Source organism: Triticum urartu, chromosome 7A, assembly GCF_056163025.1.
Source record: "Triticum urartu cultivar PI428250 chromosome 7A, HENAU_Tu73, whole genome shotgun sequence".
NCBI lineage: Eukaryota > Viridiplantae > Streptophyta > Magnoliopsida > Poales > Poaceae > Triticum > Triticum urartu.
In genome coordinates, this window is record NC_141879.1 from 592,553,695 (window position 1) to 592,625,783 (window position 72,089).

Here is a 72,089-nt window from a genome sequence, read left to right on the forward strand (position 1 = left end):
GGGCGGAGCCCCCTCTTTCCTCCCTCTCTCCTCTCCTTCCTTTCCCCTTCCCCCTTCCTAGTTGGACTAGAAAAAAAGGAGTCCTACTCGTACTAAGAGGAGGACTCCCCCTCTCCTTGGCGCGCCCCTAGGCCGGCCGGCCTCCGCCTTACTCCTTTATATATGGGGGCAAGGGGGCACCCTAGAACACACAAGTTGATTGTTTCCAACCGTGTGCGGTGCCCCCCTCCACCATAATCCACCTCGGACTTATCATAGTGGTGCTTAGGGGAAGCCCTATTCTAGTAGCATCATCATCACCGTCATCACGCCGTCGTGCTGACAAAGCTCTCCCTCGAAGCTCTACTAGATCATGAGTTCGTGGGATGTCACCGAGCCGAACGTGTGCAGATCGCGGAGGTGCCATACCTTCGGTGCTAGGATCGGTCGATCGTGAAGATGTACGACTACATCAACCGTGTTGTCATAACGCTTCCTCTTACGGTCTATGAGGGTACGTAGACAACACTCTTCCCTCTCATTGATATGCATCACAATGATCTTGCGTGTGCATAGGATTTTTTTTGAAATTATTGTGTTCCCCAACACTGGCCTCCAAGCCAGGTTTATGCGTAGATGTTATATGCATGAGTAGAACACAAAGGAGTTGTGGGCGTGGGTATATACATATTGCTTGCCATCACTAGTTGATTCTTGATTCGGCGGCATTGTTGCATGAAGCGGCCCAGACTGACATTACGCGTATGCTTACGCGAGACTGGTTCTACCGATGTGATTCGCACATAGGTGGCTAGTGGGTGTCTATTTCTATAGCTTCAGTTGAATCGGATTCAATGAATACCGTTCTTTCTGAAGATCAAAAAGCAATCACTATACCGCATTGTGGTTTTTGATGCGTAGGTAAGAGCGGTTCTTTCTCAGCCCGTAGCAGCCACGTAAAACTTGCAACAACAATGTAGAGGACGTCTAACTTGTTTTTGCAGGGCATGTTGTGATGTGATATGGTCAAGACATGATGCTAAATTTTATTATATGAGATGATCATGTTTTGTAACATAGTTACCGGCAACTCAGAGGAGCCATATGATTGTCGCTTTATTGTATGAAATGCAATCGCCATGTAATTGCTTTACTTTATCACTAAGCGGTAGCGATAGTCGTAGAAGCAATAGTTGGCGAGACGACAACGATGCTTCGATGGTGATCAAGGTGTCAAGCCGGTGACGATGGTGATCATGACGGTGTTTTGGAGATGGAGATCAAAGGCACAAGATGATCATGGCCATATCATATCACTTAAATTGATTGCATCTAATGTTTATCCTTTATGCATCTTATTTTTCTTAGTTCGGCGGTAGCATTATAAGATGATCTCTCACTAAATTTCAAGGTATAAGTGTTCTCCATGAGTATGCACCGTTGCTACAGTTCGTCGTGCCAAGACACCACGTGATGATCGGGTGTGATAAGCTCTACGTTCACATACAATGGGTGCAAGCCCGTTTTGCACACGCGGAATACTCGGGATAAACTTGACGAGCCTAGCATAAGCAGATATGGCCTCAGAACACTGAGACCGAAAGGTCGAGCGTGAATCATATAGTAGATATGATCAACATAGAGATGTTCACAATTGAAAACTACTACATCTCACATGATGATTGTGACATAGTTTAGTTGATTTGGATCACGTGATCATTTAGATGACTCGAGGGTTGTCTATCTAAGTGGGAGTTCTTAAGTAATTTGATTAATTGAAAGTTAATTTATCATGAACTTAGTACCTGATAGTATTTTGCATGTCTATGTTGTTGTAGATAGATGGCCCGTGCTGTTGTTCTGTTGAATTTTAATGCGTTCCTAGAGAAAGCTAAGTTGAAAGATTATGGTAGCAACTACACGGACTGGGTCCGTAACTTGAGGATTATCCTCATTGCTGCACAGAGGAATTACGTCCTGGAAGCACCGCTAGGTGACAAACCCGGTGCAGGAGCAACGCTAGATGTTGTGAACACCTGGCAGAGCAAAGTTAATGACTACTCGATAGTTCAGTGTGCCATGCTTTACGGCTTAGAACCGATAATTCAACGACGTTTTGAATGTCATGGAGCATAGGAGATGTTCCAAGAGTTGAAGTTAATATTTCAATCAAATGCCTGGATTGAGAGATATGAAGTCTCCAATAAGTTCTACAGCTGCAAGATGGAGGAGAATAGTTCTGCAGTGAACATATACTCAGAATGTCTGGGTACCACAACCACTTGAATCAACTGGGAGTTAATCTTCCTGTTGATAGTGTCATTGACAGAATTCTTCAATCACTGCCACCAAGCTACAAGAGCTTCGTGATGAACTATAATATGCAAGGGATGGATAAGGCGATTCCTGAGCTCTTCACAATGCTAAAAGCTGCGGAGGTAGAAATCAACAAGGGGCATCAATTGTTGATGGTCAACAAGACCACCAGTTTCAAGAAAAAGGGTAAAGGGAAGAAGGGGAACTTCAAGAACAATAGCAAGCCAGTTGCTGCTCAAGTGAAGGGACCCAAGTCTGGACCTAAGCCTGAGACTGAGTGCTTCTACCGCAAAGGAACTAGTCACTAGAAGCGGAACTGCCCCAAGTATTTGGCGGAGAAGAAGGATGGCAAAGTGAAAGGTATATTTGATATACATGTTATTGATGTGTACCTTACTAATGCTCGCAGTAGTGCCTGGGTATTTGATACTGGTTTAGTTGCTAACATTTGCAATCAAAACAGGGGCTACGGATTAAGCGAAGATTGGCAAAGGACGAGGTGACGATGCGCATGGGAAATGGTTCCAAAGTCGATGTGATCGCCGTCGTCATGCTACCTCTACATCTACCCTCAGGATTAGTTTTAGACCTAAATAATTGTTATTTGGTGCCAGCATTGAGCATGAACATTATATCTGGATCTTGTTTGATGTCAGACGGTTATTCATTTAAATCAGAGAATAAAGGTTGTTCTATTTATATGAGTAATATATTTTATGGTCATGCACCCTTGATGAGTGGTCTATTTTTACTAAATCTTGATAGTAGTGATACACATGTTCATAGTATTGAAGCCAAAAGATGCAGAGTTGATAATGATAGTGCAACTTATTTGTGGCACTGCCGTTTAGGTCATATTGGTGTAAAGCGCATGAAGAAACTCCATTCTGATGGACTTTTGGAATCACTTGATTATGAATCACTTGGTACTTGCGAACCATGCCTCATGGGCAAGATGAATAAAACTCCGTTCTCCGGAACAATGGAACGAGCAACAGAGTTATTGGAAATCATACATACTGATGTATGTGGTCCAATGAACATTGAAGCTCGTGGCGGATATTGTTATGTTCTCACCTTCACAGATGATTTGTGCAGATATGGGTATGTCTACTTAATGAAACATAAGTCTGAAACATTTGAAAAGTTCAACGAATTTCAGAGTGAAGTGGAAAATCATCGCAACAAGAAAATCAAGTTTCTACGATCCGATCGTGGAGGTGAATACTTGAGTTATGAGCTTGGACTTCATTTGAAACAATGCGGAATAGTTTCGCAACTTACGCCACCTGGAACACCACAACATAATGATGTGTCTGAACGTCGTAACCGCACTTTATTAGATATGGTGCGATCTATGATGTCTCTCACTGATTTACCGCTATCGTTTTGGGGTTATGATTTAGGGACGGCTCCATGCATGTGAAATATGGCACCATCTAAATCCATCGAGACAACACCTTATGAACTGTGGTTTGGCAAGAAACCCAAGTTGTCGTTTCTTAAAGTTTGGGGCTGCGAACCCAAATCGGAGAAATGTTTCTTCATAGGATACCCAAAGGAGACTGTAGGGTACACCTTCTATCCCAGATCCGAAAGCAAGATATTTGTTGCTAAGAATGGATCCTTTCTAGAGAAGGAGTTTCTCTCAAAATAAGTGAGTGGGAGGAAAGTAGAACTTGACGAGGTAATTGTACCTTCGCCCTTGTTGGAAAGTAGTTCATCACTGAAATCAGTTCCAGTGATTCCTACACCAGTAAGTGAGGAAGCTAATGATGATGATCACGAAACATTTGATCAAGCTACTACCGAACCTCGTAGGCCAACCAGAGTAAGATCTGCACCAGGGTGGTACGGTAATCCTGTTCTGGAAGTCATGTTACTTGACCATGACGAACCTATGAACTATGAGGAAGCGATGATGAGCCCAGATTCCGCAAAATGGCTTGAGGCCATGAAATCTGAGATGGGATCCATGTATGAGAAAAAAGTGTGGACTTTGGTTGACTTGCCCGATGAACGGCAGGCCATAGAGAATAAATGGATCTTCAAGAAGAAGACTGACGCTGACGGTAATGTTACTTTCTAGAAAGCTCAACTTGTTGCAAAAGGTTTGTGACAAGTTCAAGGAGTTGACTACGATGAGACCTTCTCAACCATAGCGATGCTTAAGTCCGTCCAAATCATGTTAGCAATTGCCGCATTTTATGATTATGAAATTTTGCAAATGGATGTCAAAACTACATTCCTTAATGGATATCTTAAAGAAGAGTTGTATATGATGCAACTAGAAGGTTTTGTCGATCCAAAATGTGCTAACAAAGTGTGTAAGCTCCAGCGATCCATTTATGGACTGGTGCAAGCCTCTCGGAGTTGGAATATACGCTTTGATAGTGTGATAACAGCATATGGTTTTATACAGACTTCTGGAGAAGCCTATATTTACAAGAAAGTGAGTGGGAGCTCTGTAGCATTTCTGATATTATATGTAGATGACATATTGTTGATCGGAAATGACACTGAATTTCTGAATAGCATAAAAGGATACTTGAATAAGAATTTTTCAATGAAAGACCCCGGTGAAGCTGCTTATATATTAAGATAGATCAAGACACTTAATTGGACTTTCACAAAGCACATACCTTGATAAAGTTTTGAAGAAGTTCAAAATGGATTAGGCAAAGAAAGGGTTCTTGCCTGTATTACAAGGTGTGAAGGTGAGTCAGACTCAATGCCCGACCACTACAGAAGATAGAGAGAAAATGAAAGGTGTTCCCTATGCTTCAGCCGTAGGCTCTATCATGTATGCAATGCTGTGTACCAAACTTGATGTGTGCCTTGCTATTAGTTTAGCAGGGAGGTACCAAAGTAATCGAAGAGTGGATCACTGGACAGCGGTCAAGAACATCCTGAAATACCTGAAAAGGACTAAGGATATGTTTCTCGTATATGGAGGTGACAAAGAGCTCGTCGTAAACGGTTACGTCGATGCAAGCTTTGACATTGATTCGGATGACTCTAAGTCACAAACCGAATACATGTTTTTATTAAATGGTGGAGCTATCAGTTGGTGCAGTTCCAAGCAGAGCGTCATGGCGGGATCTACGTGTGAAGCGGAATACATAGCTGCTTCGGAAGCAGCAAATGAAGGAATCTGGATGAAGGAGTTCATATCCGATCTAGGTGTCATACCTAGTGCATCGGGTCCAATGAAAATCTTTTGTGACAATACTGGTGCAATTGCCTTGGCAAAGGAATCCAGATTTCACAATAGAACCAAGCACATCAAGAGACGCTTCAATTCCATCCGCGATCAAGTCAAGGAGGGAGACATAGAGATTTACAAGATACATACGGATCTGAATGTTGCAGACCCGTTGACTAAGCCTCTCTCACGAGCAAAACATGATCAGCACCAAGACTCCATGGGTGTTAGAATCATTACAATGTAATCTAGATTATTGACTAGTGCAAGTGGGAGACTGAAGGAAATATGCCCTAGAGGCAATAATAAAGTTGTTATTTATATTTCCTTATATCATGATAAATGTTTATTATTCATGCTAGAATTGTATTAACCAGAAACTTAGTACATGTGTGAATACATAGACAAACAAAGTGTCACTAGTTTGCCTCTACTTGACTAACCCTAACCCTCTCCGGTGTCTATATAAACCGGGGGGTTTTAGTCCGTAGGACAACATACACATCAACAATCATACCATAGGCTAGCTTCTAGGGTTTAGCCTCTCTGATCTCGTGGTAGATCTACTATTGTACTACACATATCATCAATATTAATCAAGCAGGACGTAGGGTTTTACCTCCATCGAGAGGGCCCGAACCTGGGTAAAACTTCGTGTCCGTTGCCTCCTGTTACCATCCGGCCTAGACGCACAGTTCGGGACCCCCTACCCGAGATCCGCCGGTTATGACACCGACATTGGTGCTTTCATTGAGAGTTCCTCTGTGCCATCGCCGTCAGGCCCGATGGCTCCTACGATCATCAATGGCGATGCAGTGCAGGGTGAGACCTTCCTTCCAGACAGATCTTCGTCTTTGGCGGCTTCGCACTGCGGGCCAATTCACTTGGCCATCTAGAGCAGATCGAAAGCTATGCCCCTGGCCGTCAGGTCAAATTCGGAAATTTAAACTACACGGCTGACATCCGCGGGGACTTGATCTTCGACAGATTCGAACCACTGCCGAGCGCGCTGCACTGTCATGACGAGCATGATATAGCTCTGCCGCCGAACGGTGCCCTGGAGGCCGCACCCGCATCGGCTCCGACCCTCAGTTCGGAGCCAACTACGCCAATCGAGGATGGGCAGTTGGACGCCACCTCGGCGGCTGCGATCCAAACGGTGACTGAGCCGAACACCAGCCCCGTACTCTGCGAGGCTTGTGAATCCAAGGAGCCGGACTCCTCTCCGGACTACGAACCTTCCACGCCCCGGCCAATCGAATTCGATTGGGCGCCGATCATGGAGTTCACTACTGCAGACATCTTTCAGCACTCGCCTTTCGGCGATATTCTGAAGTCACTAAAGTCTCTCTCTTTATCAGGAGAGCCCTGGCCGGACTACGGTCAGCAAGTTGGGGTACAGACGATGGAGAAATTCAAAACCCACCCACCACCCACTTTGTAGCCACTGTCGACGACTTAACCGACATGCTCGACTTCGACTCCGAAGACATCGACGGTATGGATGCCAATGAAGGAGACAATGAACAACCAGCGCCTGTTGGGCCCTGGAACGCCACCTCATCATATGACGTATACATGGTGGACGCACCAAAAGATGACGACGAGGAGCGGAAGGACGCACCGAAGGCCTGTTCCCTCGAAAAGCAGTCAAAACGGCGCCGCAAGCGCCGCCCCAAATCCTGCCTCGACAGAAATAGCGATCACGCAGACCCAGCGCTGGAGCAGGGCAAACCGCTGCCGGACAATGGCAATCTGTATATTCAAACCGAACAAACAAATCCTATCAGGAATAATGGTCCGGACGACAGAACGCCGGACAGGCACCCGGAGCATCAGAATGCCCGCGAAAGGCTCGTTGCCACCGCAAGGAGCCTTAAAAAGCAGAAGTGAAGGCTCAAGGCTGTGCAAAACAAACTCCAATTCAGATGGAGTAAAATACTTAATACAGCAGCAATGTACGGCGACGATCGCCCCTCAAAGAGCTACCCAAAGAGGAAGCTGCTACCCGAATTCGATGAGGAGGCCTCCAACCCCCCACAACCAAATATCAAAGCAACCACCTGGTCGGATAGACGACCCCTCTATCAACATAGAACGGCATACAATGCTGCTCACAATACAACACGCGACCCATGCGAGGGCTCGCACCCAAAGGACGGCGCAACAAGATCTATCGATGGACCACGCAAGCACGCCCCAGCATACAATGCAACACAACAAGCATCAGAACAATGCGGTACACCCAGTTACAGGGGTGCCGCACACCCCCTATGTTTCACCGATGAGGTGCTGGACCATGAATTTCTAGAGGGATTCAAGCCCGTAAACATAGAGGCATACGATGGGACAACAGGCCCTGGGGTTTGGATTGAGGATAATATCCTTCATATCCATATGGCTCGAGGAGATGATCTCCACGCCGTCAAATACTTACCCCTCAAGCTCAAAGGGCCAGCTCGTCACTGGCTCAAAGGCCTCCCCGAAAGCTCCATTGGAAGTCGGGAAGAGCTCGAAGACGCCTTTCGGGCAAATTTTCAAGGAACTTATGTCCGACCTCCGGATGCGGACGATTTGAGTCATATAACTCAACAGCCCGGAGAGTCAGCCCGAAAGCTTTGGAACTGGTTTCTCACTAAAAAGAACCAGATTGTCGACTGTCCGGACGCCAAAGCCTTGGCAGCTTTCAAGCATAGAGTCCGTGACGAATGGCTCGCCAGACACCTCTGCCAAAATAAGCCGAGAACGATGGCCGCATTAACAAACCTCATGACCCGCTTTTGCGAGGGTGAGGACAGCTGGCTAGCCAGATGCAGCACCAGTGACCCAGTACATCTGAAGTTAGAGATGGAAACGGGAAATCACGGCGCAACAGCAATAGCAAACACCGGAATAAAGAAGACAACACGAAGGGCACGACAGTAAATGCCGGATTCAAAAGCTCCCGGCCAGGTCAAAAGCCGCCCAGTAAAGGCACCAGGGATGAACCGTCCAGCCTCAACAAAATTCTGGACCAGGTATGTCAGATACATAGTACCCCTAGCAAGCCCGCTAATCACACCCATAGAGAATGTTGGGTCTTCAAGCAGTCCGGCAAGCTCAACGCCGTACACAAGGGGGAGGATACACCAAGTGAAGACGAGGACGAGCCTCCCAAGCAAGACACTTGGGAACAAAAGAAATTCCCACAAGAAGTCAAAACAGTAGATGTACTACACATGATCAAGGGAAGAAACAATGCGGCACCCCCAGGAAAATATACCCAAGTGCCTGTCACCGCGAAGCCCTGCCAATGGTCGTCTCAACCGATCATTTTCGACCATCGCGATTACTCAGCAAGTATCCGACACGCAGGATGGGCTGCCTTGGTATTAGACCCAGTAATTGGCGGATATCACTTCACACGAGTCTTGATGGACGGCGGCAGCAGCCTAAACCTAATATACCAGGAAACAATCCGAAGGATGGAGTTAGACCCAACACAAATTCACCATAGCAATACTACCTTTAAAGGAGTAACGCCAGGACCAGGGGCTCGTTGTAGGGGCCCCCTCCTACTACAAGTCATATTCGGCTCCCCCGATAACTTCCGTAGCGAGCATTTAACCTTCCACATCACTCTGTTTGAAAGTGGCTATCAAGCACTTCTCGAGTGCGAAGCTTTCGCTCGCTTTAATGCAATACCACACTACGCCTCCCCCACACTCAAGATGCCTGGTCCACGCGGCATCATTTCAGTGCACAGAAATATCAAGCGATCTCTGCGCGCCGAAGAGAGTGAGGCTGCCTTGGCAGCCACACACTAAAGGCGCTCGGACTAGCCAAAGCACCCCATAGGTCGTCAAGACCTCATACACAACTAATCGAGTCTGGCGCCTCTACTTATAACGAATAAACGGTCACACCCCTATTTACAAGGGGCTCAACGCGCGTAGACATGTGGCCATTCCTCCTCATCTTGAATTATGCATAGTTTCTTTAATTATCTTTTTGCACGACAACCTTTTTCACCTAAATTCCTCTCGTTTACAGACGATCATCGTGGCACACTCGTCCAGGATACGGCACAATGGAGACACAGGCACAGACGTGCAGCAGGGACCCGCTCCAAGGATTCTTTTTACATTAAGACGCTGCGTAAACCTTTTTTACTGTCTCTTGTTGATACATATCCACCGTTGAGAAGGATGCTGACGTCTTGGCATGTGTCCACGCCAGACCAATGCACGTACCTGGACATAAGGGGCTTCTTACGAAGGCCATTATTTAGGCCCGATTTATACCACAAAGACCGAATACCTTAGGGAGTGTTCGGCGTCGCGAGTTTGGCCCTATATGCATCAGCTCCGAATCATTGTCTTTGGTCAAATGTTGGGTTTTCCCGGCTCCTGTGTTTTGGTGCCTTACGTTCCGCTTTACCGTCTAAGGTAGCACCAGGAGAACTACTGCGATTGTGCCCTAGTTCATCCGGACGAGCACCTCAGTAGAGAAAGCCGAAAACTGGCTGTCATGATCCAGCGCGAGACTGGTCAACCACTCGATGACCCATGAGAATGTTAGAATTCCTCCGCCTTAACGAAGGGCCGCTTTCTGGCCAGGCATATACGCAACCCGGGATCAGGAGAGTGCGGAGCCACCAGGGGCTATCTAGTAGCCCCACTGTCAAACTCCTATGGCTAAGTGAAAGTGTTAAAGCATTATAGTATGTTGCCTCGCTCGCTCCGCTATCACCTCCTTAATAGGACCAAGACGTTGGGTTAAGTGTGAACGCGTGTTTATGCGAACACCTCCGCATTATATGCGTGGGGGTTGAAGCCGACGACTGCAATCTTTCAGGTTATACACATGTATACATAAACGGCCGCCCAGGAGGCATCACATTTTCAGGCAAAAGTATAAAAGTAGCCTTATGAAAATTTATAAAAGCATTTCGCTTACAATGAGATTACATGTCACTCAAACATAATATTTTTTGAGCACTGGGTCTCTATCAAATGAGCAACCTCAAGAACTTCCTCAAAGTAGTGCTCAGCAGCCCTTCGACCTATGGCCGAATCCTGCGCTGCAACAGTGGTAGCATCCATCTCTGCCTAGTATGCTTTAGCACAGGCAAAGGCCATTCCTGCGCCTTCTATGCACGCCGACCTCTTCATCGCATTTATGCGCGGCACCACGTCAAGGAACTGCTGCACCAAGCTGAAATAGCTGCTCGATTTCGACCTTCCCGGCCATAGCTGATCCACAACAGACCTCATGGAGAGTCCGGACAACCTATTTTGTTTGGCCCATTCGGCTAATTGGTCCGTCAATGAAAGCGGACGCTCGGGAGAAAGGAATTGTTTCCAAAACAGCTGGTCTACTTCACGGTCCGTCTGACTCTGGAAGTATTTGGCCGCATCGACAGCGCTCACCGCCAAATCCATATACACATCCTCCGAACTCCACAGCCGATCCAGAGGGGCATACCGTGGATCTCCGAACTTCCTCTGCAGCATAAAGGATTTCCCGGCTACAATATCCCCGGCTTCCCGCAGTTCCTCCTTCTTTGCCCTCATAGCAGAGCGGAGGTCTTTTCCCGTTGCAGCAGCCTTCTCAAGGTCCGATGCCTTCGCCTGGTTTTCCTTTTCAAGAGCCCAGCAACGGTCAACGGCGGCTTTTAATTCTACGGCCATATTGGCCATCTTATCCCGGCTCTCGCATGCGCGGCCTTCTCGGCTCGCAACTCTTCGGCCGCCTTCAAAGCAGCCGCATTACCCAATCTCGCTTGTTCCTTGGCTCGGGCAAGTTCCGCCCGCAAGGCTACAACAGTGGCAGCTCCATCTGCAGTAATAACATGTTAAATATACTGGCTTCATGCTGCTCTTACGATGCGGCATTTACCAGATAATAACACCTACCCTGTGCCTCGTCAAGCCTTTTGTTAACAAGCTCGATGTCGGTGTCTGCCGCATCCAACTGCCGTTTTAAATGGGCAAACTCACCTGCTCATAAAAGCAGTATGGTTACTACCTGGGATTATGATCCTCTGATCGTCGTCGTTCCCAACGACAACCAGAGTCTCAGGGGCTACTATCTACACAGGGCACACTTAGCATGTGCAGGACTATCATACATTATTTTACGTACCTCAAAACCTGTTAGTAGACTCATAAAAGCTTTATGCAATCCGCTTTCCCAAGAAGAGATTCCCTCCATCACCGTATTCATCAGCACACGGTGTTCATCTGAGATGGCCGCTCGCCCCACCAACTCCCTCAGAACATCCGACCGTGCAGTAGACGGTGCCGGACTCGTTTGCCTGTGCTCTTCGGGAGCCGGACACGGGAAGCTTCGGGGGTCGACGGAATTATCTTCTGGCCTCGCCGGACCCAGAGAGGCCCTCCGCGACGACACTTCAGGATTGCCCGCTTCCGGAGCGGAGGAGTCCGGAGGAGGCATTTCGCTCTCCATCATCTCCGGAAGAAGATCCCCCAAAGACGAGCTCATCTGAGAGGGGCTAAGGCCCGAACTGCAAAGGTATATGCAGTGGTTATTTTCTCAGAAGAAAAGACAGCATATCTGTACTATTAAAGTACTTTGGGTCACTTACGACTCGAGGGGGAATTGATCCCCCCTCAGACTTTGTGCAGCAACCGCACCCCCAGGGTAGGACCCTCTGTGGGAGACTTCTTCTCCCGTTTGGAAGCTTCGGCTTCCGAATCCCTGAACGCAATCCTTTTTCTCTTCTGATCATCTTCCTTCATGGAGACGCTCGCTCCCTCGGCTAGAGCGGCTAGCATTGGGGGCCCGCGACCGCCCGCATTTTCCTTCAAGGGCTCCAGGCAGGGTGCGGTCCGGAGCATCTTTTCCAATATCGGATTTTCCAAACCCTCGAGGAGGGGGGCCGAGCACCGAATCAACTTCGCCTTCGTTAGCCAGTCCTGGTCAAAAAGCGAACTCTCAGAAATAACTTCACATCAAAGGAGAGGCAGTACGCTCGGTCGGAAGTCGCCTTACCTGTTCGGCGGGACGGTTGCTACTCAGGCCCGCGTCCTCGGTGATTTCCGGGCACTCCACTTGAGGTCCGAAGAACGACTTGTACATATCCTCGTGCGTCAGGCCGAGGAAATTTTGAACGGCGCACGGTCCCTCGGGATTGAACTCCCACAAGTGAAGAGGCCGGCGTTTGCAAGGCTGGACTTGACGAACCAGCATAACTTTTGTTATCGCAACCAAACTGAAATCTCCATTAAAGAGATCTTGAATGCGGCTTTGCAGTATAGGCACGTCCTTGGCTGGACCCCAGCTCAATCCTCTGCTAATCCATGACATCAGCGGTGGTGGAGGGCCCGGGCAGAAGACAGGGGCGGCCGCCCACTTGGCACTTCTAGGAGCCGTGATGTAGAACCACTCCTGTTGCCATAATTCAGACACCTCTGGAATGGAACCTTTGGGCCATGCAGCTCCCGTCATCTTTTGTATTGAGGCGCCTCCACACTCCGCATGTTTCCCCTCGATCATCTTTGGTTTTACTTCAAAGGTCTTGAGCCATAGGCCAAAGTGAGGCGTAACCCGGAGGAAGGCCTCGCACACAACAATAAATGTCGTGATATGAAGAAAGGAGTCTGAAGCTAGATCATGGAAATCTAGCCCGTAGTAAAACATCAAGCCCCTGACAAAAGGATCCAATGGAAGGCCTAGACCTCGGAGGAAGTGGGAGACGAACATGACGCTCTCGTTGGGTTCGGGGGAGGGGACGGCCTGCCCCCGGGGATGCAGCCGATGCAGAATCTCGGTGGTCAGATATCTGGCCTCCCTCAACTTTTTGACGTCTTCTTCCATGACGGAAGAAGGCACCCATCGGCCTTGAAGGCTAGATCCGGACATGACTGAAGGTTCGGAGCACCTGACCTGAACTTTGGGCATTTGAGCTTGAGGTGGGGGAAGGATTCGATTGAGCATGGGTGGGAAAAATAAAAGGCCTCGTCCCTTTATAAAGAGGGTAGATATCGAGCGTCCTCTCCATGTCCGTTTGGACTTGCCTATGATCTACGAGACCTAGAAGCGGTTGGGTTACCCATGCCCATATTGATGAGAATCCCGGAATAAGGGGACACGATCTCTGCTTTGACAAGACGTGCCAAGGAAACCGCCTCGCATAACGCGCTGAGGTGGGATACTGAAACGACGCTACGGAATACGTCAGCAGATTAGATTTGTGTAAATATTATTCTCTCTATGGCAATATGTGGAAACTTATTTTGCAGAGCCGGACACTATCTTTGTGTTCAAAATCTTCTATGAAGTACTTGGAGGAGGAACCCGCCTTGCAATGCCGAAGACAAACTGCGCGCTGGACTCGTCGTCATTGAAGCCTGGTTCAGGGGCTACTGAGGGAATCCTGGATTAGGGGGTGTTCGGATAGCCGAACTATACCTTCAGCCGGACTGCTGGACTATGAAGATGCAAGATTGAAGACTCCGTCCCGTGTCCGGAGGGGACTTTCCTTGCCGTGGAAGGCAATATTGTCGATATGGATGTTCAGATCTCCTACCATTGTAACGGACTCTATGTAACCCTAACTCTCTCCGGTGTCTATATAAACCGGGGGGTTTTAGTCCGTAGGACAACATACACATCAACAATCATACCATAGGCTAGCTTCTAGGGTTTAGCCTCTTTGATCTCGTGGTAGATCTACTCTTGTACTACCCATATCATCAATATTAATCAAGCAGGACGTAGGGTTTTACCTCCATCGAGAGGGCCCGAACCTGGGTAAAACTTCGTGTCCCTTGCCTCCTGTTACCATCCGGCCTAGACGCACAGTTCGGGACCCCTACCCGAGATCTGCCGGTTTTGACACCGACACCAAGCCACTGATTGAATTGTTCTAGGAGAAGAAGTTCCTTCTTAAGAGCATGCCTTATGCAAGGACTTTGATATCCTCGATGATGGTTCCCCACCTGAACTCCATAGTGTTTTATTATAAGACTACTATGTGGCCATTCTTGTCTTGGACAATGTGTTCACATGTGTGTAGCAGAACCCGCTCATGTTTTGGAGTTTACTATCGCAGTTCAAATCCCGAGAATCTCGCAACATCGTCTCGTCGGTTTGTGTTGCAAACTTTCTTTTCGGACATGTTGTCTGAAATATCCCGTTACCAACCAGATCTGAATCTCAGGCAGATATGATGGTTGGAACTTCTCCAAGATCTATGATGTAGGTCCCGACAAGGTTGATGTTTTGGCTGACGTACCTAGCCGGAGAATCTATCCCTATAGTATCTTGATTGGGCAATTTGTTGTTCCTTAGGGATTCTTGTGCTCTTGGTTTCCTCGATTAAGCTATGACCATTCGAACAGTGGAATCACTCTCGTTGAGTTATTCCCAGTTACCAGAATCATTCCCAGCATTTGCACTTGTTCCCAGCTTGCACCTCAGTAATTACTATTTCGGATCATCTTCAAAAGTGGTCCTACTATGGGTCCCATCCATCCCCGATGATAAGAAAAATCATCCATTGTATTGTCTTCAACAAGGTAGTCCACATCATCCATTCTGGTATGGGTATGCCATTCTTTCGAATTCGTTCACACGATCATTTGTGAATGCCTTAGGCTGGTATAAAGAATTTCAATGATCTTGTATCAAAAGTAATTCTTTTTGCCACTGAAGGGAATAGTTCTTCGAGTTACCTTCCCCGAGGTGCCCGGTTTTGGAATCATGGCAATTTCCTCGCTACTTTGAAACCCCCGTCAAATTGTTTCTTCTATTGCTCCTGATGCAAGTTTTGCCTCTCAGCTCTAGAGATGTTTCCATGTCTCATTCCGTGAGTTGATCTTGTGATCATCAAGATGATCCTACGTTGCTCGAACCTCAAGAAGATAAATTCTTCTAAAAATTGTCCCTTTCTACTCGTTGTCATGTTGGACGTAGTTCTCAAGCAAGACGCCAAGATCAATATGATGCAATGGATCAATATATTCGAGAAGAGCAGTTGGGTCATGAGGATTGCATTAGATTTGTGTCCCCTCTGTCTTCTTACCTCATGTCTTGAATCTCGGGACGAGATTCTTGTTTAGTGGGGGTGAGTTGTCACAGCCCTAGAATTGTTTGTAATAGTTGCATAAGAGAGCATCCATGCATCATGTCTAATTTCTGAAAGTTGAATTGCGGTTTGTTGAAACCCTCAGAAATCAGTTCAAAAATAACCAACTTTAAAAAAATCTTCTCAAATGAGTCCAATAAAATGTTCGTGTTATTCCATAGAATTATTGGCAAGAGCTAAAATTCAAACCAATATTTTTATGAGCTCAGAAACATTTATTTTGGCCATTTGAATTAATCCAATAATTATTTTCTTTGGACTTATATTTAATATATATTAAATATAACTTCAATAATTCTGGAAGTTTGTGAGTGGCTTTGTATATATTTTAGCAAGACATATAATAACCTACAGAATTTATGGAAATGATTTAGTGGCTAAAACTAAATCAAAACAGAGAGGAAATAAAATAGAAAGCAATAACTAAAATATAAAACAGAGAAGGAGGGAGTACCTGGGCCTTACCTGGCAGAAGAGGCCCAGCCCACCAGGGGCTGAGTGGACTTCTTCCTCCTGCCAGGAGGACAGGCAGGTGCGTGGCGAGCGCGCCAATGACGCCTTGCCACCTCCTACTTCAGCCGCACAACCCCGGCCCTCCAGACATGCCACGGAGACGCCCAACGCTCCCTCTTGCTTCCCCTCCTCTCCCTGGACCTCACTCCCCTCTCTGCTCTCTCTCTCTTTCTCGCGACCGAGCGGAGCTCGTCGCCGCTGACGTGCACCACCACGGCCACCGCCTCCCCCTCGCCTCTCCGACATGCCCAGGAGCTCCGCCACCGATGCCTACGCCTCTCTGTCGACTCACATGACGCCAAATGCCGCCGAACATCGTCTTCGCCTTCGTCTTCAACCTCGGGCAACCGAGCCCGTCTCCGGTTGATTCGGCGCCGCCAGGACCTCCCCGAGGTCGCTGACCCCCTCTACGGCATCCCTGTGAGCTCCGCCGCTTTTCCCCTCTCTCCCTGCCATCGTTCTCCTCCCTTAGCCCCACTGACCACTACGGCCGAAGCTCGCCGCCGCCGTGCCTCGTCGCCATCGTGGCTAGAGCCGTTGTAGCTCGAAGCTGAGCACACCATCGTGCTCAGCACGTTCTCATGAGCTCGTAACCACCCGCAACACCATCTCCCCGTGCTCTATAGCCCCGTCTCGCTCAACACCCGAACACCGGCCGCCGCTACGAGCTCGACTCCGGCGAGCTCGGGCCACCTTAGCCCCTGCCGTTTGCACAAATGGATGCGGGCAAGTCCCAGCTCCACGTAGATGCCCTCCGCCGGCCATTTGGTCGCCAGAGGAGGAATCCCGAGCCCCTGCGCCGTCTCGGGCTTCGCCGGCGACGAGCCGCGGGTCAACTCCGGCGAGTTGACCCGGGGGTTTGACCCCGTCTGACCAGGGTTTGACCACCCTGGGTCACTGACGCATGGGGCCAGCCCTGCTAATTAATCCAGGTTAGTGTTAATTTATTTAGTTAGTTTAATTAGCCTCTGACGTGTGGGCCCAGGCCTTAACTAAACTAGATTAGGTTTAGTTTAATTTTAATTAACATTGTTAGTTAACTGTGTCACTGACGTGTGGACCACACACGTCAGGTTTGACCTGGACCGAGCCGTTGACTTGTTGACGTAACTGTGAGGTCATGCTGATGCAATAATTCCTTTCTGGAATTTAAATAAATCTTAAATGATTTATTATTTTCAGAAAATACCCAAAACTTCAAAAAATCATAGAAATTCAACCGTAACTCCAAATGAGATAAATTATATATGAAAAATTATCAAAAAAATATGAAGAATCTGTTTATGCCATGTTCATGCATGTTTGAGCAAGTTAAGATCACCAACTAGGACAATTCATGTTTATGGAAAATATGGTATGTAGTTTTGGAGTTGGAATTTGCTATATGTTTGAATTCCACTTCAATTAATATGACTAACTATTGCATTAGGTGAATTCAGTACCTTAACATGCCATGATCATACATCATGTCTATTGCATTGCATTGATTGTGTTCCCTCTTGTTTGCCGGTAATTGTCCCCTCTCAGTAGACAACGTTCCGACGATGAGATCGATGACACCGATGAAGAGCTATAATATCTTCAGAAGTGCCAGGCAAGCAAAACCCCCCTTGTTCATTCCGATACAATCCCACTCTCTCGCTCTTGCTCTCCTTTACTGCATTAGGACAACAGCGATTCAACTGGTACATGCTGCGGTAGTTAAACCCCTTTCTCTGCATGACCTGTCATTGCAACAGTAAATAGATGAAACCCACTAGTATGAGTAGGAGTTGTTTGAGCCCTGATGTGCCTACTCATTCATGCTTGTTTGTCATGCCTTCTACTGCTTAGAGTTGAGTCGGGTCTGATTCATCGGGAATGAATTGGAACATGGTGAACATGTCTTACCATGCAGAGCTAAGTGTGTGAACACGATTTGGTAAAGGTAGCGGTGAGAGGCCATGTAGGAGTACATGGTGGGTTGTCTCATTGCAGCCGTCCTTAGGAACTGAGTTCTGTGTTTGTGATCCATGATTAGCTACTACCATGCATTGGGATCCTTAATTGACCCTCTCGGCTTCTTAATCACCCTAGTACTCTGTCCAGGAGTTGCAAATAGTTTCTGGTGTTTGTAGGTTATGTGTTGGCGGCCGTGCGTAGCGCTGACCCTAGGGGTGGGCTATGTTGCGGTAGATACACCATGGCCGGGTATGCCGGGCGCCCATTTGGCGTCTCGGGACCCTGTTCACATCGTTCGGGGCCGTATGTGGAAACCTCGGCCGGACTCCCTGCGGATGGAACCTGGATAGGCGATAAACCTGGACTAGAGACTTGAGTGTTTAGGTAGGCCGTGCCCAACACTCTCGTTGGGCTTCCACTTGAAGGTTGCCGAGTACATGTCGTGTAAACGGCGGTAAGTGGTGAGAGCATGTGTGAAGAAGTACACCCCTGCAGGGTTATCATTATCTATTCGAATAGCCGGATTCCTCGGGTATGGAAACTTGGACCCATTGCATAGTTCATAGACAAGTGAAAGTGGATACTCTAAAATGCGCAAGATAAGCGTGAGTGCTATGGATGGCGTTCTCGTAGGGAGACGGGAGCGGATCCATAGTGGTGTATTGATATGGTGAATAGGTGGACTCGTGTGCGCCAGCTCAAAAGAGTTGCTTGCAGTCGTAGTTCAGGTAACCACTGAGTCAAAGATGGCTTGCTGCAGTTAAACTCCACCCCCCCCCTTGTTGAAACCAATGCATATGTAGTTAGTTCTGATGTAAGTCTTGCTGGGTACATTTGTACTCGTGTTTGCCTATTTTATGTTTTGCAGAGAGACATCATCTCGCTAGTAGTTCCGTGTGGACTTCGATGTTTAGCTTGATACCTCAGCTACGATCTTGTGCCCTCGGCAGGATCTGGTAGATAGTCAGGCTTCTTAGCCTTTTTCATTTGTAGATGTCTATACTCAGATATGTTAAGCTTCCGCATGTGCTTTGATTGTTGGGTCATGAGACCCATGTTTGTAATATCTCGCTCCTCAGAGCCTAATGAATAAATACTTGAGTTGTAGAGTTATGTTGTGATGCCATGTTGTATTTACACATATCGAGTATATTGTGTGTATGATTGAAATGCTTGGTATGTGTGGGATCCGACAATCTAGTTGTTTATCCTTGGCAGCCTCTCTTATGGGGAAATGTAGTCTAGTGCTTCCATGAGCCATAGTAGTCCGCTACAGCCCGGTTCACCAGAGTCCTGTTAGCCCAGCACTACTCCTCAGGACACTTGACTGGCCGGCATTTGTTTCACTTCGTTCCTGTGTCTGTCCCTTCGGGGAAATGTCACGCGGTGACATCCGGAGTCCTGCCTAGCCTGCTACAGCCTGGGTTCCCGGAGTCCTCTTAGCCCAGTGCTACAGCCCGGATTCACACGCTGCTGACCGACATGCTCGATGTGATTCATGTATGCCTATCCCCATAGGTTAGTGCCGCTTTGGGTTCACGACTAGCCATGTCGGCCCAGGTTCTCTGTCATATGGATGCTAGCGACACTATCATATACGTGAGCCAAAAGGCGCAAACGGTCCCGGGCCATGGTAAGGAGACACCCGTGGGAATACCGTGCGTGAGGCCGCAAAGTGATATGAGGTGTGACCGGCTAGATCGATGTGACTTGGAATCGGGGTCCTGACAACACATCCGTGACATTTTGGGCCGAACGATTTTTTTTCTGTCATACATATGACACTTCTATGACTATAATTGTGAAAAAACCAGGTATCATCATAGATGTGGTGGGCTCCTACTTCTATGACAAAAAATCATGACAGAAAATGGGCTTTTCGTCCTGGGCGGGCCGGAGACGCAGCTGCATGACATTCTTTGGGCCGTCCATGACGGAAAAAACCGTGGTAGAAGCGAGGGGGAGGAAAATTTCGGGGAGTTCCCGGTTACGGTGGGAGGTCGGGGGCCGAGCGATGCGCGTTTCTCTCGTACACGTACGCGCGTGTGTGTGAGGCGTTGGCTCTAACTGAACCCGAGCGAGGCGTTGGGCTCTAACTGAACCCGAGTGAATGCACTGGAGGCTACGCGTTATTGAACTCGAGCGATCGATCGATGGCTGTTAACTGAACCCGATCGAGCGATTCCTTTGCTACTGCTGCTAACTAAATCCGATCGATGCTGCCTGTGGGATGAACAGTGAGCGTTGCGGGGGGTTTGGATGAACAGGGAGCGGTGGCATTGCCTCTAGATGAACAGGACCCCGTGGTGTGGAGGAGGGCTGGATGAACAGTAGACGGTGGAGGGATGCCTATGGAGGGGTGGTTGAACAGGACCCCGTGGTGTGGAGGGCTGGATGAACAGTAGACGGTGGAGGGGTGCCCGTGGAGGGGTGGTTGAACAGTAGCCGGTGGAGTAGCGCGCGGTGGAGGCTGGATGAACAGGAGCCCGTAGAGGCTAGAGGAGGTCGATGGTAGCCCATGGAGGCTGGAGGAGGTCGACGGTGGAGATGAACAGTATCCCATGGAGTCCCGTTTTGTGGTACGCCACACCCCTCCCGATCAACAGGACCCCTGTTTCGACCGTAGCGCTCCAACACAAGTCCGTTTCCTCCATTTTGCGGTACGCCACACCCCTCCCGATCAACAGGACCCCCGTTTCGACCGTAGGAGGTCCGTTTCGTCCGTTTTGCGGTACGCCACACCCCTCCCGATCAACAGGACCCCCGTTTCGACCGTAGGAGGTACATTTCCTCCGTTTTGCGGTACGCCAAACCCCTCCCGATCAATAGGACCCCGTTCCGAATGTAGGAGGTATGTTTCCTCCATTGTGCGGTACGCCAGGCCTCGTTTCCATCTCTTGTTCCATCCAAGCCCTCCCGATGAACACGGCCACACATTCCGTTCCGACCCAGCCGGTTGGCTCCCACGCGTTCCGTTGCCTCCCGATGAACACGACACATTCCGTTGCCTCCCCATGAACACGACGACGACGCTGTTTCTCTGTTCCAACCCAGCCATGTACACGAGCCCTGGCTGTACGTATGCGCGAGTCGGTGCTCCAGACCCCGCCCGTATGTACACATACGTGGCCGTATTTTCTTTCTTGCTCCCTAGCCGCTGTACGTACATGTACATGCTACGTGCGCGCCTCTACTACGACACGTACGCGCCTCTACTATGACACGTGCGCGCCTCTACATCCACCAGTATATATGTATGTACACGTTCGCGACCAGAATGACAACGCTACGTACGTTTCGACCAGGTGGGTCCCGACTGTCAGGCACTTCCTTGCATGAGAAGATGTAGCTGGTGGGTCCTAGCAGTCAGGGGGCGAATCGTGTTTTTGCCCAGATGCACTTCCTTGCGTGCGAAGATGTAGCTGGTGGGTCCCAGTAGTCAGGGGGGCAAATGGTTTTTTTTTGCCCGGACGCACTTCCTTGCATGTGAAGATGTAGCTGGTGGGTCCCAGCAGTCAGGGGGAAACGTTTTTTTTCGTGAAATACGATGGCCCGTCCGGTGGGTCCCTGCTGTCAGGTGGAGGAATCATTATTTTGCGCGTAATAAGGAGGCACTTCCTTGCTGCGGTCGTGGACCCAGCTGTCAGCCTCTCCACATACAGTCCACGTCCGTTGGAAGTCGTTCCTTGCCCACATTGAACACGTCGCGCCGAGAGCACCACAGCGGTGGACGATGACGAGGACTAGGAAGGGGACGACTTGGAGCCAGGGAAGACGCATCAGTGGATGCCCACGCGAAGAGGAGTACGAGAGTTCACTGGTTCGGCTGCGGTGTGAGGCTGGTATCGCCGCAAAATAACAGGGGGTGTGGTTGATTAGAGGGATGGCCTGGCCAGCGCTGGGAGTAGTATGGGGCGGTGAGGCCTCCGCGGCATCACAACCGACCACGGGAGGCAGGAGCACGCGACATGACCGGCGCTGGTTTGGGCGGCTGGAGCAAGAAGACCAGAGGTTGAAGAAGCACTACGGCCGTTGGATGAACATCATACAGTAACATGATCTAGAAACATTCATATTGACTAAGTTGACAAAGCCCTCCGCCCCCATCAACTTGGTAGGCCCACCAGTCAGCCTCCCACTATGATGGGTTCCAGCTGGCAGGGGGAATATTCATTTTTTGTGCGTAATAAGGAGGCACTTCCTTGCGTGCGAAGATAGCTGGTGGGTCCGACATGTCAGCGGGGGGCACGTTTTTTTCGCGAAATACACATGCCCTTTCGGTGGGTCCCAGATGTCAGGTGGAGGAATCATTATTTTGCGCGTAATAAGGATGTATTTCCTTGTGTGCGGCCATGGACCTAGCTGTCAGCCTCTCCACGCACAGTCTACTTCCGATGGTGTCGTTCATTGACCACGTTTACGCCACGCCGAGCGCATCCAAGGTGGTGGACGATGGCGAGGCCAGGACAGCAACGAGCGGGAGATGGGAAGACGCGGGAGTAGAGTCGCAGACGGAGAGGTGTACAAGGGTTAACTGGTTCTAGTGCGGTGTGGTTCGGCAGTCGGTGGAGAAGAACATGAGGTGTGGAGGGGTGGAGGGATGGCCTGGCCAACGGTGGAGTAGCGGTTCATAGCGAAGCATGCTAAGCAGAGCTGCTAGTAGCAGGAGGCGGGAGGTGGTCCCGGTGGCGCTGGAGGAAGAAGACGAGAGATTGAAGATGGATGCCGGTCGTTGGATGTAAATCCAACGGCTAACATGTCAGAATCATTTGTTGACTAAATTGACAACGACTTGCGTTGGCTTCGACCTATTGGCCCACATTTCAGCCTCAAAAAATGTGGCATGTATTCAACCCATTTTTCAGAATTTACTGTCTTTTTTGCGCGGTAGTATTTACAGTCAATTTGATCTTTTTTTGAATTACAACCATTAGCTGGGCTGGGTGAACAAATAATGTAGCGTCCATGCGGCCCATTTATTTTGTTTCCTAAAAAATTACAAGCCATTTGCACTTTCTCGAAATACACGATTTTGCTGTGCTGATTCTAATTATAATGTTGGGCTGGGCCAGCAATGTTATCAAAAAATAAAAAGGGGCTGAGCATTTTGTTATAAATATATTTAAATAATAAGTGATATTATTACATTCGTCCTTAAATCTTACCAAGCTTTTTTACACAATCACTAGGATTTTCGTGCCAAAACAATCCAAGATTTTATTTGTTAAGAAATTATTAAAAAAATAATAATATATAATAACATATAAAATAATTTAAGTATGTGGGATATTGTTTTCTTACATATGTAAGTATCCGTTAAATATATGATGACAATAAAAATAATATATAATAACATATAAAATAATTTAAATATATATTATATAGTTAGAAGGGAAACATAAGTTGGACCTGGCGTTCCTATTCTTATATAGAAAAATAGAAAAGACCTCTGCGTTTTCTTCAAAAAAATACATAAATTGGGCTACCAAAAATAAAACCTCGGATGGGAGGTCCATAGGCTGGTCGATACATGACAACCCTAAGAAAATACAAACAGGCCTATGGACCTCCCATCCGAGGTCGTGCGCTGCGCATGTTAAAAATCAAAGCCTACACGGGGCAGCCCAAAACCACGTCCAACACTTGCCAAAACTTCGTCCCTCGTTTCCTCTATGTTTCGCACACTCGAAATTGTATGGGCATTTTGACTGTGCATCATATGAAGATGTGCTATGCATGAATGTTGATCAGCATGATGTTAACTGGATGGCAGTTCCATTTTCGACCACGAATAAAACTTCCAACATGATGTTAACCCTGTTTGAAAAGGCCGTGTTAATATAAATGCTCTGCCTCTGAAAGTTGCAGCTTCTTATCTGAAACTGAACTTGCAGTTTCTTATATGAAACTGAAACTTGCAGTTTCTTCTCTAAGAATCACATTGTCTGCACTTTTATACTCCTATGAAACTACATTTTTAATGGCTAAAAATAGATCTCTAGAATTCATAAAATACTTCATATGCTCAATACTGCAAATCTGAAATTCAAAAGACATTCATATCTAAAAGTACTCTCAAAATACACAACACAAAACACAATTCACAACCTGCAAATACTGACAACCCTAAGCTCCTCCTAACAATTCACAACCTGTCCGACTATTGGGCTTGGGGGGCAGCCCCCTCCTATTCCTCGGCGGCAGACAGCCGCCCCGTGAGACGATGTGAACGGCGAGGGAGATGATGGCCGGGAAGCATCATCGGGCCAACTGCTTTTCTCCTCTTGAAGTTGGGTTCGGTCGACGAAGACTCCACCGGCTTGCTCTGGCAGGACACCCTCACAAACGACACCCTGTAGATGCTCGATCCTTCAATCTCTGGTGGATGCTCCATCTGGGATCGATACTCCCACCACCGCTCCCTCACGATCGGATTCGGTGAATCTGTTTTCTCCATGGCCCAGAGGAGCAGCTCTACGTACTCCGGCACGAGTACCTCCGGGAGTATCGCCGCCTTTTCGCTTTGTTGTAGATATTTGGCCATGGATGTCGCCGTCGCCGCTAGTTGGTCATTGTTGTCAAACCAAGACTGTATCTCCAACATCCTAGCTAGCTTCACAAGGTCGCCGTCTATGATCCTCACGTATCGGTTGTACTCCTCCATCGATCTACTTCTCCACAGCACCTTCACTCGCCGGTGGTGGTTTTTGAATGGAAGAGGAGAGGAGCAGCGCTGGTTTTGGATTAGAATGGGAGAGGAGCGATGCTGGTTTTGGACTGGAACAGGAGAGGAGGGCGGTGGTCTTGAAATGGAAGAGGAGAGGAGCGGCGCTGCATTTAGATTGGAACAGGAGAGGAGCGGCGGTGGTTTAAGAGGTGAAGAGCGGAAGAGCGGCGCTGGTCTTGGAAGTATTTTTTTGTTGTTTTGTGTATTTTGGGTCAAAGTTTGACCACGTACTGTATTTGACAAGCAAGATGTGAATGCATGTCACCAAAAATTGTATCGTTTGGTTCGTATCTGAATGTACTTTCAAATTATATTATTTTTGCAATGTATAACATATATTTTATGTGTGAAAATCATGGTCAATTATGACCCAGAATAAAAGGGAGAATAGTTAATGTGGGGTCGCTTTCTTAATTGAAGGGTAAATTGATTTTGATTTTGATCCAGTCATAGCGCACCGGCCCTCTCATCCAATCCTAAATCGCTGCCGCACGCTCCTCTCCCTCTTCTCCATTGCAAAACCACGTCCTCTCCTCTCCATCATCTCCATTCCAAAACTACCGTCTCGCCTCTCCCTCTTCTGATCTTCTCCATTGCAAAACCACCTCCTCTCCTCTCCATCATCTCCATTCCAAAACCACCGTCTCGCCTCTCCCTCTTCTGATCTTCTCCATTGCAAAACCACCTCCTCATGCATGTGGCCCAGAGGCAAAGTTGTCATCATTTTGATCTGAAGTGCCGGATTATAACATATAACACGAAAAAATGCCAAATGACAAGAAATCATAACCTCACTGCCCAAAGGAGACAACATGAATCCCGACGGATAAACTAGATGAGGAACAAAGCTCAAATTAAAGATAAACTCGTAGAAAAGGGGTCCGTCGATAGATGTCCTAATTAACATAGCCGGCTTGACCTAGATGGCAGCCGAGTAGTCACTCTTCATGCATGTGCCCCCAATGACTAGCCCAACTCAGTTGTCGTTGTTTAACTCAGTTGACACCTAATTTTGCGAGATGACGAGAAACCTTTTTTTAGATTTCTCACCACAACTACATCCATGTACAACACAGCCTGCACGATATGTAGACGATAGCCAATCTAGGCGTGTCTACTGGAGTCTGGTCAAATGCATGGACGAACTGATCTTCTGGGTCTTGCAAGGATCCTCCAGGCACCAACGTAGTACAACACTTCTCTAGTACTATCGCTCGTCTCCCTCTTCTATTAAGTCACTCGACTTGCGGGGCCGGGGAGTGTGCCTATGGTCGGTTCTCAATTGCTGTCCCACATGTGTGTGCAAACGCAATATGACGCGCATTCCATTTGGAGAGCAGCATGCCAGTCCGACCGACCGTCTGGGGTGCGACGCGAACGCGACAGGCGTGCTATATACTCCGTACATGTGTACCACCGTTTTCTAGACGCTTTGCTCCATGGCGCGGCCGCAATCCATGGATACAAAATTAGTATACTGTATAATATTTAAAAGTCGAGGGCGGGGCTTTTCTTGCGCGGTAGGCAGCAGGGCAGTTCCGCCTAGTCGGTTTGACAAAGACGCGAGTAGACGAGGGAGTAGGCTGCTGCAAACATAGGGCTATGTGATTTGACAACGAGTTACTGCTGGACAGGTGGGGCCCCGTGATTTGACTTGTCATTATCATTTTAACTGTGGCGCTACGACCGGCGTGAGTCTCCCAATTCCTGACCACCTCCATTACAAAGAAAGAGATAGAGAGGAGTAAAAAAACACTTATAGCCAACCTTATAGAAAACCTTGTTGTAGTATGAGTGACTAAGTGATGACTATGTATGACATGCCAACATCAGATAGCCTAATGCACCGTGTTAAATCTCCAAGGGCGCGATAGCGCGAGCGACGCGACGGTCGTGGTAGGCGCGACCATGATACGGGCTACTGGCAGCCCTTGGATCTGAGATCAAACGGTCGCATGCTACGTTGCTAAAAATTTGCAGAATAACCCTCCAGGATAGGATATTCACCCATAGGTATAGAATCACGCCATGCAACCATTCGATCCCAAATCCAAGGGCTCTCGGAAGCCCGTATCATGGGAGAATGGAAAGCCACTACCCTGCCGTTCGCACGCTGGCAGTTCGCTCCTACTTGTCCCCGCACGTCCTTCAATACTATGGTGGTTCGCACCTAGTCGTCCCGTCCATTCACATTACGGCAGTTCCACTAATCCTAGCCCTCCTCACAAATCCATGGCGTCCCAAATCTCCACGATCGGTGGTGAGTACAAGGTTAGAACCATCACCGGCGATGAGTTCGACGTCATCTACACCCGTTCTTCCGCGATGGTGAAAGGATGCCTTTCTCTCTTTAGACACATGTTCGAAAACTCAGATGATGAGTGGGTCGCTGGGCTAGATGTTGAGTACACCACGGTCCTGGGACCAGAGAAGGATCTAAAGGACGAAGAGAGGAACAAGCCCGCCGTGATCCAGGTTTGCGTACATAATGTTTGCTTGGTCTACCACATATGCCATGCCGACGTTGAGTGCCAGGATTTTAAGAACTTCCTCAAGGACAAAATAGTGAAATTCATTACAATAGACTTTAAGAACGACAGGGATGTCCTGCGTCGGATAGGTCTCATTGTAAGCAACCCCTTCGACCTCCAGAAGAATCGGCTGATGTCCTCTCGTTAGCCTTCAATGCTGACGCTGGTAGGAGCCATGGTTCATCCTTCATATGGTAAACTGGAGAAACCTCCAGACACGTTTCATCGTCATGGATGGCAGTGGAATGTACTAGATATAGACCACATCCACTACGCTGCAATGGATGGCTACCTTTGCTTCAATATCTACAAGGGTTGGATGAAGAGCAACAGCCAAGTGTGCGGTTCAAGCAAAGAAGTTTCGGCCAAGAGGAAGAGGGACAAGGACGAAGTCGAGGACATGGACGAGGACTCCGAGTAAGGTGGCAGTGTCGTTGCTCATGGTGGTTCTAATGCAGTGTCTACCGGAATAGTTGCAAAGTTTAATTTCAGGTGTGCTTAACTTAATTTGAGGGGTGTGTTGTGCTGAGCCCCCAGCAGAACTATGTTATGTTTCTTCTCGTTACTTTAACTCTTTAGTACGTACATACTAGTATTTCTTACATTTCATCTTTTAGTTTGTATAGTACTACCACTCGTTTCTTCACATTATATACACACAATATATATGGCCAACATCATATAGCCAGCAGTTTAGTTGTCAAAGAATTTCAGGGTGCTTAGTTTTGTAAAAGAATTCCAGGATGCTTAGAGGGTGCTTGGATCCAAGGGACTTATTTTAGTCTGACTAAAAATAGTCTCTTTAAGAGGCTAAAGTTCCAAGCACCCCTTACTAAAGAGGGGCTCACTACTAGGAAAAGGGATATAGATGAAATTGACACTAATGGCGCACCAGAGAAGTGGTGCGCCACTACTATATACTAATGGCGCACCATGTGGTGATGTGCCATTAGTGTGGAAGACAGTAATGGCGCACCAGGCACACGGTGCGCCACTAGTAACAAAATGTTTTTTTCATTTTTTCAAACATACTAATGGCGCATCCGGGCAGAGTGCGCCATTAGTAGTTAGAACTACTAATGGCGCACCAGCCATAGAGTGTGCCACTACTGTATTTTTTTACCTTTTTGCAAAACTACTAATGGCGCACCGTTGCATAGTGCGCCATTACTAGTTTAAACTAGTAATGGCGCACTGTGCCACGGTGCGCCATTAGTATAATTTTTTTTACTTTTTTGCAAAACTACTAATGGCGCATGTCTGTGCGGTGCGCCATTAGTATGCTGAGTCCACCGCCGCCGACGAGCACCCCCCGCACCCTCCCCCGCTCCACCGCCGCTGCCGACCCGAAAATTATTATTGTTTTTGTAAAAAAATATTACTATTTCATATTCATATTCATTTTTAAATAATAATAATAATAATAAAGTGTAGACTACAATTGTTGTTAAACAACAATTATTACTGTTTTTATAAAAAAATATTACTGTTTCATATTCATATACATATTCATTTTTTAAAAAATAATAAAAAAAATTCTTACTTATGGCGCACGGGTAGCTGGTGCGCCATTGCTATCTAAAAAAAGAATACTTATGGCACACTATCCCGCTGGTGCGCCATTGCTATGAAAAAAACATTCTAATGGCGCACCGCCTGGGGGTGCGCCATTAGTAATCTTCCCCCATCCATACACCACCCGACCCACTGCGCCCCCGCCGCAGCCGCCCACGCCCCCCGCCGCCTCCCTCTCCCCTTCCCCCCCTCGAGCGCCACCTCCCCCCGAGCCCCGCCTCCCCCCGAGCCCCGCCTCCCCCCTCGAAACCCTAGAAACCCCGCGCCCCCCGCGTCGGTCCCTGCCCTGCGCCGCCTCTACCTCAGTCCGGGCACGGGGTGCAGGACGACGACCGCGGCCGCCAGCCTCCCCACGACCAACCAAGGCGCCCTCGAGCCATCCCTTCGCCGCCGCCGACCCCGACCCCTCCGGCGACCGGCTGCGCCCGACCAGGTACCTCTCCTCCTTCCTCCTTCCTCCCTCTCCTCCTTCCTCCTTCCTCCCTCTCCACCCTTCCCCGACCCCTCCGGTGACCGGCCGCGCCTGCCCAAGTCTGTTCTTTGCATTATCAGAACAAGTTTGTAACAGGATGCTCTACAATTTTTTTTTCAGTTTACAAGGATGTAGAAGTCACCCTAAAAAAAGGATGCAAAAGTCTTTTAGTGCAGATTAACTTTGTAGGTTGGAGTTTGGTTAGCCATGGTTCAACCAACTATTTCTAGCTTGATTGTTTGGCTGGTTTAGGTGGTGTAATCTAGTGTTGTGCCGCTGATGCAACTGGTGTCCATGAGTACTTATAAATCTGGTTAGAATTAGTTTAAGAATTGATCTGTGTGTATCAATGTGATTGTAGTTTTTCTTGTCATCAAGTTTAGTTGATGTTTATTTAAATATAGCTTATATGATCAGCCACTCTATGTATGATTGTGGCTTGAAGGTTCTGGAACAACGTTTTTCCTTCAAATTCTATCTGGTGGCATTGTCCTAGACTCCTTAGTTCTGTTGTTAATTGTGCTTCTATTAAAAGAATTGGGAGTTACTCACTATACTAGAACTCTGTAGGTTCAATTTTGGTTAACTAATACTGACGCTATGAGAATGTAAGCACCTATTATTGCTACTGATATCATTGGCTCATTGCTGCCTTTGTGCAATGCAGAACTGTTAAGAGTGATTTGGAGGATTCAAGATTCTGTGAAGCTCTTTTGACATTTAAAGCTCAGAAGTGAAGGTACTTAATAAAATCAAAAGCATTGATGATAACTCTTGTTTCCTAGAAACATAGGTAGTTTACATATTGCATTGCTGGTGTTTGTTTATGTTCAGAGTTTAAGCATGTGTACTGTAGTGTAGTGTGTGTAGTGAGCTTGTTCTAGTGTAAAATCAGACTAGTATGGCCCGGGCCACAATCTGTCAACTTAGCCTTCTCTGATTTTCAAAACAAGTTAACTGCATTCAGATCTCTTGATGCTCACAATCTGTCAATTTCTATCAGCTTTTGATCTATCAAGTTGATATTCAGTCAACTTGACACATAAACAACAGCTTTAATAAACAGGGAGACAAGATGTAGGGTTTTTTAGCTGCTGCCACAACACAAAGTCTATAGATGCTGAAGTTGTCAGTATTAATTATCAACTCATTCAGAGTAGATGATGCTCTATTTTTGTGGACTTAGTGAACATGATAAGATAAGCCAGATGCTCTATTTTTAATTAACAGTAATCCATGATCCTGCTTACTAGTGAACATGATGTTCGTTTGTTTACAGAGATCCTGCTTATATATACTGATGATGAGTCTTGTTGAAACCTTACACATACAGTGAGGAGCTACTGTCAAAAACTTGAGCTACTGTAAAAAAATCAGTTAGGTACAGTGAGGAGCTAACTGTGTATGAAGGTAACAAGTGTTAAATCAGTGAAAGTAAAAAAGTTTAGTAGTAGTACTTGGTACCAATAATTCTCTGGGCAAAGCAAAAGAGAAAGAGGAGGGAGACATGGAATAAGTCTTGACCTAAAATGTAAACTGAACCCAAAACAAGACTTTCTGCATTTAAACGAGTCCCAATGGACCTACTGCCAGCTTATTTGTTCTAGGATAGTATGGTTTTACAAGCTTCGGCAACTTTTTCTTAACTGCTGCTACTGCTGCTGTTATGCCTGTATTCACTGCTGCTACTGCTGTACTTGTCATGATGTTGTACTTGTGATGATGCTACTTGTGATCTTCTGAATGACCCATTGGCGACTTCATTATGCGGGGATAATGATTTTGTAGGTACCCCGAGAGGCACTTGAGTTTGCCGGAATGTCGATTAACTTCCGTTCCAGCAAATTCGGGTACTCCATATGTCCTATTTTCAGCAAAGGTCATGCTGAAATTTTCCGTGAATTTGAGCATGACTTTGCTAAAAATAGGACATATGGGGTACTTGCGACTAATGTTGATTATCTTCTGCTCAAAATTTATGCTGCTATAATGTTGTAAGGGTACTAATTGGTCTCTTCTGCTGCTTATCAGAGATGGGGGGAAGCAGCCACCGCCACTCTGCCTCACCGGAGTACGAGTTGGATGCTTTCGAGTTCTTCACTATCATACTTCCTTCTTCAGTATCAGCCACGAGGCAGGTATATAAAACGAGAGATCTCCCCTTCACCCATCTCATTATGATAACTCTGTTGTTTGCTACATCACTCCTTGTCCCAAATTGCAGAGGCTGCCTGACGCTTTTATGAAGATGCTGGGTGAAGATCCGCCAGATAATGTGAAGCTCCGACAGGCCGGCAGCGGGGTTCGTAGGCTGTGGGACATGGAGTTGGTGATCGAGGAGGGCCACATGTACCTATGCCGTGGCTGGGAGAAGTTCTACAGTGCCTACGACCTGCGGACCGGGTACTTTCTTCTCTTGAGGTACGACAATGACGCCACAATGCTCATCGTGAAGGTTTTCAACAAGACTATGTGTCGCATGCGCTATGCTAAAGACGAAGATGCCAGTGCGTTCTGCCTCTTCTTATTCCTCCATATTTGGCTTTGTCTCACATCGATTGTTAACAGTCATTGTTGCATTTGGACAGGCAATGAGAGCAGCAGCAGCGACACTGGCTACAGCCAAAGCAGTAGCGATTATGGCTGTAGCAAAAGCAACATCGATTCTGGCCTTAGCGAAAGCAGCAGCGATTCTGGCAGCAGCGAAGACAACAAGAAGGATGATCCGGACTGGAGTGGGGGAGAAGAGGAGCAGAGTGGGGATGAGGAGCTGCAGGATGACGATGGGCATCAGGCTGAGGATGACCTAGCGCTGGTGGTGGCTGACCAAGGGCAAGAGATGGTGGTGGCTGACCAGGTGCAAGAGATGGTGGTGGCTGACCATGGGAAAGAGATGGTGGTGGCTGACCATGGGCAAGAGATGGTGGTGGCTGACCATGGGCAAGAGATGGTGGTGGCTGAGGGTGGCGCCGGCGATCCCACAGCTGGGCGACATGACCATGCCAATTGTGGTAGAAGACTACATCCCACAGCTGCCTCCACCGCCTCGCCGCTCTTGGCGCATCAGGCTGAGGAAGGAGAAGGAGAAGAACAATGGGAACTGAACTATGTCAGGTATGTCAGATCTCCAAAATGATATATATATATATATTCTTAGTTACCTATTTATCTCTAATATACTTAGTTTCCTATAGGTTAGCTCCAAAATTACTTATGTTAGCACAAAATGATCAAGTTTACATAATAAGCTTATAGTCTTCTTCTTATTCTTCTTATTCTTCTTCTTATTCTTCTTCTAGTCTTCTTCTTCTTCTCTTCTTCTTCTTCTTCTAACTTCTTGTTTATCATTTTGCAGATTTGATTTAATTCACAGAAGCTTGCATGGATGGAGTGCTTCTTTTCCATTTGTGTTTTTATTTTGTATCAATGTGAAACTTTTGTGAATTGATGGATAATGGTGTTGAATGAACATTGTGAAACTTTTGTAATATGTAACGATGGAACTATGTGTTGGCTATGTATGTATATATGATGAAACTTGTGTGTTGGATATGATCTGGTGGACGCAGGTAACATCGTTACATATGGCCCCCTGGATGTAAGCTAAGCAGATCTGTGTTGTATGTTATCTCTAATATTTTTTAACCTGTGAAAATATCAGAAATGAAAACAAAATCCCTAATATTCATACTAGTGGCGCACCACACAAGACACTAATGGCGCACTGTTATAATCACACTAATGGCGCATCACCCAACAGTGCGCCATTAGTATGCCAAAGCACATGGTTAAATATGGCCCCCTGGGAGGCATACTAATGGCGCACTGCTTGGTGCGCCATTAGTATACCAGATACTAATGGCGCACCGGTGGTGCACCATTAGTAAGAAATACTAGTGGCGTGATACTAATGGCGCACCAGCAGTGCGCCATTAGTAGGCAAAACTTGTGCGCCATTAGTAGGCTTTTTCCTAGTAGTGGCTAAAACTAGTCTTGAGACTAACAATTTTTAGTCAGGGGTACCCCTACTAAAATGTGGATTGGTCCTCTCTCTACTCATTTAACTCCTCTCCTTTAACACATGCGAGTTCTGGATTGGAGGGTTTGGAGGATAATAAATGCTCATTAACTTGATTTTAGCCTTTCTAGTATTTGGATCCAAGCATGGGTGATGCTAGCATGTTTTAGTCCCACTACTTTTAGTCATGGGACTAAAACGTATCCAAGCACACTCTTAGTTTTATTTGAGGGGTGGGTTGTGCTGGACACCATTATTGTGACTAGCCTTTTTAATAGTACTACATGCATAATTTGGCGACGAGCGCTCTCTATATGTACCACCTTTTTTTTAATTTCATGTTTTGCTCCATGGCGCAATCCATCGATACTACTGTTGTACCAAAGTATACATTTTTTAAAAGGCTAGAGGGCGGGGCAGTCTAGCTTGGTCGGTTTCGCGAGAGGTGAGGGCCTTTGTGATTTGACGGCTCATTACTGCTGGAAGGCGGGGCCTTGTGATTTGACTGCTCGTATAAATGCGCCGACGACCTGATCGAGGAGGAGCAAAGAACCGTGCGGTATACCCAGTGCCATATGGCGATAAAAATGATCTAATTTGCTAGTCATCTCATTGTTGGCATTGTTCTATTCGTTCCCTCAAAAAAAACCATTGTTCTATTCATGCCTCGCAGAGAACGTGACACGTGCGGCGAAACACCCGAAGCAAAAGATAAAACACAGGAGCAAAAGAAGAAGGAAGATTATCACCCCAAATGATCTAATTCGCCGCGGAGTCGTAACTGCTTCTTCATCGCCCCCATGACCTCCATCTCCTTGCACGTCTCCTCCGTCATCTTCTTCATTCTGTCCATGACGCGGGATTTCTCAACGCGAGCCTTCATCATCTGTTCCACAGCCGCATTACGTACCTTGACAGCAGCCGGGTGCTCGATGCAGAGCTTCGCCAACTCCTCCTTCTGTGCCATGACGAGGGCCTACAGCACCTGCATCGAGGAACTACTATTCTCATGCTGCTTCTTCCAGCCGGCATTCTTCTCCTTCAACAGGTCGATCTCGTGGGAGAGCTTCACCTTGTCCTCCTAAAGTCGCAGGATTTCGCCGGTCGCCTTCTTCTCCGAGGCAATGCTCTTCTTCAGCAGCATCACCAAGCCGGCGGTCAACTCCCCCTGCTGATTGAGCTCAGCGGGCATGTCGTCGAGGCTCTCCTTCAGCAACTCCATCAAGCCTTGGATGAACTCCTTCTGCTTATTGAGGTGCTTGTTAAGCTGATCGGGCATGCCGTCGAGGGATAACGACTCCAGCTCCGCCGGCTCGGCATGTTCGCCTCCGCGGCTAGGTTGCTCTTGGGAACCATCGCCTACCCGTGAGAGATCTTTCGAGGTCTCTACGTGGTGGCGAGCCCTCTTTTTTTTCCGCAGCCTTGGTTGCCGCTCCCTAGTAACGAGTAGTTCTCGATCTAGAGCTCTGCTCACCGGCCATGGCAACGACGGACGAAAAAGAAGCACTTATGAGGAGGAAAGGTAGATTAATTTTTGGTTAGGTAGTTCCCCTTTTTATAACCTAAGTACAAGCACTAGTACTAATACCTGCATAGTGGGAACACGTTCAGGTTTGGTACGTACTAGTAGATGTGAGCAGGCTTTCGAATGTGATAGGAACAAGGTAAAGATTAATTGATGGTTTTGGTTTCGAGGCCCGAAACTGCTCCCGATGAGTTTAGCGGAACATAAATTTCAAGTACTACACTACTCAAATGCGTAAATATTATGTTACTGTCAAAAATTGGCACAAAATTCGAAGGAGACCAATGGAAGTACTACCAGCAACCCACGATTTAACTACTCGCATGCGCGCAGTGGAGTAATAATGTCTTTCTTCCGCCCTCACGTCCACTCAATTTGCATGCGCTGTATTAATTGACCATCAATGAAGTGAACGACTTTACACACGTTAAATTATCATATGGGGTGGATCTTGGTACAAAATTGCGTCCGCCCGTGTACCCGCGTGTGCGTGCGACGGAATGAGTGCATGCGTGGCGTGCATGCACATCTTCGCTTCGTGCATGTACCGCCAGTATGGCTCAGGGAGGACAAGTACATTCTTCTGCAACTAGCAGCATGTCATTGTGATCAATCCACGCAAGGAGGTCGCGAAAACACCTCCACATGTGCCATGTGGCTTCATGAACAGTAAGAGAGACACTGTGTAGCGTGCTGCTACGTCTTGAGCTTGCGTTGGTTTTCCCCGAAGAGGAAGGGATGATGCAACAGAGTAGCGTAAGTATTTCCCTCAGTTTTTGAGAACCAAGGTACCAATCCAGTAGGAGGCCACGCTCAAGTCCCTCGTACCTGCACAAAATGATAGCTACTCGCAACCAACGCAATTAGGGGTTGTCAAGCCTTTCACAGTCACTTACAACAGTGAGATCTGATAGATAGAATATTTTTGGTATTTTTGATATAAAGATGCAAAGTAAAAAGTAAAGGCAAAGTAAATAGCAAAACAATATTAAAGTGATGGAGATTGATATGATGAGAATAGACCCGGGCGCCATAGGTTTCACTAGTGGCTTCTCTCAAGAGCATAAGTATTCTATGATGGGTGACCAAATTACTGTTGAGCAATTGACAGAATTGAGCATAATTATGACAATATCTCGGCATGATCATGTATATAGGCATCACGTCCGTGACAAGTAGACCGAAATGATTCTGCATCTACTACTATTACTCCACTCATCGACCGCTAACCAGCATGCATCTAGAGTATTAAGTTAAAAACATAGTAACGCTTTAAGCAAGATGACATGATGTAGAGAGATAAATTCATGCAATATGAAATAAACCCCATCTTGTTATCCTCGATGGCAACGGTGCAATACGTGCCTTGCTGCCCCTTCTGTCACTATGAAAGGACACCACAAGATCGAACCCAAAGCTAAGCACTTCTCCCATGGCAAGAACTACCAATCTAGTTGGCCAAACCAAACGGATAATTCGAAGAGACTTGCAAAGATAACCAATCATACATAAAAGAATTCAGAGAAGATTCAAATATTATTCATAGATAGTCTTGATCATAAACCCACAATTCATCGATCTCAACAAACACACCGCAAAAAGAAGATTACATCGAATAGATCTCCACGAGAGAGGGGGAGAACTTTGTATTGAGATTCAAAGAGAGAGAAGAAGCCATCTAGCTACTAACTATGGACCCGAAGGTCTGAGGTAAACTACTCACACTTCATCGGAGGGGCTAGGATGATGTAGAAGCCCTCTGTGATGACAGCCCTCTTCCGGCGCAGCTCCGGAACAGGCACCAAGATGGGATCTCGTGGATACAGAAAGTTCTGGCGGTGTAATTAGGTTTTTGGCTCCTGTTCTGATCGTTTGGGGGTACGTGTGTATATATAGGAGGAAGAAGTACGCCGGAGAAGCAACGAGGGGCCCACGAGGCAAGGGGGCGCGCCCTAGGGTGGCGGCACCCCCCACCCTCGTGACCGCCTCTTTTGTTCCTTGGAGCAGGGTCCAAGTCTCCTGGATCATGTTCGGTGAGAAAATCACGTTCCCGAAGATTTTTTTCCGTTTGGACTTCATTTGATATTCTGTTTCTCCGAAACACTGAAATAGGAAAAAAATCCAGCAATTATGGGCTGGCCTCCGGTTAATAGGTTAGTCCCAAAAATAATATAAAAGTGGAAAATAAAGCCCAATATAGTCCAAAACAGTAGATAATATATCATGGAGCAATCAAAAATTATAGATACGTTGGAGACGTATCAGGCATCCTCAAGCTTAATTCCTGCTCGTCCTTGAGTAGGTAAATGATAAAAAGAGAATTTTTGATGCGGAGTGCTACTTGGCATAATTTCAATGTAAATCTTCTTAATTGTGGTATGAATATTCAGATTAGAAAGATTCAAGACAAAAGTTTATATTGACATAAAAAATAATAATACTTCAAGCATACTAACAAAGCAATTATGTCTTCTCAAAATAACATGGCCAAAGAAAGTTATCCCTACAAAATCATATAGTCTGGCTATGCTCTATCTTCACCACACAAACTATTTAAATCATGCACAACCTCGATGACAAGCCAAGCAATTGTTTCATACTCTAACTTTTTCAAAACTTTTTCAATCTTCACGCAATACATGAGCGTGGGCCATGGATATAGCACTATAGGTGGAATAGAATGGTGGTTGTGGAGAAGACAAAAAGGAGAAGATAGTCCCACATCAACTAGGCGTATCAATGGGCTATGGAGATGCCCATCAATAGATATCAATGTGAGTGAGTAGGGATTGCCATGCAACGGACGCACTAGAGCTATAAGTATATGAAAGCTCAAAAAGAAACTAAGTGGGTGTGCATCAAACTTGCTTGCTCATGAAGACCTAGGGCCATCTGAGGAAGCCCATCATTGGAATATACAAGCCAAGTTCTATAATGTAAAATTCCCACTAGTATATGAAAGCGATAACATGAGAGACTCTCTACTATGAAGATCATGGTGCTACTTTGAAGAACATGTGTGGTAAAAGGATAGTAACATTGTCCCTTCTCTCTTTTTCTCTCATTTTTTTATTATATATATATTTTTTTATGGCCTTTCTCCCTTTTTTATGGCCTTTCTCCTTTTTTATTTGGGCTTCTTTGGCCTCTTTTTTTTCGTCCGGAGTCTCATCCCGACTTGTTGGGGAATCATAGTCTCCATCATTCTTTCCTCACTGGGACAATGCTCTAATAATGATGATCATCACACTTTTATTTTTCTTACAACTCAACAGTTACAACTCGATACTTAGAACAAAATATGACTTTATATGAATGCCTTCGGCGGTGTACCGGGATATGCAATGAATCAAGAGTGACAAGTATGAAAATTATGAACGGTGGCTTTGCCACAAATACTATGTCAACTACATGATCATGCTAAGCAATATGACAATGATGGAAGTGTCATGATGAACTAGATGATGGAAAATTGCATGGCAATATATCTCGGAATGGCTATGGAAATGCCATAATAGGTAGGTATCACTACTAGGGACAACCTTATACACAGAATCTTAGCAGCAGTGCGACACAAAAAGAAGCGCTACTGCTAATTAGCAGTAGCGCTGGTTTTTAACCCTCGCTACTACTAAGTTGATAGTAGTAGCGCGGGGTTTTAACCCTTGCTACTACTAAGCGGTCTCTATGGTGCCCCCCGACACACGCCATAGTAGTAGCGAGGGGTATAAACCCACGCTACTACTAAGTTGATAGTAGTAGCGTGGTTTTATACCCCTCGCTACTACTAAGTACGAGGTAGGTGAAGTCGCCATATCCTCGGCCGAATCCCCATCTCCTCCCCCAAATACCTCCTCTCTTCCACCACTCTCTCCTCTCACTTTCCATACGCTCTCACATGGACCTCTTGCCCATGCACCCATCCTCCTCCATGGCGCCGAAAGAGGCCGCCGCCTCGCGCCACCGGCGTCTAGGAGCTCGCCGTTCTTCCACCGACGTCTAGGAGGCCGCCGCCCCATGCCACCACACCGGAGCACCTCGCCATCGGTGACTAGCTCCGCTGCTCCCTACATCACCTTCCTCTCTCCCTCGGTTTTCCATTTCTCTCTCTCCCTCTGGTTTGTCTCACCCTCCCATGTCCATGCCCATGCAGGTCGTCGCCATGGACGACCCGGAGCTATCTGGCTTGGTCGGGAAGAGGAGCCCCACACCGCGGCCTGGCTCTGCCATAGAAATGGGCCCTCTCCAATAGCCACTGCTGGATTTGGTCTTCCGCTATCCGTTCATGCCTCCAGCGACGCCAATCATCGCTAGATCTTACCATTGTTGCCATTGACAGCACGCACGGGATCGAGATTTTTTGTTTTCAAAAGTAATAGTAGTAGCGCGGGGTATAAGACCCGCTACAGCTAATTAGCAGTAGCGCTGTTTGCAAGACACGCTACAGCTAACCATGTATAGCAGTAATGTGTGTCAACACGCGCTACTACTACAAGTTAGCTGTGGCGCCATATCAGTAGCGCGGGCACCCGCACTACTGATACACCCAAAACCCGCGCTACTGCTAGGCTTTTCCCTAGTAGTGTATGGTGGTTATTTTGAGGAAGGTATATGGTAGGTGTATTATACCGGTGAAAGTTGCGCGGTATTGGAGAGGCTATCAGGGTGGAAGGGTGAGAGTGCGTATGATCCATGGACTCAACATTAGTCATAAAGAACTCATATACTTATTGCAAAAATCTAGAAGTTATCAAAGCAAAGTACTACGCGCATGCTCCTAGGGGGATAGATTGGTAGGAAAAGACCATCGCTCGTCCCCGACCGCCACTCATAAGGAAGACAATCAATAAATAAATCATGCTCCAACTTCATCACATAACGGTTCACCATACGTGCATGCTACGGGAATCACAAACTTCAACACAAGTATTCTTTAAATTCACAACTACTCCACTAGCATGACTTTAACATTATCACCTCCATATCTCAAAACAATTATCATGCTTCAATCTTTTCTTAGTATTCAACACACTCAAAAGAAAGTTTCACAAATCTTGAATACCAAGCATATTATTATTAAGAAAATTACCATGCTATTAAGAGACTATCAAAATAATTTAAGTGAAGCATGAGAGATCAATAGTTTCTTTAAAACAAATCGACCACCGTGCTCTAAAAGATCTAAGTGAAGCACATAGAGAAAAATTACTTAGCTCAAAAGATATAAGTGAAGCATATAGAGCAAAATTATAACGCTCAAAAGATATAAGTGAAGCACATAGAGCAAAACTACTTAGCTCAAAAGATATAAGTGAAGCACATAGAGTATTCTATCAAATTTTAATTCATGTATGGCTCTCTCAAAAGGTGTGTACAGAAAGGATGATTGTGGCGTACTAACAAACAAAGACACAAATAATACAAGACGCTCCAAGCAAAACACATATCATGTTGGTGAATAAAAATATAGCTCCAAGTAAAGTTACCGATGGAAGTGGACGAAAGAGGGGATGCCTTCCGGGTCATCCCCAAGCTTTGACTTTTCGGTGTCCTTGGATTATCTTGGGGGTGCCATGGGCATCCCCAAGCTTTGTTCCATAATCCATCAAATTCTTACCCAAAACATGAAAACTTCACAACACAAAACTCAAAATAGAAAACTCGTGAGCTCCGTTAGCGAAAGAAAACAAAAGACCACTTCAAGGTACTGTAATGAACTCATTCTTTATTTATATTGGTGTTAAACCTACTGTATTCCAAATTCTCTATGGATTATAAACTATTTTACTAGCCATAAATTCATCAAAATAAGCAAACAACACACGAAAAACAGAATCTGTCAAAAACAGAACATTCTGTAGTAATCTGTAGCTAGCGCAAGATCTGGAACCCCAAAAATTCTAAAATAAATTACTGGACGTGAGGAATTTATCTATTAATCATCTGTAAAAATAATTAACTAAATATCACTCTTCAAATAAAAATGGTAGCAGTTCTCTCGAGCGCTAAAGTTTCTGTTTTTTACAGCAAGTTCAACAAGACTTTCCCCAAGTCTTCCCAACGGTTCTACTTGGCACAAACACTAATTAAACACAAAAAACACAACCAAAACAGAGGCTAGATAATTTATTTATTACTAAACAGGAGCAAAAGAAATGAATAAAAATAAAATTGGGTTTCCTCCCAACAAGCGCTATCGTTTAACGCCCCTAGCTAGGCATAACAAGCAAAGATAGATCTAGGTATTACCATCTTTGGTAGGCAATCCATATGTGGCTCTCATGATAGTTTCATATGGTAATTTTATTTTCTTTCTTATAAAGTGTTCCATACCCTTTTTTAATGGAAATTGAAATCTAATATTCCCTTCCTTCATATCAATAATCGCACCAACTGTTCTAAGGAAAGGTCTACCAAGAATAATAGGGCAAGAAGGATTGCAATCTATATCAAGAACAATGAAATCTACGGCCACATAATTCCTATTTTCAACAATAATAACATCATTAATTCTTCCCATAGGTTTCTTAATAGTGGAATCCGCAAGGTGCAAGTTTAGAGAGCAATCATCAAAATTACGAAAATCTAGTAAATCACACAAAGTCTTGGGAATAGTAGAGACACTAGCACCCAAATCACACAAAGCATAAAACTCATAATCTTTAATTTTAATTTTAATAGTTGGTTCCCACTCATCATAGAGTTTTCTAGGGATAGAAACTTTCAACTCAAGTTTTTCTTCATAAGATTGCATCAAGGCATCAACAATATGATCGGTGAAGGCTTTATTTCGACTATAAGCATGTGGAGAATTTAGCACGGATTGCAACAAGGAAATACAATCAATTAAAGAGCAACTTTCATAATTAATTTCCTTTAAATCCAATATAGTGGGTTTAGCAACATCTAGATTTTTATTTCTTTCAATCCCACTTTCGTCAATATCATCATTAAGATCTAAATACTCCGAATTTTTAGAACGTCTTCTAGGTAAAGGAAGATCATATTCAGTTTCATCAAGATTCATATTGCAAAATAAAGATTTAATTGGAGACACATTAATAACTTTTAGATCTTCATCTTGATTTCATAGGAATTGGAAGAACACGCTTTAATAAAGTCATCTTTGGAAGCACGCATCCTAGCGCTTCTTTCTTTACACTCATCAATTGAAATTCTCATGGCTTTTAGAGACTCATTGATATCATGCATAGGTGGAATAGATCTAAGTTTTAAAGCATCAACATCAAGAGCAATTCTATCAATGTTCCTAGCCAAATCATCAATCTTAAGCAATTTTTCTTCAATCATAGCATTAAAATTCTTTTGCGAAGAAATAAATTCTTTAATATTAGATTCAAAATCAGAGGGCATCTTATTATAATTTCCATAAGAGTTATTGTAGGAATTCCCATAATTATTAGAAGGATTACTAGGATATGGCCCAGGATTAAAATTCCCTCTATAAGCATTGTTACCAAAATTATTCCTACCAACAAAATTCACATCCATAGATTCATTGTTATTCTCAATCAAAGTAGACAAAGGCATATCATTAGGATCAGAAGAAACACTCTTAGTAGCAAATAATTTCATAAGTTCGTCCATCTTTCCACTCAACACATTAATTTCTTCTATCGCATGCACTTTTTATTAGATGATCTTTCAGTGTGCCATTGAGAATAATTAACCATAATATTATCTAGGAGTTTAGTAGCATCTCCTAAAGTGATTTCCATAAAAGTGCCTCCCGCGGCTGAATCTAAAAGATTTCTAGAAGAAAAATTCAATCCGGCATAAAAATTCTGTATAATCATCCACAAATTCAAACCATGAGTAGGGCAATTACGTATCATTAATTTCATTCTCTCCCAAGCTTGTGCAACATGTTCATGATCAAGTTGTTTAAAGTTCATAATATCGTTTCTAAGAGAGATGATCTTAGCGGGAGGAAAATACTTAGAGAGAAAAGCATCTTTGCACTTGTTCCATGAATCAATACTATTCTTAGGCAAAGACGAAAACCAAGATTTAGCACGATTTCTAAGCAAAAAAGGAAATAGCTTCAATTTAATGACATCATTATTGACATCTTTTTTCTTTTGCATATCACATAAATCAACGAAGCTATTCAAATCAGCATCTTCACTGGGAAGGCCGGCGAATTGATCTTTCATAACAAGATTCAACAAAGCAGTATTAATTTGACAAGATTCAGCATCGGTAAGAGGAGCAACCGGAGTGCTAAGGAAATCATTATTATTGGTATTGGTGAAGTCACACGATTTAGTAGTATCTTTAGCCATCACGACAAACAAGCAATCTAGCACACGAGCAAACAAGGGAAAACGGGCAAAAAGAGGCAAACAGAGAGGGAGGATAGAGAGAGAGAGGGCGAATAAAACGGCAAGGGTGAACTGGGGGGGGGGAGAGGAAAACTAGAGGCAAATGGCAAATAATGTAATGCGAGAGATAGGGATTGTGATGGGTACTTGGTATATTGACTTTTGCGCAGACTCCCCAGCAATGGCGCCAGAAATCCTTCTTGCTACGTCTTGAGCTTGTGTTGGTTTTCCCCGAAGAGGAAGGGATGATGCAGCAGAGTAGTGTAAGTATTTCCCTCAGTTTTTGAGAACCAAGGTATCAATCCAGTAGGAGGCCACGCTCAAGTCCCTCGTACCTGCACAAAACGATAGCTACTCGCAACCAACGCGATTAGGGGTTGTCAAGCCCTTCACGGTCACTTACGAGAGTGAGATCTGATAGATAGAATATTTTTGGTATTTTTGATATAAAGATGCAAAGTAAAAAGTAAAGGCAAAGTAAATAGAAGAACAATATTAAAGTGATGGAGATTGATATGATGAGAATAGACCCGGGGGCCATAGGTTTCACTAGTGGCTTCTCTCAAGAGCATAAGTATTCTACGATGGGTGAACAAATTAATGTTGAGCAATTGACAGAATTGAGCATAATTATGATAATATCTAGGCATGATCATGTATATAGGCATCACGTCCATGACAAGTAGACCAAAACGATTCTGCATCTACTACTATTACTCCACTCATCGACCGGTATCCAGCATGCATCTAGAGTATTAAGTTAAAAACAGAGTAACGCTTTAACCAAGATGACATGATGTAGAGAGATAAATTCATGCAATATGAAATAAACCCCATCTTGTTATCCTCGATGGCAACGATGCAATACGTGCCTTGCTGCCCCTTCTGTCACTGGGAAAGGACACCGCAAGATCGAACCCAAAGCTAAGCACTTCTCCCATGGCGAGAACTACCAATCTAGTTGGCCAAACCAAACGGATAATTCGAAGAGACTTGCAAAGATAACCAATCATACATAAAAGAATTCAGAGAAGATTCAAATATTATTCATAGATAGTCTTGATCATAAACCCACAATTCATCGATCTCAACAAACACACCGCAAAAAGAAGATTACATCGAATAGATCTCCACGAGAGAGGGGGAGAACTTTGTATTGAGATTCAAAGAGAGAGAAGAAGCCATCTAGCTACTAACTATGGACCCGAAGGTCTGAGGTAAACTACTCACACTTCATCGGAGGGGCTAGGATGATGTAGAAGCCCTCCGTGATGACGGCCCTCTTCCGGCGGAGCTCCGGAACAGACCCCAAGATGGGATCTCGTGGATACAGAAATTTGTGGCGGTGTAATTAGGTTTTTGGCTGCTGTTCTGATCGTTTGGGGGTACGTGTGTATATATAGGAGGAAGAAGTACGCCGGAGGAGCAACGAGGGGCCCACGAGGCAGGGGGCGTGCCGTAGGAGGGGGTGCCCCCACCCTCGTGACCGCCTCTTTTGTTCCTTCGAGCAGGGTCCAAGTCTCCTGGATCACGTTCGGTGAGAAAATCACGTTCCCAAAGATTTTATTCCGTTTGGACTCCGCTTGATATTCTGTTTCTCCGAAACACTGAAATAGGCAAAAAAATCAATTCTGGGCTGGGCCTCCTGTTAATAGGTTAGTCCCAAAAATAATATAAAAGTGGAAACTAAAGCCCAATATAGTCCAAAACAGTAGATAATATAGCATGGAGCAATCAAAAATTATAGATACGTTGGAGACGTATCACGTGCCATTGGTATTCTAATTTACGTGTTTTGCACATACTCGAAGTACTAGTAAGGTACACGTGCATTGCACGCATCAGATTTTGCAACCAAATTATGAATAAATACCACACTATAGCATCTAAGCTCTGAGTCATATATGCCTGATGTAGCCCTTCGTTTAATTCTTATAGTTCATCTCAATAAAAATCAATTAGTTTTTATAAAAAAGCTAAGAACGCGGGAATAGGAAAAACATGGGATTATAGTGGAATGTCGTCTTGAATCCTACAGGATTGTACGAGTGTTTGATTGTGCATAGAAAAAACACAGAATTCTTTGAAAGAGGTTTGAGTGGATGGGATGTTTCCTATGAAATCTAGTGCAAATGAATCATATGGAAAAATTCCTATGGTTTACAATCCTACGTATCAAACAACCAAGATATGAAAAATTCCTAATGATTAGAATCCTCCAAAATTCCTTTGAGAATCCTTTGAATCAAAGAATCCCTTAATCTATTTTAGGATTCATGGAATTGTGCATTGTAAAGAATAAAGTAAAAACAAATAATGGAAATTCAACTAGAAAAAAGTTTGGGCAGTTATGATACGGAAGATTCTAGAACAAAAGAGAACCACTTTTGTTTTGAGGTTTGTGCACTATGCTTAAGTTCAACCATGGAGTCCGCTAGATTGTATATGTGGCAAAATCCGGTGGGGGGCTAGAAGATGGTGCGAGGGGCCGAGTGGAGGGAGACTATGAAGGAATGCACAAGTACGAGATCGATATTTAGAGAGAGGTGGGGGCGAACACGTGTGTTGTTGCGCATTGGCGGAGCCATGAAAAATAAATGAGCTAGGGGGCCAAGCATTGCTAATCCTTTACGAGGAGGGTCAATTCATGAACTTAAACCATTTTAGCAGCAATTGTCTAATGATCACATTCATATTAGCCTCGATATATAGTGATGTTAGGGGGGAGGGGGGCAGGGCCCTTACTGCCCCCTGTCTTCACCACTGGATATATAATTAATGTGGGTGTATTAGCTATATATGTTAATCCTATATAGAGAGGTATAGATTGATCGATGTCGACGTGGGAAAGAGGGTGAGACCTCACTGGATATATCGATTGATCGGTTTGTGTGGAAAACTATGAAAGACCTAGCTATATACACACATACATAGAGGAACATCGATCATTGCGCATGCACGCGTGAGAGATAAAGAATGCCCGATATGATGGAGAGGGGGATGTGTGTGGGTGTGTGCCTTCATGGGAGACCGACCTAAAGAAAAAGATTGCATGCGTGCGATGGATAATGCCGACTGGTAGTGTGTGTGCATGCATGCACGAGAGAAAGTTAGTGGTACAATTATAAAGAGAAGACTACTGTGTGGGTGTAAAAGAATAGGTGAGGTCATAATCAATGTAAAGTTGAATTCAAATATTTGAATAAGAGATCCTGATGTTTGAAACCCATGCATGCATGAATATAACAGAGATCTACGCGGTGTGGTTTGGAAACGAGCATGTTGTAATGTATACACATTGAACAAGGTCAGACTGATTTGAATTTGAGATACCGATGGCAGACATCATTTGGCCATGTCGCATCCATGCATGGACACACTATTCTAATTGGAGATGATGGGCGGCTTTCGCATCACATATCTATATCTATACCCCTATATTGTGTGCGGGTAACTTTAACTTTGAAAGATGGTCGTTGGATGAGGCGAATCCGATGGTCCAAAGATGGCAAATTTGAGAACTACTGGCCGCTGGATATCATCTAGATTCCACCAGATTTCGCCACATGTATAATCTAGAAGACTCCATGGTTGAACTTAAGCATAATGCACAAACATCAAAACACAAGCACTTCTTTATGTCTTATTACTTTATTTGTTTTTCTACATGATTTGCCATTATTTGTTTTTACTTTATGTCTTACGACGCACAATTCCATGAATCTTAAAATAGATTAGCTTTCTTATAAAAACTAGATGATTTTGAATGAAATGAACTATAAGAATTAAACGAACATCTACATCATGCATATATGACTCAAAGCTTGCATGCTATAATGTGGTATTTATTCATAATTTGGTTGCCAAATCTCATGCGTGCGATGCACGTGTACCTTACTCTAGTCTAAATGGTGTTTGTGTGTGTGTTGTGCGTGTTGAGGTGCAAATTTTCTTTTTTTTGGGTACACGTTAAGCTTGTTCTTCCGAAATTTCAATCCGTGCCTTGTTATGCCGAAAATTCAAGCTAGCGTCTCTATCTATCGTACTGCGAAACTCCCGCCTCTTCAACCCGCGCCTTGTTAGCCCGAAATATTTATGATATATCTTTGTCTTGTTGTGCTCCGACAACTCCCTCCATCTCAACCCGCACCTTGCTATTCCGAAATTACAACGCGCGGGAAAACTCCCACCTCCTGTGAAATCCCGACACACGAAATGCCTGTGGTACCCCTGAACTGAAAGAACCGCCTCAAATCGGTGGGGGTACTTTCGTAACTTACCCCACATGTGGGACAAGCGCGTCTCTAAGCCATGGTTCCGCACTGCCATCCCATCCGCCCACCCATTCGTACACCGAGGCCGCGAAAACCCGCGACGAAACCCCACACCCTGCTCCGTCGGCCACCCAGCCGGAGCCTCTTCCCCGACGACGTTGTTCACAGCCACACTTCGACGTCCCTCATCCATCGTACTGGATGAGGATCCGTCGTCGATCTCATCGTCCCGCCGGTTCAGCCACCCCTCCCCGACGTTCCCCTCGTCTTTCGCGCCACCTCCATTCCCACACTGCCGTCTGCACCTACACCACCGGAAGAGCATCATCATCACCGTTTCCTCGGGTGAAGCTGCGGCCTAATCGGCGCCACCAAAGAGGTTGTACACTAATCGCTGCATTTTCTTCTTGATTCGATCTCACGGTGCTGCTGGTGCTCTGTCCCGAGCCGACACGGTGCGGCTCCATCCACGGCGGCATCGCTGGCCACTTCCTCCACGGCGTCGCTCCCAGGACGGCGATGTCCACATCAGTAGGAGCTGCTGCTGCTTTAGCTCTTGCTCACGCTGCTGCTCTACTCTTGCTCTCGGTCCCCTACCTGGTCTGCTCTTGCTATTGCTCTTGCTCGCGCTGCTGCTCTCGCTCTTGCTCTTGCTTGCGATGCTGCTCCAATTTAGCTACACTTTAGTCGAGTGAATCGACTTTTGGGTCAGTCGTTTTTCAGGGGGTGGGAGGGCTCGCCAGGGTGAAGGAAGAACCATCCGCAGCAAGGAGGTACCCCACTATCTATCTTAGGGTTCAGGATGGGGGCGGTGGTCGCCGTCGGTGGCGGGGCATTGGCGGGGCGGTGGCGTGGGGATCGCCGGAGAAAAAAGCTCACCACGGGGGGGGGGGGGGGGGGCTAGAGGGATGGCCGGGGCGGCGGTGGACTGGCGGTGGGGAGTGTTTTTGGGGCAGGAGGGGCGGTGCACCGCCGGCCGCGGGCGGCGGGGGGCTGCTGTTTGGCCGGTGGTGGCTGGCGGCTCAGGGGGTGGAGGTTGAAGATGAACCGCAGGCCCTTGATTTCGTATCCAACGGCTGCAAAATCGACTGACCAGAGATGAAAAAGTCAGTCAACCGACGTGTAGCCTCACCTTCCTAGTGCGTTCAGTTTTGACAGCAAAATTTAGTTTCGACAGTTTAGTTCAGTTTCAACAGTTAAGTTCAGTTTCGACAGTTAAATTCAGTTTCGACGGTTAAGTTCAGAGATGAGCGGCTGATGTATTTTACATCTAGCACTTTGTGGTTATGTATTTTACATTACGTATTGGAGATGCTATTAGAATTCCACTTAGGTTAATGTTGTTCGTTGTCTCTCTTGTCCTACTTCAGCCTCGGCGTCGTACTATTCACCGGAGCTGCTCCAATGAAGAAACCCTCCATCACAGCGGAGCAGTACCTCGGGCTCCATCTCCAGACGCCTAAGATCTTCTTCCCCACCTCTGACAGCCTAGTCAGCCGGAGCATCCTCACCGACCAACCCAATCACGTTGAGATCGACATGGCTTCGCCAAAGAGGTTGTACACTTGTTGCATCTCTTTTTTACTCTACATGTTATATATATTGTCCACTGAGCACTCGTAGAAACGGAAAATATGATTATTTTATCCTACTATATGACAAGCAGTGAGGTACTAGGCAACTTAGCTATCCGTGATGGACTCTCTTGATTGTCATCATTATTTATCTCTGCGCGTTTGAGCTGTCCATTTGTCGATGGGCCTGGGAGTTGAGCTAGTATGGTAGTGGCCTGGGTCCAAAGTAATAGAAGTAGCACAAAAACATTTTTTAGTGTAGGATTTTCCTTGCTCAAGCCTGCCTACTAGAATCGCCAGTGCTTGAAAGGAAAAGTGAATGAAAAACATTGGAATTGGAAAGTTTCCTATGGTACTACTTTTCATGAATTTGGTGCAAAGGAATGGAGCAAAGGAAAACTGTAGGATTTGTTCCTTTAGTGTCTCCTTGAAAGAAAAACCGTAGGAATTCTAACTTCCACTTCTCCTCCTTTTCATATTCCTATTCATCAAGCACAAGACTAAGAGATAGTAGCATAATAGCATTATAACCGTACATTTTCTTGTGGTTTGACTTAATCTCACCACGCTTTTTTGCATCCTGTGATCTTCCAATTGTTGTGAATCAAACACCCAGATTGGCAGAAATCCTGTGTTTTTAAATTCTCTGTTTTGCACGTGCATTCCTATCATATTCCTGTCTATTTCCTATCACTGCATTGTTAGAATCCTCAAATTCAAACAAGCCATTACTCAATTACTTCTTTTATAGATATGTGTCAAAGTAAACCTTGTGTGGTTTGTCCTGCTCCTACGGCGCTGTGCTCCACCCCAGCTCAGCTGCTCCAACGACGGAAGGGTTCACCACAGCAGGGATCCACTCTCCAGACTGTCTTTCACCGCCTCAGATCTTCTTCCCCGCTGCCGGCAGCCACGGCAACTGCATTACCATCATCAACTGAGCAGATGACCTTGAGGACTACATGGGTCCGCAAGAGAGGTCGCACTCTTCCGTGCTTGCTTATGTTATGCGTCGATTAATATGATGACATGCTACATTATCGTCGTGTTCACCTATTAGACTCCGAGTCAGGTCCAAACTAATGCTGAAACTTGAGTTTTTAAATGGTTGTGGGGTACATATTGGGGCAGCAATCAGTACTATCTGTCTACTATCTGGTTAATCTCCGGTGTCTACTATGAGTTTCATGTTGGTTGCAAACAAACATTAAAGGAGCCATTATCTGTATTTTTAACTAAAGCTATTATCTGCCTGCTATCATTGGTTTTGGGTCTATCCACAGTTTGCTACCATCACTCTGGATTTGTGCATGCAGTCCTTACATAATCTCACTATGTTTTATTCCTATGCATGCCAGTTATTCTACACAATGGAAATGATCATGTAGAGCAAAAGAGATGAGCCTTCCATGGCAATACAATTTCATGCAGACGTTGTTCCATCGTGGGCGCAAAGGCAGCCCCCCCTCCAGCCATTTCGGATCATAATCAAGAGGAAAATAACTGTTCTGAGGGGGATTCAGAAGGAGAAAACCACTCCTATTTACCCCATGAGGTCTTCGCTCTAACTTGGCATGCTGATGTTGGTAATATCATGCATATGGTGCCTTGCATATTAAAGATGTCAGCTTCTTAGTTTAGACATGCTTTGTGTCAATGCCATCTGTTTAGTTTCTTTATCGTATATGTGAATCATGCAATGCCATCTTGTCTAGCCAGGCATCATATATGTGAATTTTGCAATGCCACCCTGGTTAGCTAGTCATCTTATATGTCAATTATATCATGTCATCATTTTTTTATTACGTGTTAAATTTGTCAACAATTTTAGTACATTCAATTACTCTTCTTGTGCATCAGCCATTCGACACGGTCATGGAAAAATCTGGAGTGGAAAGAAGGTCTTCAAAGCAGACAATGCTATCTGATGAAGCGCATGTCTTGCTGGTTACCGATAGCTCCTCAGAGCAGGATTCAGAGACAGATGACCAGTCATATTCCCCCCCGAGGTGCATGCCCTAACTTGGCAGGGTTATGTTGCTCATATCGTGCGTCTCTTATCTTGCATTGCTATGTCATTTGCTTAGTTTAGACATACTTTGTGTGAATGCCACCTGTTTAGTGTCTAATTACCATATATGTGAATTATGCAATGCCATCTTGTTGCAAGACATTATATATGTGAATTATGCAATGTTATCTTGTTGCAAGGCATTATGTATGTGAATTATGCAATACCATGCTGTTTAGGCAAGCGTCATATATGTGAATTATATCATGCCGTCCTTTTTTTGTATTTCTCATTGCTTTCGTCGACAATGTTTGTATATTCAACTGCTCTTCCTGTGCATCAGCCATTTGAATTGTGATGGAGAAATCTGGAGTGAAAACAAGGTCTTCAGGGCAGACAATGCTACCTGCTAAAGCAGATATCTTGCTGGTTACAGATAGCTCTTCAGAGGAGGATTCAGAGGTAGATGACCAGTCCTATTATCCCCCTGAGGTGTATGCTCAAACTTGGCAGGGTTATATTACTCATATAATGCATATGTTGTATTGCAATGCTTAGTTTTTACATCATATACACAATATTGAATGCCATCTCCTGTGTTGACACATCATATATGCGATTGCCCTCTACTCACTTCCTTAGTATATAAATCATATATTTGAATTATGTCATGCCATGATGTTTACATAGATAGCATGTATCGGAATTATGGCATGCCAACCCATTTTCTAAAGACATAATATAGTTATATCATCTCATCCTGTTTACATAGTCATCATATTTTAAATTATGTCATTCTATCCGTGAATTATATCATGCCATCATGTTTCCATCGATGGCATGTTTGTGATTTATGGCATGCCAACCACTTTATAGACACATCGTATAGTTATATCATGTCATCCTGTTTACATAGTCATCATATTTTGAAGTATGTCATTCTATCCTGTTTAGTTAGCCATCACACATGTGAAATTGTGTCATGCTATCCTGTTTAATTAACCATCATATATGTGAAATTATGTCCTGCTATTCTGTTTGCTTAGACAACATAAATGTTAATTATTTCATGCCCCGTTTTCTTCCCTACTTTCCATTGCACCTGTCTATCTTACAATGTCTGTACATTCAATTACTTTTCTTGTTTATCAGCCATTTCAATTGGAGGGAGTGATGGCAGTATCTGTGGGAGTAAAAACACGGTCTTCAGAAAAGATCGTGCTACCTGTCGATGCAGATAGAACCACGGTTGTACTTGCCCAAGAACCAGCCCCACCACACATAACCCACACTCATGCAAATTGTACCCCTACCCAGTTGGACAGACAACCAGCCACACCCCTTCTAACCCCAACCCCAGCAGATAGACACCCAATTCCCGTTGACACAACACCGTCTCCACGATAGAGCACCCAAACACGAGGAGTTAGTAAGGCAACTGCAGTGCCCAAATCACGAGGACCACCACTCCGAACCTGAAGTCAATGCTTAAAGCAGAAGAATAATTGTTCTTAGGTCAGGTTCCATAGTTATGGTTCATACTACTTTGCTGTTGCATCACTGTATTTACTAATACCAACTAATTTCAAATTTGAAGGATGCAATTGAAACTCCAATGGAGCAACAGGTATGTTTTAAACCTGTTTCTTCAACGTGTTTGGATGTTTGATGTTGTAACTTGCTCTATGTTGATTTCAGTTTCAATTGAATAAACAGTTATGTTCTCATGCCATGCACATTACAAGTGTTGTTATTGCTGTGTAGTTTCCCACACTTATATTCTGTTTATGCTGCTTTGTCTTAAATAGATATGATTCGAACTGTATCTATCTTGATTTGGCAACATAAACTAGAATGATATAGACCATATAGTGACCATACTACATAGATATATGTTTGTTTCATGCTGTTATCCTGTCCACCTTACTAGTGAACTCAAAATGAGTTTCATATACTACATTGTAAACCTGAGATGTGTTTGTTTGTTTCTCTTTTAGAACGCGGATAAAATATTGGAGAAGAGTACCCTGTTATGCAATGGTAAAGGAAGTAATGCAGATAAGGTTCAAGATAGTGAGACATCCCTGTTGGTCTCCAAGAAAGCTGATAAAAACTATATTGAAGACACTAAGACAACCCCAAAGTCCTGTCTTGATGTACTGTTCGAGTTACTGGCTACCACTGCTAGCACCAGCTCTTCGAACTCGTTGCATGAATCAGTTCGGCTTCTTGATTCTCAACTTCAAGCTGAAAGACATCGATCAGATGTTATGCGACAGGAAGCCGAAGAACTGAGGAAGTCCCTGCAGAATTCAAATGCATACTTTTTGGTGCAACAGCAAGCGCTGGAGTACTTAAGCGCCAAACAAGAGAAAGTTAATAAGCTTGCTAAGCATCTTGCCAGCATTATTGGTACCCAGGATATTGTTTCTTGAGCTCTTCTGAAGTGGTTTCAGTTCTGGACTTGTTTTGCTGCGGCGTTTATATGCTGCTGTGTTCCCTATATTTGCACTGGTGGCGAACTTTGATGCCCAGTGGATGTAATATGTGTAATAGCCGTGATAGCCTAGTGTAAGTTGCTTGCTTATTTATTTCCTTGTTGTCTTGTTTATTTGTTTGCTTGTAGTCAGTGCAGTTCTTTTTCTGCGGTTTGCTAGTGGCTGCAATGACCTATTTTTTAAAACTAGGCGACAATAACCATGGGCTAATATTTACTATAGTGACACTGGGCCTCCTATGGGCCGTAGAAATAGTGGGCCATCTATGGGCCGTATAAACAGTGGGCCTTCTACGGGCCGTAGAAACAATGGTCCTTCTACGGGCCATATCATCAATGGGCCTTATACGGGCCATATGATCGATTGGCCAAACATGGGCCAAACAGACCGCATTCTGGCCGTAAACGGGCTAGAGTTGGAATCGTCCGTTCATGGGCCGACCATAACGGGCCATCGTAATAGGCCATATTTGATGACGCTATGAAAACGGCCCAACGTATTAATGGACCACAAACGGGCCGACTGTAACCACGGGCTGAAGTTGGCCCACGAGTAGAAAATGACGGTAATGGGCCATAAGTAAAAGAATGCTGGAAAATAGCCCAAGAATAAATGGGCTCTGAGAAGGCCGAAAGATAACATGGGTTGGAAATGGCCCAACGGAATAACGGGCCGTTAATGGGTATAAAGTGATACACTGTTCTTTACGGGCCAGTTTCACCACGGGCCGTTAATGGGTGTAAAGTGATACACTGTTCATTACGGGCGAGTTTCACCACGGGCCGTTAGTAGGCCAAGAGTTACATAGGGCCTCATATGGGCCAAAAGATGTCATGGGCCACACACGGGCCATAAGTGAAAATGGGCTGGAATCATATTGGATGGCCCAGATGACGCTACTAGGCCTAATTTGAATAGGGCATAACGGGCCTTGGGTTAGCGGGCTGTAAATGGGCTATATGCGAATAGGCCGTTAACAGGCTTTCCATGGGCCGGCCCGCCACCTTCTGACCAAGTCAAACGGCCGGCCTTTTCACAAGATGGGCCTCTGTTGGTCCGTGCCACGTGTCGACGTATCATAGGTACCTTCTGTCCAATGAGTGGATGACATCTGTCCCAGCGATGAGCCGACACGTGTTTCCTCCAGCCAATGATGATTTTACACGTGGAAAAATCCCCATTGGTCGGGGGCTCTTAACGGGTTATCGGATCCAAAACCCGACCCGATAGCTTAACGGCGTTCCGTTACGGTGGATGCCATGTTTCGGTCACCCTTGACGAAAGTCCTTCTATGACGCGCGATTTATCGTCATGGAAGTGGACACTTCCGTGATGATAATTTTAGTAATGTCATGGAACACTTCTATGACAGCACAGGTATGACTATCCTGATTATGTCATAAAATCGTCATGGATGTACATGCATGGCAGAAAACATGACCTACTGTGGCAAACACGTATCATCACGGAAGTGTATTTTTTTGTAGTGATAACTCTTTACGACAAACTCATTATCACCTCCATAACCGAGAAATATTTCCTTAGTCCTCTAAGGAAAATTTTGATCGTTGTCCAGTGATCTACTCCTGGATCACTATTGTACCCCTTTGCGAAACTCATGGCAAGGTACACAATAGGTCTGGTATACATCATGGCATACTTTATAGAACCTATGGCTGAGGCATAGGGAATGACTTTCATTCTCTCTCTATCTTCTGCCGTGGTCGGGTTTTGAGTCTTACTCAACTTCCTACCTTACTCAACACAGGCATACTTCTTTGACTGTTCCATTTTCAACTACTTCAAAATCTTGTCAAGGTATATACTCATTGAAAAACTTATCAAGCGTCTTGACCTAGATCTTGATGCTCAATATGTAAGAAGCTTCACCAAGGTCTTTCTTTGAAAAACTCCTTTCAAACACTCCTTTATGCTTTCCAGAAAATTCTACATAATTTCCAATCAACAATATGTCATTCACATATACTTATCAGAAAGGCTGTAGTGCTCCCACTCACTTTCTTGTAAATACAGGCTCCACCGCAAGTCTGTATAAAACTATATGCTTTGATCAATTCATCAAAGCGTATATTCCAACTGCGAGATGCTTGCACCAGCCCATAGATGGATCGCTGGAGCTTGCACACCTTTTTGCACCTTTAGGATTGAGAAAACCTTTTTGTTGCATCATAAACTCTTCTTTAATAAATCCATTAAGCAATTCAGTTTTGACATCCATTTGCCAGATTTCATAAAATGTGACAATTGCTAACATGATTTGGACAGACTTAAGCATCGCTATGAGTGAGATAATCTCATCATAGTCAACACCTTGAACTTGTTGAAAACATTTTGCGACAAGTCGAGCTTTGTAGATAGTAACACTACCATCAGTGTTCGTCTTCCTCTTGAAGATCCATTTATTCTCAATGGCTCACCGATCATTGGGCAAGTCAATCAAAGTCCATACTTTGTTCTCATACATGCATCATATCTCAGATTTCATGGCCTCAAGCCATTTATAGGAATCTGGGCTCATCATCGCTTCCTCATAGTTCGTAGGTTTGTCATGTTCTAGTAACATGACTTCGAGAATAGGATTGCCGTACCACTCTGGTGCGGACCATACTCTGGTTGACCTACAAGGTTTGGTAGTAACTTGATCTGAAGTTTCATGATCATCATCATTAGCTCCCTCACTAATTGGTGTAGGAATCACTGGAACTGTTTTCTGTGATGAACTACTTTCCAATTCGGGAGAAGGTACAATTACCTCATCAAGTTCTACTTTCATCCCACTCACTTCTTTCGAGAGAAGCTCCTTCTCTAGAAAGGATCCATTCTTAGCAGCAAAGATCTTGCCTTCGGTTCTGCGATAGAAGGTATACCCAACAGTTTCCTTTGGGTATCATATGAAGATGCACTTCTCCAATTTAGGTTCGAGCTTATCAGGCTGAAATTTTTCACATAAGCATCGCAACCCCAAACTTTAAGAAACGACAGCTTAGGTCTCTTGCTAAACGATATACAGTGTCATCTCAATGGATTTAGATGGTTCCCTATTTAACATGAATGCAGCTGTCTCTAATGCATAACCCCAAAACGATAGTGGTAAATCGGTAAGAGACATCATAGATCACACCATATCCAATAAAGTACGGTTACGACGTTTGGACACACCATTACGCTGTGGTGTTTCGGGTGGGGTGAGTTGTGAAACTATTCCACTTGTTTTAAATGAAGGCCAAACTCGTAACTCAAATATTCGCCTCCGCGATCAGATCGTAAAAACTTTACATTCTTGTTATGATGATTCTCCACTTCACTATGAAATTCTTTGAACTTTTCAAATGTTTGAAACTTGTGTTTCATTAAGTAGATATACCCATATCTGCTCAAATCATCTGTGAAGGTCAGAAAATAATGATACCTGCCGCGAGCCTCAACACTCATCGGACTGCATACATCAGTATGTATTATTTCTAATAAGTGAGTTGCTCGCTCCATTGTTCCGGAGAACAAAGTCTTAGTCATCTTGCCCATGAGGCATGGTTAACAAGTATCAAATGATTCATAATCAAGTGAATCCAAAAATCCATCCACATGGAGTTTCTTCACGCGCTTTACACCAATATGACCTAAACAGCAGTGCCACAAATATGTTGTACTATCAATATCAACTTTGCATCTTTTGGCATCAATATTATGAATATGTGTATCACTACGATCGAGATTAAATAAACCATTCACCTCAGGTGTATGACCATAGAAGGTTTTATTCATGTAAACAGAACAACAATTATTCTCTGACTTAAATGAATAACCATATTGGAATAAACATGATCTTACCATATTCATGCTCAACGCAAACACCAAATAACATTTATTTCAGGTTCAACACTAATCCCGAAGGTAGAGGGAGTATGCAATGGTGATCGTATCAACCTTGGAATCACTTCCAATAGACATCATCACTTCACTCTTAACTAGTCCCTGTTCATTCTGCAACTCACGTTTTGTGTTACTAATCTTAGCAACTAAACCGGTATCAAATACCCATGGGCTACTATGAACACTAGTAAAGTACACATCAATAACCTATATATCAAATATACCTTTTGCTCACTTCTCCATCCTTCTTATCTACCAAGTATTTGGGGTAGTTCCGCTTCCAGTGACCATTCCCTTTGCAGTAGAAGCACCCAGTTTTAGGCTTAGGTCTATCTCTGGGCTTCTTCACGAGAGTGTGTGACGCCCCCGAGACCGTTGCTCCGGGTGTCTACCAGTTATTCACTGTTGTTGCCTTGTCATTTGTTTGCATGTCATGCATTTCATATCATGTCATCATGTGCATCGCATTTGCATACGTGTTCGTATCATGCATCCGAGCATTTTCCCCGCTGTCTGTTTTGCATTCTGGCACTCCTATGTCCTCCGGCGTCCCCTTTTGTCTCTTTTCGTGTGCGGGTGTAAACTCTCTCAGAATGGACCGAGATTTGCCAAGCGGCCTTGGTATACCACTGGTAGACCGCCTGTCAAGTTTCGTGCCATTTGGAGTCCGTTTGATACTCCAACGGTTAACCGGGGAACCGTAAAGGCCTCGTGTGTGTTGCAGACCAACACCCCTCCAAAGTGACCAAAAACCCATCCAAACCCTCTCCATCCTCTCGTTCATTCAATCACGATCGCGTGGCCGAAAACCGCACCTCATTTGGACTCTCCTAGCTCCCTCTACCTATAAATATGTGTCTCCCTCCGAATTTTCCGCGCAGCACAAACCCTAGCACCACTCCCTTCGCGCCGCCGGACGATTCTTCCTTCGCCGCCAGATATGTCCAGCCGCCACCTCGCTCCGTCCAATCAGCGAGCGCCACGTCCCCCGCCACCGCGTCCCGCGCCACTCACAGCTCACCACGTCGCCTCGCCGGCTCCCCTGCAGCTGCGCGGGCCCGCCAGTCCCATCTCCGGCCCGCCCGAGCTGCCCCGGGCCCGAGCGCCTGCGCCTCCCTCCGCCGCGCGTCCCCGCGTCCTGCGCCGGCTTCGTCTCTGGCCGCTGCCGGTAAGGAGCTCGCCGGCCACCGCCGCGCCGTCCCCGCCGCCCGGCGACCCGCGCCGCCGCCTCCTTTATCCGCCCCGCGCCGCAAGGGTTCCCGCGTCCCTGCTCGATGCGCGCAGCCGCCATGGCGCCCGGGCTGCAGCAGGAGCTCGCGTGTTCGCTGGAGTTGCGCCGCTCGCCGGAGTCGTCATCGCCGGCCGCCTCGTCGCTGGATCCCGGCGAGGTGGATGAGATCCACCGGTTCCGCGTACCAAATGCCTCCTCGCCATCCTGGATCTCCTTGTCCTTGGTCGTCTTCGTCCCGTTGACTTTTCCCGCGAGGTCTAAATTTCTCCAAGTCCCCGAAGTTTCCAATATTTTGTGGCTACCTTCATCATGCCATAACTTTGTGCTCGCTGCTCCGTTTTGCATGCATGATATATCAAAATGTTCGCCAAGATGCCCTCTTCATTTTGTTCCATTGCACCATGCTTGTTTGAGTCCATCTTGATGCCCTAATTGTTGATGCAAGAGTGCTATATAATGTTAGATCCTGATTCTTATCAGATTATGAGCATTTGTTATTTTTTCCATGATTATTTTGTGATGCATATGGGCATGAGCTCTACATGTGTTTTGTTATATCCCATGCCATCTTTACAGGGGTGTATTCCATGTATTTTTGTGATCATTGTGGTGACTAGCACAAGCATGCAAAGTAGCTCTCGTCATTTCCCTGATGTTATTTTTATGCCATGTATTCATGTTGCTACAGAGTGATCCATGCCTCTTTTGAGCATGTTCAGTAAAGATGATTTTGAGATATGGTTATGCTCTATCCATCCATGTCCTTGTTTGCATTTATGGAGTCCCCTAGCAGGACTCAATCTTGCTCTACTTTTGCTATAAAATGTTCCTGGCAGATTGTTTACATGTTAATCAATTTTTCCAAGGTTGTTGTAGTTGATCCGTGCATGCTATGAGATTGTTCTTGCCATGGTTAGCTTCTTGAATATGTCTTCTTGCTGGGAGTATGCTTAGTTTGTCATGCAATGCCTTGTGTTGAGTGCATCGAGCTCGCAAACATGCCTACGTAACTCTGTTTATGTGTAACATCTCAAAATTCTAAATTTTAGAATGTTATAATAATTAAAATATATGATTGTTGATTGATTGTTGAGTGATTGATTGAGTGAAATTTATTTGAATTTTAAAATTTTGAAGTTATGTTGATAGGGAATAAAATGGATTTTCCAAATAAAAAGTTACTGTTTGAAAATATTTGAATTTGGAAATATTTCAAACTTCATGCCACTCAATGATCCTCATGATTTCTTCAATGAAAGAGAGTGGGAAGTAAAGAAAAATTTCATTTTAATGTTGTCATTAGTTTATTTATTTTTTAACTCAAAGTGGCATTTGAGTTTTATTCAAAAACTTTTTTGACAAAGAACACTTGAACAAAAGTGTTGAGAGGGAGTAACATGACACCCCAAAAATGTTGGAATAAATTTTCCATAGTGTTTTGAAAGTCATTTTGATTTTTGTTTGAATTTAAAAAAAATGACTTTTCAAAAAGTATTTTATTTGACCCTGGAAAATATCCCATGAAATTGGGCTTATTTTTCTGATCATTTTGATATATAATGCTCCTATATTTTGTTTTCATTTTATTTTCTAAAATGATTTTTCTTCGCGGGTTATTCAAAAAAAGGGAAGGTACTGTTTTTTTGGGCCAAATCCTGCCCGATCCGAACCGAATCATCTCCTTCCTCCAGGCAAGATACTCACGATCTACAGCCACCGCCGGAGCATCGCCGGAATCGCGGGATTTGTGAAATCCCTCGCCCCCTCCTCCAAGACGACCTCCTCCCCCTATAAATAGCCACATCGCGCATCCATTCCCCCACCTAGTCCCTCCTCTCCTCGCCCCACGTCACCGAGCCGCCCCGCCGGAGTTCGCCGGAGCCTCCGCCGCCATTTGCTCCGCCCCACCCACCGCCAGCCCTCCCCGCCACCCACCACCGTGACTAGCTGCTCCGCCCCGCTCCGCCGCCCCCGCCCATCCCCTCACCTCTCCCGGAGGACCACCGGAGCCACTCCGCCCGAGCCGCTCGCCGGAACAACTACAGTAATCCCAACCTGCCTTTTTTTCGTTCTGTTTTTAAAACAAAATAGTTTCAATCTTGTAAAATCCATAGTTAATTATCTACAAGGTATTTTTGAGTCATTCCAACTGCCTTGGATCACAAATTTTATGAAGTTTTTGTTAGTTCAGTTGTATTTCATATTTGAGTAAATTTGTGTTTGTATGAATTTTCTCAAATCACTAGATTTGAGCTATTTTGAGTTAGGAATATTATTTTCGACCGATTCTTTTTGCTACTGATTACTTATTAGACTAGCTACGTAGTAGTGTTTAGTTTGCATGTTAGTGAGTTAGTTAGATTAGCTTTTTATTGTAAACAGTACTGTTTACTCTTTTTTAGTACTGTTTGTAGTTTAATTATTATTAATTAGTTTTAATTACTTTCTTTTGCTAGTTTTCTCCAGTGTGTCATATATTCTATTGTTTAATAGTAGGTGATTTATAGGATTTATTAGACTTAGTATTCTTGAGGTTCTAGGTGTTGTTTGTTGTGTGACTAGTTGCTAGCAATAGGAATAGTGTTAGAGGTTCTAGGTACTATTAGAATTTTATTATAGGAAAAATACTTTATATTACATAGCAAATAATTATTTTTACCTTGTGTTAAGTATTTTTTGTTTTAGGATTTTTACTTGTTGTTAGGTAGAGTTGTTGTGGTTTAGATTAGCCCTATAAGTTTAGTTGAGTGATTTGGAGTTTTATTTGGTTTTTATGTCGGTGTACTAGAGTAGGGGTACCCTAGTACCCCGAACTCGTGCACGGGCAGTCGCAGCATCCCCGCGGCAAGGCTTGCCGGGCGACTACCAAGACCCTCCGCGGCTACTTTGAAGACCATTCAAGAACAAAGTACTCAAGACAAGACCCCGGCAAGAGGAGCTTGCCGGGAAGAAGACAAGACCCCGGCGAGAGGAGCTCGCCGGGAAGGCCACTCAAGGCACACCCAGAAAGCTTGCCGCGACGCGCCGCGCGTCCCGGCAAGGCCTGGTGAGCGACAAGCTCCCGGGCGCGACAAGACAACCGCGGCAAGACGCTTGCCGCGACAAGCCACCACTTCGTGCCCGCGCTCCAGCACACCGCCCATGTGTCGCTCTGGGGCCCCTCCCAGGCACACGTGGCGGGAGGCCGTGCAGCTAGGGGAGCGAGGTGGCAAGCAGGCGCTGACAAGATAAACCGTCGAGGCAGATGGTGGCGTCCCTAGAAAGCCCCTTTCGGTACTGTTTAGGCGACACAGACGGGCATTTAATGCCCTTGTCCCCTGCCGTCAGGGGTAGGTATGATAACACTGTAGCGGGTAGCTGTACCTGCTACAGCACCTAGCTGCCCCTACTACGGCACCCTTTCCATTTTTGCCCTTGGCCCTCGTTGCTCTATGTCGGTAACCGCTTGAGTATAAAAGGAGGCCCGTGTGCAACGTAGAGGGGGGTCGGCCATTTTGAGAGCCTTCGGGGGTGAGCCAGTTTGCCTACACACGCTCGGTCTCGCTAGCCGCCAGTGTGTACTGTAGCACTCCGCGCTCCCGAGCTAGAAAGAAATACCAAACCACAAAGCAGGAGTAGGGTTTTACGCATCCGTGCGGCCCGAACCTGGGTAAATCGCTCGCGTGCTTCGCCTCGGTTTACCCTTCGCACGACCAACCGCCCGCGTGCTTCGCCTCGATCTGCTCTTTGCGCAACCTCCGCCCCCCGCCGAACCGAAAGGGACCCAGTCCGCCGGTCCCATAGGTGCCTGTGGATCAAAAACCCCGGCATCTCTGGCGCGCCAGGTAGGGGGCGTCGAAGTTGTGTGAACCAGATCCGGCGTTCTCGCGGACCAGATCTTCATCGTCTTCAGATCCGGCGTTCTTCCGAGCTAGATCTGCCGGCGCAGGCGACACACGGTCGCCTGGACGAGATACTGCTCCTCCTAACGTGGTTAGGGGTCCGAGCATATCCCGCCCCCCGCACCGTTCACCGCCGGTCCGACAACCGAGCTTTTGTACAAGTCTTGCCGCTGTTGCATGTAATCCTTTGTACAAGACCTTGTAGCTAGCTGCGCCCTTGCGTTGTTTCGAGCTCGCTTAACAACATTAAGTGAGCTGCGGCTAAGTTGCTTAACTAGCCGCACCCTTGCATTGTTTCGAGCCTGCTCAACAACGTAAGTGAGCCGCGACTAGTTGGTTAACTAGCTGCGCCCTTACTTTGCTTCGAGCCCGCTCAGCAACTTAAGTGAGCTGCAGCTAGTTGCGACAAGATCTCTGGCCAGTAGCGGCACCGCCAGCAGGCTGCTGATGTTCCGCACTTAGCGCTCGCGGCTCGTGTGCCCCGCACAATCTGTCGATTTTATGCTCTCTATTTTTTGGCATATGTGATCTGACACTTTGTGCAGCACCCGCTCCACGGTAAGCAATAACGAGCCATAAGGCTCCATATCTTTATTTTCTCTTCTTTCTTTTTCACAAGGAAAGGAAGGCTCCCTCGCGCACAAGTTTGCCCGGGGGGGGGAAGGGAGAAGATGATGGTATGGACCAGACGTCGTCGCTCAAGAGTTCCGCCCTGCCGGGGGGCAAACAACAGAAAAGATAAGTTGCCAGAGTTTGAGCAACCAGATTTTCAATTTTTAAGTTATCTCCCCTGAACGGCCTCGCTTTGTATGAAAAACCTGTGCGCGGAGGAGCGAACTCGTAGCTAGCTGCGCCCTTGCGTTGTTTCGAGCTCGCTCAACAACATTAAGTGAGCTGCGGCTAGTTGCTTAACTAGCCGCGCCCTTGCATTGTTTCGAGCCTGCTCAACAACGTAAGTGAGCTGCGACTAGTTGCTTAACTAGCCGCGCCCTTACTTTGCTTCGAGCCCCGCTCAGCAATTTAAGTTAGCTGCAGCTAGCGGCGACAAGGTTTCTTGCCGGTAGCGGAACCGCCAGTAGGCTGCTGACGTCCCGCACTCAGCGCTCGCGGCTCAGGTGCCTGCACCGGCAAGTTCCCTAAAAGCATAGGGTAAAAGCATACAAGGCAAGGAATCGAGTAAAGGGGGACAACCTAGCAATCACTACCCATAATAAAGTTATGTTACGAAATAGCTTGTCGCAGCTCTAACAGATGCTTTCTATGACATAGCTAGCAGCGACAAGGAAAGAAGGAAGCAGACGGCCTAGTCAACGCGGTCGCCCTCAACCCTCTTGATCCCGCCCACCTTGTACACAATGGGTGCGACAAGGGCCTTGAGATCCTCCTGATTGATATCAGGCGGCAAGGGTCTGAGGACGTTGTTGAGGCAGAGGCCTGGATTGCGGAAGGCCACCTTCATCAACACCTTCTGAAGGGCTCCCGCACAGATCTCGCGCGACTCGTCAGCCAGCTGCTTCGGGATCCTATCTCGGAGTCGCTGGAGGGCTGTCGCCACGCCCTTGAAGAACAGAGTGAGCTTGGCGCTGGGCTGGAGGTTCTCGTCGGAGGAGTACCCGAAGTCTTCCACCCCCAGCTGCGCCAGCTCCTTGTCGATGCCCCCGACGGCGTTCACAAGGCTCTCCGTCCAGTGCTCCACCGTATCCCTAAAGGCGTTTTGGGTGGTGGCAGCACTCTCCAGCAACGCCTTATCGGCTTCGATCTCCTTCTTCAGAGCCGCCTCCCGCTCCTCGGCGCCGTCCAGCGCCTTGGTCAAAGCGGTCAGCTTCAACTCAAGATCCGCGTTGGAGGCCTTGGCGACGCTGAGCTCCTGGCCCTTCTCGGAGAGATCGGCCTCCAGCCGCGTCATCTTCGTCTTCAAATCCTCCTTGGCGGCCTCGGCGGCGGCGGCGTCCTCCGCTTGCTTAAGAGCTCCACCAAGCTTCTCCTCGCGCGCGGCAAGCTCCTCCTCATGAGCGTCGAGGTTGACCTTCCGCTGCGCTAGCTCGCCCTCCTCCGCAGCTAGCTTCACAGCGGCGAGTCGCTGCACCTCTTCGGCTTCGGCCTTCTCGAGGAGAAAGGCCTTCCGCGCTTCGGCAAGCTGCTCCCGCTCCTCCGCCAAGGATCGGACGGCATCCCGGTGGAAACCCCCGAGCTCCTCCGCGCGCCTTTCGATGTCAGCTCCCGCCTTCCCGACAAGCGCCTCGCGGGACTCCAGTTTGGCTTGTCGCGCGCGGTAGAGCGACATCAACCGGCGCAGCAGCCGCTCTTCTTCGGGCTCGTTGCTCCTGCTGCTTGGCGCGTCGGCCAGCTTCAGCCCCGCGGAGGCGAGCACTTCTCCGTCGAAGATCTCCCCCTCGACCGGCGCTCTGGAGCTTGATGCCCAGGGAAGGTTAATGAAGACGCCATCGCCGTCCTTCAGGTAGATGCCTGGCTGGGGCTCCCCGGAGCCTGGCGCTGCGGCAGCGGTGGAAGGATCGGCGGTCGGTGTAGCGCCTGGCGCTCCTGCGGCCTCAGGGCCGTCAATGCGATCGCCGGGCCCCTCGCAAGTTGCCGCGGCGTCTGCCTTGGCGGCCTCCGCACCGGCGGCGTCGCCACCACCGGCTACGTCCTCGGCGGCGACCTCGGTCTCCATCCACTCCGCAGCAGACGGGTCTGACGGCCGGCAAGGGGAGAAGAGTCATGTAAAATCCAGCAAAAATTCAAGAAGATCAAGGGAAGAAAAACCCGAGAGAAATTGTGAGGCAGGAGGAGTACCTGCGCCGGGCTCCGCAGTCGTGGCCTCCGCTGTCGGAGGGCCGCTGGTGCTGTCCCTCGCTAGGGAACCCTCCCTTGCCGGAGACCTCTCCATTACCGGGGAGCCTTCCCTTGCCGGAGAATTCTCCCTTGTCGGGGAATTCTCCCTTGTCCCCTGGTGGGGCTGCTCGGCTCCTGCACAAGTCAACAAGCAGATATCAGCAAAGACGAGTACCCAAGTGCGCCTCGCAGCAGAAAGTAAATCACACACTTACGCTGGGGGCTACCATGGAGGAAAGTCGCCAGCTCCGGCAAGGTTGTCTCGGGCGCGCCACCTGTTGTCGCAGGGGGCTCGTCCTCGATGGTGATCGCCGGGGCCTTAGCTCTCTTTGCCGCTCTCTGGGCCAGAGTCCTAAAGAGGAACAGATTCAGGGAAAGGCAAGTGAGAAACAAGACCAACAGCAAGGATTGAGGAAATGCAAGTACAACAAGAGAAGCTTACTCTCCCTCTTCTTCCTCGTCGGAGCTTAATGCGGAGAAGTCGAAGCCCGGCCCGCGCCCGGCGCGAGGAGGCGGAGGAGAAGCTTCCCTTGGCCGCTTGGCGGGGGCAGTGGCGGACGACCCTGCCCCGGCCGTTGGCACGGCGTGAGTGGCGGCAGGGACTGCCGCGGTGGTCCGGCTAGACTCCGCTCCAGTTGCTGTCGTGGCATGAGGCGCTCCCGCGGCAACGGTGCTTGCCGTGGTCGAGCGTGTCACACGATGTGGCGACTGTTGGCCCACTTGCCGCTCCGCCACATCACCAACCTTACAAAGGCGCCTTCTTGGTGGGGATGGAGGCTCTGCTTCTGGTGGGCTGGCTGAAGACGAGGAGGAAGAAGAGTCGATTTGCAACGAGCCGCTCGTGTCCTTGGCGGGCTCGCTCGGCTCGGCGTCACGCTCGGCAAGCTCCTTCTTGCCGACAAGCTCCCCTCGCTCGCCACGGCCTGCCACTTCTGCTGCGTCCGCCTCCGCCGTGGTGAACCCAAACTCGCCCGCGGTTGCGGCTGCCGCCGCCTCCTCCAGCCTGGTGGCGATGCGCGCCATCTCCGCGTCAGTGGTGTCGCGGGTGAGGCCGTCCTTCTCGTCGGGGCGGACTGCCACCTCCACCTAGTCGTCGAAGAACTGCTGCACGACCTCGTCGGCAGGCTCCCGCCAAGTTGGCACAATCCCGTGCGAGTCGCACTCCGGCATCATTGCACGGATGCGATCGAGCGCGGAATTATTGCACAAAGGCACGACGCCCCCTGGCAACCTGAACACCTCGGGATGCTGTGGGTCATATTTGAACAGCTCCTGCAGCATCGCGTTGAGCTCCAGGACTGTGAAGTTGTAGTTGAGGCCCGGCCGCAGCCTCATGATATCTGCCGCGTTCTTGAACTCCCAAGCGGGCCTCCCTCGTTCCTCCAGGGGGGCGATGCGGCGGCGAAGGAAGTCTGCGCCAACAGCGCCGACAGTAAGCCCGGCGAGCCTGACGCGCAGGATCCTGATGGCAGCAATTCTCAGCCTGTCGTCCTCCGGGGCCAGGTCGCTCCAATCACCGCCGCGTACTACTGGGATTTGGCGCCGGGTGGTGAATGGCTGCGGATCCTCTTCGACAATCCAGCACCAATCCGCCCTCCACTCCTCCCACTTGCCGCGGAACTCTCCCTCCAGATAGGCCTCCTTCTTGCCGGCCCTTGAGATCCAGGCGATTTCGCCGGATAGAGCCTCTCCCCTCTCTACTCGGGGTATGAAAAAGTGGCGGAAGAGGGCTATGTTGGGAAGGACTCCGACAAAGTTTTCGCACAGATGCGCGAAAACTGCCATTGTCAAAACGGCGTTGGGGGTGAAGTCGAGGAGATGGAATCCATAGGTGTTCATGATGTCACAGAAGAAATCAGAGAAAGGCGGGCAGAGCCCGCAGTAGAAGAACAATGCGAAGAAGGCGTATCCAGTCGGAGCCTCCTTGCAAGCGGCGGCGGGGAGTACCTTTGTGTGCGGATGCGCGCGCGTCTCCGCCGACCAGAACAGAGAGTAGTCCTCCCACAGCTCTTCCGCAGCGCCGCAAGCCGCTGCGCCTCGGTCGTCTTCACGGTCTTCCCCTTGTCGGCTTTTGGGGCCATGGCGGAAGCAGTGAAGGAGGTCGACGGCGCTGGTGGTGCTAGCGGCGGTGGGCGGCGGAGCGCTGCTCTCTCTCTCAGCTTTGGGGAGGCGAGGGAGCGGCGGAGATTTCTGAGATTGGGAACGGCAACGGGCGAATGGGCCAACTGCCCCCGTTTCCCCTGCTTTTAATGGGGGGGAGGGGGGCGGACGTTCCACATTTCGAGGAAAGGAACCCCCACGACACCTCCCACGACGCCGCATTCAACGCGTGCCGTCGGGGGGAGGGCGCGGTGGATACGGAGGAAGATTCGGCATAACCTAGGCCGCGTGTGCCCGTGCACTGATTTGGGCCTGGCCCAACAGCGCTCGGCACCGTGTCTGGCCCAGGCCCGGGGGCTCCTGTCGGTGTACTAGAGTAGGGGTACCCTAGTACCCCGAACTCGTGCATGGGCAGTCACAGCATCCCCGCGGCAAGGCTTGCCGGGCGACCACCAAGACCCTTCGCGGCTACTTTGAAGACCATTCAAGAACAAAGTACTCAAGACAAGACCCCGGCAAGAGGAGCTTGCCGGGAAGAAGACAAGACCCCGGCGAGAGGAGCTCGCCGGGAAGGCCGCTCAAGGCACACCTAGAAAACTTGCCGCGACGCGCCGCGCGTCCCGGCAAGGCCTGGTGAGCGACAAGCTCCCGGGCGCGACAAGACAACCGCGGCAAGACGGTTGCCGCGACAAGCCACCACTTCGTGCCCGCGCTCCAACACACCGCCCACGTGTCGCTCTGGGGCCCCTCCCAGGCACACGTGGCGGGAGGCCGTGCAGCTAGGGGAGCGAGGTGGCAAGCAGGCGCTGACAAGATAAACCGTCGAGGCAGACGGTGGCGTCCCTAGCAAGCCCCTTTCGGTACTGTTTACGCGACACAGACGGGCATTTAATGCCCTTGTCCCCTGCCGTCAGGGGTAGGTATGATAACACTGTAGCGGGTAGCTGTACCTGCTACAGCACCTAGCTGCCCCTACTACGGCACCCTTTCCATTTTTGCCCTTGGCCCTCGTTGCTCTATGTCGGTAACCCCTTGAGTATAAAAGGAGGCCCGTGTGCAACGTAGAGGCGGGTCAGCCATTTTGAGAGCCTTCGGGGGTGAGCCAGTTCGCCTACACACGCTCGGTCACGCTAGCCGCCGGTGTGTACTGTAGCACTCCGCGCTCCCGAGCTAGAAAGCAATACCAAACCACAAAGCAGGAGTAGGGTTTTACGCATCCGAGCGGCCCGAACCTGGGTAAATCGCTCGCGTGCTTCGCCTCGGTTTACCCTTCGCACGACCAACCGCCCGCGTGCTTCGCCTCGATCTGCTCTTTGCGCAACCTCCGCCCCCCGCCGAACCGAAAGGGACCCGGTCCGCCGGTCCCATAGGTGCCCGTGGATCAGAAACCCCGGCATTTTACCTTCGATCCTATTTCGATTTCGTTGTTATTTTGATTGTTATGATTGAGTGCTAGAATGATTGCTTATGTGAATACTCTGCTTGCTTGTATAGATTTCATCGAGGAGTGACGACTAGTTTATCAATTTTTTAAGAGCGATAATATCTTCACCAACTGGCCAGGCAAGTTCACTTTGACCATGTTTTCCATACCTATGTTTATTTGCATGTAGTATCACCCTTTTAACAGTCTGTCCAGTAGTGTGATTGAATCTTGTAGTTGAGTAGAATGCATGAGGTAGGAACCATCTCCCTGTTATCAAGCCCGGGACGTTATATAGTTTTAATGCCACGCTATAGTAGACGGGGTTTGGTATGAGTGCATGAGAGTGGTGTGAAGGAGGACTCTACGTCAATGGCGACAACTTCATGATAGCATCGGCAAGGACTGCATCTTCAAGACTCCTCAAGATTTCGGGACTCGAGACAAGAATTCAATACACACTACTAGGTGAAGGACAGTTGACGGGCATCCTGGAGAAACCAGTTGTTGGCCGGGATGCATGGAGATGCGCCATGACATCTTGCGGAAAGCTTCACCCAGACTCAAAGAGACGGAAGGATACTTCATCCCCAGAACCTTACCTGTGCAACCGCAAGTCACTATGGGCTCTGGCTTGGTTGACCTTAGTGGTGACTCTGGCTGGGACAGTGCTAGCAGATGTAGAACTACGGTAGGATTGGATGAGCACCGGGTAGTGGTCAGAGGAACTCTTCGGAAGACCATGTTTCGGTCATCTTGTTCTCAAACACCCTGAAGTGCGAGAATGTAAAGAGAGGGATCGAATCTTGCGGGTAAAGTGTACAAACCTCTGCAGAGGGTTCAAACCTAATCAATTAGCTGTGTCCCCGGTTACGGACAATTTGACCCTCTGGACTTGGATCTATCTCGGAACTCTGAACACCGGACTGCTAAATTAATTGTGAGCAACTTATGATGATTTGGGCTATGAGACATCGGTTGGCGAAACCATGTCATGATAGAAAACTCCATAGTATAGACTCCGGATAATTCCTTTGATGTAGGGACAATAAAACCAGCTTTTACGCAAACAAAACTCAGATACAGAGCCACAAAGCCATACTGCATATAGTATAGTTTATCATCTGTTTTCTCTTATGGTGATCTTGTCGGTACATTCAATGTACTGACCTAGACGGCTGCAACGTCTCATGTTGCAGATATGTTTCTTCCGACGAGTAAGAGTTACGTCATAGGGTTACGGTCTACACTCAACCTGCCGATGGCGTTGATGGGACTCCACACCCGATTTTTTGTTTCCGCTGAGACTTATGAGGTATATATTAATTTTATGTTATTTATACATGTGATTGTACTTTGATATATACATTGATGTACTGTGTGTGCCAGCATACTGATCCAGGGATGGCACAGATACACAGAGGCTTGACCGTCTGAGGTCGGGTCGCTACAGATATGGTATCACAGCACATGTTGACTGTAGGACATGACCCTAGAAATCGGAAAGCTCCTAGGACAGGAAATCTCTAAAACTTTATTTTCAAAAGAATCCATTACTTCTTATCTTTTCTGATTTTATCAAATATTCTCTCTTACCTCAAATAGTTAGAATATACCCATTTCCCTTTTAACCACACGGAGGATCAACTGAAGCCGCTCCAAGAAGGACAATATGTCGGACAATCGATGACCATTTCAGAGTAAACAGGATTTGACCATGCATTAGAAGAGTTGAAGCTACACCAGTTGAAGACTCCAATGACTTGAAGAATCATAAGAATTATTTAACCTTTAGAAGACCAAACCCCTGTTATATACTTACGTTAGATGCGATGATTTGTGCACTATCATTTTTTTGATGTTTTCCGACAGCCACAAAACAAAACTCGTTTCTTCAAAACTATTGTTTGTCTTGTGTGTATCCCTCCCCACCTCTCTCTTATCTCACCCTAAAACCCTTTGACCTAGTAGATGATGAATGAAGTTGGACTGGTATTCTCTGGACTGAAAACCCAGCCGGAGGCAGAGCTATGGATTCAGAACATGGAGAATCACTTCGGGAGCAATTTGGTTACAAGGAAGAATTAAGTGCCGTACGCTCTTCAGTACTTTGAAGGAAATGCTGCAACATGGTGGCAGATGCATCAAGTTATACAGGGATGGAATGGAGCAAGGACCTGGGAAGAATTCAAGAAGACTCTGACAAGATCTCGTCTTATCCGGAAGCACTATGATACCCCAAGAAATAAACCTTGTGCCTGCAAGATTTGCGAAGAAATAGGACACACCCAGGAGAAACACAAGGATGGATGCCCTCATTGTGAGGAGAAACACCCAGCTGAGGAATGCCCAACTGGTCAGGTGACTTGTTTCTTGTGTGAAGGAACCACCAACTACCCAGCTCAGTGTCACATTTACCCCATGGTGCAACAAACTATTCAGAAACAGGAAGAAGGAATGACAGAAGCCCTCCGAGAAGTTATGAAAGAACCTGTGATTAAGGAAAGTGTTGAAGACCCTGATGGAGAAAGCCTCAATAGATTTTACTCCAATGCCTGTTATTCATGTGGAGAAGAAGGACATTTTTCAAAGTATTGCACCAATAAAAGAAAAGAGTATCTGGGATACTTCCCGACAGAAGCAGTGGAGTTTGATCAACAGGGAATAGAACATTCGATTAGAACGAAGAAAACTAGGAAGAGAAAAAAAAGACACCCTCAGAACAACCCAATTTCTACAAAGAGGGACAAGAGTCATATTACCTATTTTGAATGTAAGGGCGTCGGGCATTATGCCAATGATTGTCTCGAAAAGAAGCAAGCAACTCAAGGAGTAGGCACCATCACCAAGAAGCCTCGAGACATGCCGAAAGTTATTTGTTTTCGCTGCAAGGAAGCAGGACATTTTGCTAAGGATTGTACAAATCATGAGAAAGCTGGAGCTGAGTAGTGGAGATGTTGATATCACAAATAATGGTAGTATGGAAAACACTTTTTCATGAGAATGCGGGGTTGAGTTATGTAATAGATTACTCAGAAATTGTAATAATTCATGACTCAATAAAGTTGATATGTCATACGCTGAAAGGCTTTAAGGAGTTGTTATGTTTTATCTTGGAAATTAATATTCTGGGT

General features: G+C 46.7%; 1 protein-coding gene across 1 annotated transcript; it reads left to right on the forward strand.

Moving 5' to 3' along the window:
* Positions 1 to 16,853: 16,853 nt before the first annotated feature.
* Positions 16,854 to 58,660, forward strand: LOC147960587 (uncharacterized). The gene is made up of 5 exons (XM_087533430.1): positions 16,854 to 16,973; positions 31,352 to 31,490; positions 31,614 to 31,859; positions 31,941 to 32,209; positions 58,382 to 58,660. The coding sequence occupies exons 1-5, from the start codon at positions 16,854 to 16,856 to the stop codon at positions 58,658 to 58,660; spliced, it is 1,053 nt and encodes a 350-aa protein (XP_087389556.1).
* The last annotated feature ends 13,429 nt before the right edge of the window (positions 58,661 to 72,089 follow it).

Coding starts and splice junctions, on each gene's coding strand:
- LOC147960587 (XM_087533430.1), top strand. CDS start 16,854: ATGCCCTCCGCCGGCCATTTGGTCGCCAGAGGAGGAATCCCGAGCCCC. Junction 16,974..31,351: donor TGACCCGGGGGTTTGACCCC/GTCTGACCAGGG, acceptor TAATGTTGTAAG/GGTACTAATTGGTCTCTTCT. Junction 31,491..31,613: donor CAGTATCAGCCACGAGGCAG/GTATATAAAACG, acceptor TGCTGGGTGAAG/ATCCGCCAGATAATGTGAAG.